The 72,089-nt window shown below is 37.1% G+C and overlaps 1 protein-coding gene across 1 annotated transcript; it reads right to left on the bottom strand.

Annotated features, from left to right (window-relative positions):
* Positions 1–5,558: 5,558 nt before the first annotated feature.
* LOC148657500 (5-hydroxytryptamine receptor 5A-like) lies at positions 5,559–37,744 on the bottom strand. The gene is made up of 3 exons (XM_088643864.1): positions 37,646–37,744; positions 15,267–16,053; positions 5,559–12,360 (listed from the first exon to the last, which is right to left on the bottom strand). Exons 2-3 carry the CDS (start codon positions 15,963–15,965, stop codon positions 12,028–12,030), a joined length of 1,032 nt encoding a protein of 343 aa, XP_088499990.1. The 5' UTR covers positions 15,966–16,053; positions 37,646–37,744; the 3' UTR covers positions 5,559–12,027.
* Between the last annotated feature and the right edge of the window lie 34,345 nt (positions 37,745–72,089).

Consider the following 72,089-nt stretch of genomic DNA (forward strand, 5'->3'; position numbering starts at 1 on the left):
GCATTTCCCATTTCACCGGAATAATGGCTTTTTAGAAGATTATTCAGCCAAAACATAAAAAGGTGAAAGAAAGAGAAACCCCCCAAAAGAAAACCTCATCGTCTGAAAGTGTTTCCTAATCATTCCTTCTCACCTTTTTGGCAAGATCTATTTATCAGTGAAAGATGAATGTGAAGGTAAAAGCAATGAGATAAGCGTGATTTATTAATGTCAACTTATTCTACTGCCAAAACAAAGTCTCAGCAATTTTAAGCACTGTAATGTTAACTACTGCACAATGTTAAGTACTAAACCTAAAGATTTATAGCATCTGGAGATCTCACATGTAATTTGGGGGAAAATAAGGATCTGGTAAAAGTTCAAAATAGTGATCAAGTCAGGCTATTGCAATGCTGTTTTAAGCCATTGAACTATCTCAGCAGTATTTTAGTGCGTAGGCCAATTCCATTAAGGTTCCATTAAAGCTCTAATCTAACAATTTGCTTTAAATTAAAGAAGATATAGCTACCCGTAAAAATCCAAAGGTAAATATTTAAACAGCATACTGAACTTTATTTTCTTTACAGCATTCTTGTAACAAACAGCTGTCAGACATGCAAGAAATGTAGGAAATTGACACCAGTGTACAGTATGAGGTGGTTGACTTGATTCATTGTATACAGGGGGCCCCATTAGTAACTTTCATTTAGAATAAATCTTATAAGTTATATCTCACGTTTTATGTAGCTGGGGGTGAAAATAAGTCAGATCATATTTTATATTTTGGGTCAGCGCAACAATGAGTTCGTAGCGTAGTACAAGTGTAGGTGCTGATTCTATGAAAAACCTCTGTATCATTAACAATCAAGTACAACTTGTCCACTTCTCCAATCCAATTATTGGATTAAAAATGTTATTGTACATGTAAATCAATGCACTGTACTGTATTTAGTTCGCTACAAGTTAAAACTCACTTAGTCCCTTATCCCACTCTATTCCATTTATTCTTATAGGAAATGGCTCCACACTTTAAGTTACATGGGCAAATTTTACACTCTCACAGTCCCTAACCCCTCGTGTTTACATTGTTCTTATTGGGTAAGAATTTCCTTGTACATGTTCTTTACTCTTCAGTCATGGTTATCAGGTCCATAACCCTGATGTAATTTGGGAACTCCTGTATTTGAAAGGGCCATCATCAAGGGGTATGATTTGCAATGGTCATCTTTTTGCTAAACTTTGAAAATAGGTGTCGTATTGAAACCTTCAGGAGTTTGCAATGGTCAAGTCAAAGTCTAGACTTATACCCCATAAAGATGCTCTGGTGGGACCTAAAGACCTAAAGAGAGCTAAAGAGAGCTGTACATATAAGAAAGCCCTCAAACAACACAGAGTTGAAGCAATGAACCCAAGACCCAGGGGCTGTGAGGCAGCAGTAATAATTCCATACTTCCCTAATGAATACATTTTACTCCTTAATAGCATTCTGTGAGATTTCATACAGCTTTCACACAATGTCTAGTATATAATATTTATTCTTTTCACCTACAAAAGACATTTTTAAACTCTACGTTTATCATACTAGAGTCATCTTCATATGAAGTGTTGTCTGAAGACGGTAGGGTCCAGATTTCATCTTGAATTGCCACAGTTGAATCTAAAAATAATGTACTGACTAAGATGTTAGATAATGAAGAGTAAATGCTAATTGTACTGGAAAGTTGAATTATTATAATGCTTTGCTGTAAAAATAACAATATATATCTAGAAAATGAAAGTAAATTAATATATATTTATAAAAGGTATGATTAATCTGTATTTTGAAAGTGATAAAGGCTATTATAACGTTTCTGCCATATCTGATTACATCCATAATTAGAAATGATAGTCATCTTGTAAAGTACATTGTTTACTGCAATGGCTAAGTTCAAAGTTTCCTGAAAAAGAAAGAAATATAATAAGGCTAACTAAATTTACAGAGACGCACAAATTATAAAACAGACGTACTGTGGAAGATACTCGATGATACACTGCAGATATGATCAGTTGTATATGAAGTTATCAACAGTGGGGCTTGCTTTAATTCAGCCAATCTGCTGTTGCGTGGCAACCAAATTGACAATCATCCATCTTAGAAATTCTTACCCACTATTGCCCTTTTATCCAGCTTGCTCTGAGAAGCAACATGTTTTTTCTGTAATTGAATATTATTAAATTAGCAGGTAATTACTATAACACCTGGAACTGGAATGAAGAGAGAAAATGTGACGTAATATGAACAAATAAACACGATAAATCTATATAGACATTTTATAGATGTGAAGAACAACCAATACATTTATCGTAGTTGTGAATTAGAATAATTTAATGAATTGTTTATTAATGAGCTATATGTCTAGCTAAAACTGTCCAGATTTGTCTTAAAAGAAGAAGCTTATGCTACTTCTCCTGTTTTATTTATTTGCTTAGTGGGCACCTTAATTTAGGGTTATTTATAACATAGTTTGCTTTTACATTACATTATGTTTAAGTACAAGAAAGTAAAATGTGTAAACAAGATAAATTAAAAATAGCAATTGACATTACTGTACCTAGACAGTACTTAATATCAACCTACTCCAAGGTAATGCCTAAAAGTCATTAAGTTAAAGGTTTACCCTAGGTGATCATTTCAAATGCATCATCTTTCCAATGAGTTCAGCTTCGAAGAAGTCAGACTACACCACTGTTTTAGTCTTGTTCTTATTCTGCTGATTTGAAATGCTCATATCAGAGGTTTGCAAAAGTATTCACCCCTTCCAGTGATGATCTACAGTGTTTTCGAAGAATTACAAGTGATATATACAGGTACATGATTTTGAAAGTGAATATTTTTAATAATTAATTCTTGTATTACAGACGTTAAATGTAGGCAAAAAAGAAGAATCAAAATCTAAAAGATATTAATTGCATATCTCTGTGAATCGACATGCATCATAGGATTTAAAAGGTACAAATGCTGATTATTAAGCACAATCAAGTGTAATAGGTAAATTGCTCTATTTACATCTTAGGATTTGGAGAAATTAGTCCTGCCCCCTTATCTTAACAAATTCAATTTAATGGTACCTGATACTCTTAGGAGCTGAAACAAATCATTGTTCAATAGCCTTTATACAGTTTATTATAAATATGTAGATATTATTAGATAAATTCATACTGTATAGTTTAATAAACAATATCAAATGATCCCAAATCTTAATCTTCATTTTTTGCCCCTGTCAGAAACCAAAAAGAAAGCATTAAGTTGTCCACATTTTTCTTTTCTAAGATTCTTTAATTCAATGAGCGGTGAAACATGTCTGTTGTAGCACGTATTTAGAGAGTCTGTAGTTACTATGTGGACTAATGTATTTTAAATATATTTCTAACCAGTAAAAGAAGTTGGCTATTACAAGGAATGACTTGAGCTGTTTCTGAGATGTTAGAACATGAATTAATCATGAAAAAGGTATTTCATTTTACTTTAAATTATCCGTATAAACCTATACACGTGGTAAGATGTATTTTATTTTAATGGTCTGTCATTTATTTCACTTCAGACCCGAAGCACTTAATAGGCATCTAATGACTCAAATGAATTGTTAAGGTGGCAATTTTCCTAATACAGTCAGGCCATCTGATGTATTGCAGGCATGTTAGTCAGCCTGTGTTCCATCTGGCACTAATATAGTCCAAGTATATCCAATTCCATATCAATTATAAGGGGTATTCCATAATTCATGGTAAAAGCAAACCAAGAACAGACATTGGAATAATTGGGAAAATAAATGTTTCATTTACAGCAATAAAGCCATCCTGCATAGTCAGATACATAGCTGTTTTTACTTTTAATTATGTTTAGACATCAGAGGACAATTACAGCTGTGATTTAACCTTACAAAACACACACATGCAGAGATTTCGAAATTGAGACCTTGATTATACAAATTGCACAAGCTATGTGATGCGAAACATTATATCAATAATAGATCCATCTATCCACTAACAGAACACTGCTTTGCCTTTGAGAGTTACGGTAACCCAGAGATTATCCTGCAGACACGGAATCCTTAACTTTATCCTTTGATTAAAAGATTAATTAATAGCTGATTTCCCTTCAAAACTGTCAACATGACAGTTCAAATTCTGAAGATAAATTAATAAAAAGTAAGTATTATTGGCAAAATACTAATAAAGCCATCCTGCATCATCTAAACTCCTTCTCTAAACTCCTTCAAATCCAGACTCAAAACCCTCTTCTTCAAAAAAGCCTTTACTTAACTGGTTCCATTCTTCACCACTGCTCTTCTTAGTACCACCATCCACGGTCTCCTCTATATATTATAATTGTGTCTTATCTTGTGTATTCTCCTTATTTATTGTTGTTGTCATCCTGTAAAGCGCTTTGAGAAGCCACCTTTAAAGGCGCTATATAAAATAAAGTTTATTATTATTATTATTATTATTATTATTATTATTATTATTATTGTTGTTGTTGTTCTTTTCTTTCTTCCAGTAAAACTATGTAAAGGGAAATAATGAGCTGTTTTAAATTTCTTCCAAAGACATTGTAATAACTAACACTAAAATGCCACAGAATAGTCAAAAGCAGCTGCTAATAAAAGCACATGGGAAAGATATTCATGTTACTTGGAATATTCTGGTTGAATGACCAAATGTTTGCACTTGCTGGAGTGAAGTAGGTGGAGCTGCTATCAGATAAAGCCCAACAGATGCAGACTGCAGAATTTCTGTGGTATTAATACAGTGTCTTGCAGTTCTAAAGAGGGACTGTCACGATATTAGTTCCCCCTCCTTAAGGGTGCTCCAGCCCTATCGCTCAAGACTTTATTCCATGCACCTGCGCCCTATTCCCTGCCCACCTTAAAAGCCAGGCGCTGACGCTCTTCCGGGCTCTGCATCTGATTTCCATATCGTGCGAGTCCGGGACCAGGAAGCGCCTGGTCCCGTTAAGGTTTTAACCTCGGTTCCCGTTCCTGTTCCCCGTCCGCCGGTTCCGACCCGGCCTTCGTGGTTTTTAATTCTTTCCTCTGATGGATCTCCTGGTTTTGGACTTTCTCGTGTGTTTTTGGATACTCTATGGATTACTCTCGGATTGTTCGCCTCGGCCACACCTTCCCCGTGCACAAGCGCACCTTGGACACGCCCCTCTGTCTTCAGCCCCATATTCCTGCATGACGTTTCCCCAGTGTTTCCCCACTCCGTCGGACTGTGTCGTCCGCATAGGGTCCGGAAAGAACTGTTCGTTACAGGGACATGTTTAGTTGACATTCCAAACTTGGTTATTCTGGAGATGGACATCATTTCCTATGAGGACAAAAGGCTTCTCGTTTGACTGTTGAGTCGTTTTCCCCACAAATGTGCAACTGTTGAAATGACATTGCAGTACAAGTTATTGCTAAAGGAGAAACTGCACTTTACATGACTTATTTAGAGTTGTAAATTAGAAGCGAGACGTTCCAATATGTGTTCTAAAAGCATAACCAGTTTTATAGGTCTTGCTGCTTATTTTATAAAAACAGTCAAAATACAAATGGTGTACTGAAGGTTTCTTTATTAGCAGCCGTTCACCGCTAAATAAATACAATAGCGACTTGAGGAATCATGATGAATGTTAAATGAGACACATGCAAAATTGTATAGTTTAGTGCAAATGGAGATGAGACTATATTCCTATTTTTTTCACAATCAACCCATAACATAGATAAAATATAGTCTTTAATAAAAAATACATATCTACAAAAATAATGATGTATTGCAGAAATAAACAAACAAATAAATCCTGAAGTGGATTTCAGTGGGCATAAACAAAACCTTCTGTTAGTTCATAACAGTTTCATATTCTAGCACACAGTATATACGAAGTCTCAATATGCTCCATGTTTGGTTTGTGAAACCACAAGATACACACTGTTCATAACCAACAACAGAAGAACTAAAACAGACTTCCAGGGAGGAATTTTGTTGGGTTACCCATTCTTGTTAGGCAAGATACCACACCACTTAACATGCACTATTACTGAACGTTGTCTACTAAGCACATTGTCACACATGGATTCTGTGAGCTTCTGAATACAGTTAACATCACAGTGCGAAACAAATGGTTAGTGCATTGTTAAAAGAATGGAAAATATTTGGTTAACAGGACACTGTGGACATCCTATACTTGGACCAGAAACAAAATAATGACATTGAAGGATTAACAAAATGATCCTAAGATCAGAATTGTTTCAGAAATAAGATTAAGATAAAGCAACCATTCAATATGAAAAATATTACAATGCTACAATTAAAAACAAGAGGTGAGGTATAGCATCAGCTTAGAGAATATTTGCTGTACTTGAAATAATTCTCTACAAAAACATTCATGGATAATTGCTGGTATTCCAATGTTAGCGTTACACAGTTTTTGATGTTACATTAAGTTATACAGCAAAACACAGAAAAATAAATATCATAAATAAAGAAGAACGTTGAATTCCTTGATAAATTATGCATTTACACAGTGTTACAAAGAATAGAATCTGAAGATCTTACAAAAATGTGTATGTACAAATGACTATACAAAAGTTGCTTAACACCAGATGCACTTTGCTGTGCTTGTTCTTTTTAAAATCCTATGATGTGTCTAATATAGATAAGAAAAATAATTTTGAAATCAATGTGGTGTGCTCCTCTTGGGTGATTCTGTAGTAATGATGAAATATTAACTTTTCACATTTCATTTAAAAGCCATTACTATAATCGGCACTTTTCAATTTAATTTCTGTTGTCTGTTGTCTCTTGTGTATGATTTCTTTGTCATTTGTACTCAGATTGTCACAATGTTCCATCATTATGACAGACTAGATCAGTATAAATACCAAGTTATACATTTCCTAAAAACTATGTTATGTGACTGTTGCATAAGAACATAAGAAAGGTTACAAATGAGAGGAGGCCATTCTGCCCATTGAGTGCATTTGGTAGTTAGTAGCTAATTGATCCCAGGATCTCATCCAGCCGTTTCTTGAAAGAAGCCAGGGTTTCAGCTTCAACAACATGGCTGGGTAGTTTGTTCCAGACTCCCACTACAAAACCCTCTGGGTAAGGCGGTGCCATTTGTTCTCAGTTTTAATTAGTTTCCACTTGTGTCCCATGGATCGTGTTTCACTCTTCATTCTGACGAAGTCCTCTGGGTTGACTTTTTCATGCCTTTGAAGTTATTGAATACTTGTGTGAGGTCCCTTTATTGTCTTCGCTCGTCAAGACTAAAACGGTTCACTTCCTTCGGCCTGTCAGTGAAGAACATTCCTCAGTATGTCCCAAGATAAATCTGGTTGCTCTTCCCTGGACTGATTACAAAGCAAAAATATACAGTATTTTCTAAAATGCGATGACCAAAGTTGTACACAATATTCAAAATGAGGTCTTCCTCTTGCAATATACAACTTTAACATTTTATACTTAGGTTAAGTTCTTTCCTTTAGGCTTCTCATCAGTACTTAGAGGTGTCCTAGGGCCTAGGAGACACAAAGACTCAAGCGCCCTGTCTGTCTTTTGTTTTAGACTGTAGTTTATCACTATTTGTACACTTTGCTAACATAGGGATCTAACAAACCATGCTTGAGGTCCCAAGAGGGATCAGTAAGAAGCTCAGCAAATACAGAGGAATCTGAAATATGTCAGTACTGAAGTGTATCAGTGCAACTCTGTATCAGATTTGATAAAGGAAGCAATTAACAGGGCCCACAGTCCTACAAATCTTAAAGTCTGGAAACTTGAAACATAGAAACCCTTTGACCTTTCCAGGCAATAGTTCTTTTGAAATAACAGAGAATTGCAAACAAACCTAATACAAGGAACAGAAGATTAAGAATGCAAAATGCTAAATTGCAGCTAAATGTGAAAATAAATTCTTAACAGCTATAAAATTGAATTGGGAACACCTGGGTGACAAACTGAAAGTGTTCTAGGACTCAGGCAGTAAGGGAACATACAGGTTTGCAGGTAACTAAGGTCTACAGAAGTGTAAATGTATTCATTTCTTAAATGTAATTGAAATGTTTTAATCTATTTTTACATTGGTTTTGGTTTACAGTTTTCCATTTATCACAGTTTTGGTTGTCAGACAGGATGAACCTGCTTTAAATCAGAGAGAAAGAAACCAGATCTGATTGTCTAGCAAGTACTCCATCACAGAAATAGGTTTTGATCTTTAGTCAGTTTGCTATCCATGAAAGCATCTAATAATGAATGTTTAGAATAAATCTGTAAGTAGCCGTTGCATATTTATTTGCAATTTAGGTTGGTATACTTTACTTAATGTGACATATATTAGTCCTAGAGGCTACAATACTGTAGTGGTCTAATTACTGACATTGAAAAAAGTTATTATTCACCGACTTATCAATTGTAAAGGTCCAAGTGATTCTTTAAACAATAAAGCTAAAAGGGATAAGTAGTTTGACTCAAGTGGTTTTTCACATTAGCTAAGGGAGAAAAGACTACATTCATTCTCTATTCAATCTCTATGACTCTTCATTCTCTAAGTACACCACTGGATGCCAAAATTTTAAAAGTTAGGTAACTTAAGGTAAAACAGACTGATATCTGCATATAACATGAAGCACAACCTTTAACAAGAGTGTAAAATTTTAATTAGCCTTAATGTTAGTATTTGTATGAGATGACTAAGTGTTTTTTTACTAAGCAAATAATGGTATTCTTGTATGATTCCAGCATCCACAATGCGGGTACAGATAGACAAGAAGCAGGAATGCCAGTGCATATTATTATTTGTACATCAATTGTGATGTTGCCATTTACACACCTATTTGCTTCTTAGCCTACTCCCTAATATAATACTTATAGTACTGACCAATAAAATGTTTATCATGTTCATAGGTTTTAATGATTTATAATATTTGTTATTTTATAAATCACAGTCTGGCTATTTCTATGCCAAGGTTTTTGACAAACACCAATGGTTTCATTTGAAATATTCAAACTGTTCTTATTTATTTTTTCTCTCACCTAAGAATACATTTTAACTATTATTATTATTGTTGAGGATGAATATCGAGGAACAAAATCAAGTAGTTCAAAAGCTCCTTGATTGTCCTTTGTTTTACTTACCAGACAACATCTTGATATACTGTAGATCATCTCACCTCACCAACAGAACATTAGGTGAGCACTACTAGTTCTCAGCCAGCTATCGGCATTCGTCAGATTCTTAATTGTACACTTCCTAATATTATGAGTTAGTCATATTTTGCCTCATAACACATTCAATGTGTCGGATTCCATTAGTGTTCTGTATTGATGTCTGCTCTGTATAACTTATATATATCCAATTCCTTAGTGGATTTGAGTCTTACATTTTCTTTAGGTGAATACAAGGGCACATTTAAATGAGATGAGATTTTTGTGTACTTCTTAGGTGTTAGGAAGCTAGCTCCTAACCTGGACAGACGAGAAAATAATTAAAACAGAGCTTCCTCTGGTGGGACCAAGACAGTCAAGATTAAACAAGGGTTGCAGAGATAAGTCATTGAGTGAAACAGAACACACAAAAGAACTGTTGTTCCAAATTTCTTTGAAGAATCTGTTCTGCAAGTGTGCAAAACCAATTCTAAATATATTTTAACAAACTGTGCTTGAAATCTTTCCGAATAATTGATAAAAGCTGAGGAAACAGTTTCTCAAAACCAAGGTAGGATTGCACACTGGCGGTCATTGTGGCAAATAAAGAAATTGGCTTCCTAGTTAAAGTTATCTGTCATACATTAATATTCACGTTAGTCCAATTATACACTTTTCATCTTATAAAGATCAAATTAATTTGCACAAAGGACTTTATGCTGATAATTTGTTGTTTCTAAAAACAACAAATACTGTATATGTAAAAACAGTAGTTGATTTTTCTAAGAAATTAAACTTCAATAGGAAATCCAATCTTGTTTAAAAATAAAGAACTGAAAATTAAGAAATATATCAAGGGTGATATTGCTTTCAAGTTTTGGTCAAGAAGAAAATTGTCTTCTTTTCTGTTTTCATTAGCAAACTGTCATTAGAATGACCTGAATCAATTACAATTATTGCAGCAAATGCACTATGCCCGAAGTACAGAAAATAATGCTCCTTTTTGAAGTTCTGTACTCTTCCTGAATCCAGTTCCAGACGGAGATGGTCCAGATGTTCACAGCTGCCACTGAACTGATAAGAAACATGTTGTAACAATAGAGCAGCAGATAATTATAATAATACATTTGGATGCAGGCTATGTTCCAATTATTCAAGGCCTGTGACTAGTTAATGTTTCTAAATGGCTCATTTTAGCAGTGGTTTTTAAATTAAAAACAAAGCAAAGTTTTGTTTCTTTAATTCTGCAAATGACCAACTCAGCAATATCAACTCGGTTTCTTCTGCAAATTTGTGTTGCTGTGTTGTTTAGTTATCAGCTGTGGCAATTAAGGATGAAAGTGTTTGCGGTCCCCTATTATTATGAGTTGTGGTCCTGATTAAGGAGTAACTTCAAACACCACATCTGTTCCAGCCAGGTACACAGAATCCCAAGAGAAGTACCATAATCCTGTCCCAGTAATACAATCCCATTGTGATATTTCTATACTGACGCACAATAAAAACACAACAACCCAGTTTTATAAAGCACATCAATAGCTCATTGGGTGCAGATATAATGCTATTTACAGTACATTGTAAATAGGCTTTAGTGAAGATTCTTGATTATTTGAGTTGTAGTGTTCCGAAGGCTAACAAAATCCTGACCTCAAGTCATGTGATTTCATCAAACTACCAGGTACTCAGTGTGTGGAGTTTAAATCTCCAAAATGTACAGGGATTTTAGGATGTGTACAAATTTCAATTCAGAAAAATCTGTCTTGGAGAAAATGAGATTTCTCTCTTCAACATTTAGTAGACCTCTCACTTCGGACTGTGAGGGACAGGTCCTCGAAATCAGAGGGCCGGAGTCGCATACGTCTGCTCCACTTGCACGATTGTTTTCAAAGTGATTACAGCATGGGAAATAACTCGGAGTCAGCAGAAAAGAGATCTGCACATTCTGAGGCCCTTAAGCAGTACTGCTCATAGCTAAGACATTAAATCAGTCACTCCTGTGAGCCTGAGGTGGTGGCAGAAGGAATGCTGAATAACCTCATTCACTGAGGAATGCTGTTTTATTTTTGACAAGACCTCAAGAATAAAAAATATTTTTTTGGGGGGAGATATTGGATATTTGTGGAGATATTGTGATGAGCTCTATTCTGACTCTGGCATCATTAAAATCAACTAGGAAGTGTGATGCGGTGAAGAGGAATCTCCTTCAACACAAGACAACACGGTATGGAAAGAGAGTCATGTTACTGCTCAGAAAATACATCAAATAAGTTCTGAAGCTTTCCATTCCTGAAAGGCAGTATGGGAGTGTCCATATTCCAGCAGAACAGCGCTAGGATTATAGTAGCGTGACAATGTGGATGTCTTGCTGTGAACAATTTTTAAAATACCAACAAGAAGAGACAACTATGAACAGCCAGCCTTCGCCATCTGGCTGAGAGGTAAAACATCCCACATTGGTCTGCCTAGAAGCTTATAAACTCTACGCATCAGTGCTTCTAAGATTGCTTAATGCTCAATGAGGACATACCTGTACATGCAGTTATTTTTTATTTTTTTAAAGATGTTAATTTTGACCGTGTCAAATTTCATACTGAACAATTATATTTCTTCGTATTTTTATTCAGTTTATTATTTTGATATCCATTTTTTTAATATTTGACTACCTATTACTACCTGACTGTTGTGTTTTCTTTGTGCTTCAGTACAAACAGTAACCTAATGACCCTAACGGGCCACAGATACACTTTACACTGACAGAGGGAGACAATACAGTAAATCATTTGGCCATAACATTCCAAGGAAACGCAGATCATTACATTTCACAATAACAGTGCTAGTTATTACGATCCTTACACTAGAAACGCAGAAAGTCTGGAGCTCCTAGCGCTGTCGAGAGAAGAGATTTCTAAAGGCATTGTTGTAGTTTTTGTTGAAAGCTGTGTATATAAGCGGATTAAAAAAGGAGTTGGAGTAGCCGAGCCACAGGAAAATGCTCTTCCAGATGGGAGGGATGTCACAAGAGCAGAGAGGGTTAATGAGCTCTGTGATGAAGAAAGGAATCCAGCAAAGAACAAAGACGCCAATAAGAATCCCAACCATCAGGGCAGCTTTCTTTTCCTTCTGTTCTCTCCAAGTATCGCCTTCGGTCTGGAAAGTAACTGTTGCGTGGCGAACTGTGAACACCATCTGTGGTTGATGGGAAGCCTCTTTTACCTATGGATACATTAAATAAACACGCTGAGCAAAGGCGATTTGTGAGATTTGATTCCTCTCACCAAAAGGCTGCACAGAAAATGAGAAGACACAAACAGAGTGGATTTTATCTCCTTCCACAACAGGAGATTTGTCAGTGTCAAAACTGATTTTAGTCAAGTATTCCTGCAGTAGAAACATGGGGTTAAGCGCTGTATGCAAGGCAACACCTTTCAAATTTAAAAAGTATTTGTTATTCAGTGATCAAGGGTTGACATATTTCCCATTATATCTGTATATGTCCCCACTTTTTATTTTTCCAGTCTCTTGTATTGAGTTCGAATTTTGAAAAAGGTTAGATCAGTTCCTGTAACCCAATTAATATTAAAAGGTTGTTGAAGACTGGTTTACATTGTTTGAATTAAATAACATGACTAATTCTGGAATACCCTGAACTTTTCCCGAATTCGTGGACTGGAATTGGATGGACGCAACTTTGGAAGTTGTGACACCATATTTCTTCTATATGAACTCAGTCTGAAATCAGGCAACACTTCTTGTCCAGTCGTATCACATTTAAAACACTCAAATGTGATGTCATATTAAAATATTTGTGCATCCATAATATCAGTCTTCCAAGAGAGGTTCAAGCATCTCCAGGTTTCCCACACTCCATAATTTCAGGTTTAACTGGCAGCACTATCACTTCATACCCCAAGCTTTACAGAAGGGAGAATTTATCTTCTGAGATAGGTAGAAATCCAAAAGCTTTCTATCTTTTCCATTCTCAAGTGTGTGAGGAACACTGTAATATGATAACATTGGACGAGACTGCTTCTGTTTATTAGCTTAATTCTTTGATCACACATCCTAGTACAGCTGGAATTATATTTTGATAGAATTTTAACATAATATTTTGTTTACTGTACATTTTTCATAGTCTTTGAAAATGTTTTTTTACATTTTATTACTTGTTCTGTAGTAGTTAATTGACTGTGTTGTAATGATTTTCCTATTGCAAACAAGGATATTTGAATTCACCACTTGTTCTAGGTATTTAGCAAATATTTGATATTTTACAGGAATTAATCTCTCCAGGCCCTGCCTCTCTGTCCTAATTTATTGGTTCAGTGACTTACAGTGTGGCAGATCGAACCAGAAATCGGATTTTTTATTTCAATTAATTATTTTTTTTCACTGGAATAAACCAAAAAAAAAAAAGAGTTATAATGCTTTATCAGTTGTGTGAAGCCATAGAGTTTACAGTCCTACTGAGCAGTTTTGTTATTTTTCCAATGAAGGGACAACTTTTAAAAGCTGTTAACTGTATTTCAAAACAGTTGACCCATCACAATGTTTAACTCATAATGTTCAATTTCTAAGCAAAATGGTAAATAAGATATTAGTGAAGTTTATTCATAACTATACTGTATGTGTTACTCTAAATAGTTTTTCTAAGATTCTTTACTCTGCACTTTAACTAAATGCTGTTTCTTTACTGTTGTATTACACCTTCTAGAGTGTGAAAAAATGCATTGAATTATGCTTTCATCTCTGTCAAACAAAATACAAACAATAATGCTTGCCTGGACTGACATATTTTATCTAGTGTAAATTAAGAGCATTATATTGAGGGATATGGAAATACTTTAAACAGAAGAAACAGCAGAGGTAATCTGTACCAACAAGATATGAAACTTAATTTGTATTTGAATTGCAATGATTAGGGTTGTTTTTAGAATTTAATAAATTCATTATATTGATCTTTATTTTTTAAATTTAGTATGGTACCGTTTTATCAATGATTTTTGGTTAAAAGAGTAAAGAACACGTTTAAATGTCATTCCACAGGAATTTAAATTAAAAGGAAAACCTGTCAATGTGGTATTAAATACGTGATACAACTGTAAAGATGACTGTCAGGTTTCATATTGTTTCTATAATAGAAGCTTTCATTTAAAAAGTGATTTTTCATTTTATTCTGAAATTGCCAGTTTTTGAAAAGCATTGATGCTCAATGTATGCAACATGGACCTAGAGTTCTAAAAGCATATTCTTCCAAAAATAAGGAAGAACAAAGTATATAACTGGTATTTTATGTATGCAATATTGAAAACTCAAACTTTTCCTTTGTACCAATTTTTACGTCTCTGAGTGCCCTACATCCGTAAAAACCTCTATGCTCTTTTTATTTTTCGACTTTATTTTGGCCTTTTTTGTCTTTTTCTTTATTCAAGATGTACAGTGTCTCTGGGTTCAGAAAGGCGCTTTATAAATAAAAGTTATTGTTATTAATAAACAATTACATATACATGAACTTTTCTGATACTGTGTAATTCATGTGTAGGAATACACGGTACTGTATATCAATATTGGACTCATGCTAGTCTACGTCCACTCATTGAAATCCAAAGTCTTACAGGTCTGTATCCCTGTCTTTTCTTTGTTGAAGTCATATAAAAAAAAACAACTTGTAAATTTCAGTAAAGCAAAAATCTGTTCTCTTCAATCACAGTTTCCAAACCGAATACTTTATATATGGAATTTGCAGTAAGCAGATGGGATAAAGTCTGAATTTTGAGGTCGAACTGAGTTTCTGCTTGATTATTTGGTGGTTACAGAGTGTTTTGGTCACCTTAGGGAAGGAATATTTCTGTAACCATTGTTTGCAAGTGGCAGTTTTTGACCACTTTTTGAAATACTTTAGGTTCCATCAGTGCACCCTGTAAGTATCAATTAAATCTGCAGGGAAAAGTTCTAGAGATTATTTTCTCGGAGGTGACTGACAGATCTATTTTCCACCCTTTATTTCTATATATAGATGCAAAAGCACTTCACAGAAAGCACAATATGTTCTTTTCTCTCATTTTGTTTGAGGGAATACAGAACTTCTTTAAGAAAAGCAGATTAACAGCCATCATCCATACCTCCACAACTTCAGCCATCGGCGTAATGGTATTTGTTTTCCGGGACCCAATGCGAAATTTGGCGGCTTTATAAATCTTCCAATAAACGAACAGGACCACACAAAGGGGCAGATAGAAGGCTCCAAAGGTCGAGAAGATGGTGTAAGAGGGCTCTTGGCTGACTTGACATTCCTTTCGCTCTTCTGAGTAGGTCTCTCCCCAGCCAAAGAGAGGAGAGAGTGAAATCACCGCCGACAGGACCCAGGTCAGGAGGATCATGATGTTGGAGATCCTTTTCCTTGTCTTCAGAGTGTATTCTAAATGTCTTGTGATAGACCAGTACCGGTCCAAAGCAATAGCTGTAACATTCCAGATGCTTGCTGTGCAGCAGAGGACATCGAAAGAAATCCACACGTGGCAGAGGATCCTTCCAAGTTTCCACTGCCTACCATTCAGCTCGTGAACCAAACTGAGAGGCATCACAAGTGCGGCTACCATGACATCGGAGATGGCCATCGAAGCAACAAGGTTGTGGGGCACACGGTGGAAGGTTCTTACCCTGAGAATGGTCACGAGTACCAGCACATTCCACACGAAGGTCGCTATCACAAGCATTGCCAGCAACGTCAATATCAGGACACTGAATACAGAAAAGGGTCTGTAGATGTTTTCTTCTCCTGAGCTGTAGTTCGCAGAGACAGTCAAATTTGGAAAGGTCATTTTGTTCACTGGTGATCCGTTTTGTCCGCAATTGACAGGCAAGGTCTGCTACAGCCCTGTACAATTTCTTTCTTGTGATGGATTCATCCTGCAAAATAATGAGAGATTTGTTAATGAAATTTATGAATTTGTATGAAATCAATTTTATTCAGTAAACAATTGAACTATAGATTTAGGCCTTCAGGACATTGTACGGAATTATTCAAGTTTTAAAACAAGTACATCTGTCCAACATTGTGCTTTGGAAGTCACCAGGCATGCTGCTTTGAAAAAGTTAATTACGTTTCTAACGCATCTGCTGTCTTTGGTATAATCTTCAGGAATTGAACAAACCTTGCAGTTTAGGAAAATGAAGAATATTCCTAAATGTCAGATGAGACATGACTTTTATGTAGTATTCTCATCTGAATAACCGTAATAGGTAAAGTATACTACACATTACATACAGTAACTATTAATGTTACTCTAAATTCTAGAAGCTTCATATCGGCTGACTTTCCCTGGCAATAAAAGGAATATTTACAAATGTCTTCATTTTTTATGAGTTTAAAAGAATGATTTTGTACTATAGACCCTTCACTAACAGACTAATACCTATATAAAATCAGTAATCTAGTATTTTCTGAAAGCCTTTATTTAAAAAAGGTCAAAACGACACACTGTGATAACTCTGGAAAGGTTGATAATTGTGAGGTATGTACAGTAGGTACTGTCTCCAGGCAGTAAACGGCAGCATCTTGGAACCTTTGCTTTGCTATTAAAACAGGGATTGAGATTGTTCAGTATTCAAGAAGCTTTTAAGCTTTCCTTCCTTGTAAGGAGAAGAAAGACAAGCAATTTATTTAATGACAGTAGTGATGACAAAATGGCATTCAAAATAAAAAATAAAAATGATGCATAGTATACCTTGCATGTGATATATAACTAAAATTCCATTTACATGTGCATCAAAAGAAATTAATCACATTTAACCGCCGCAAATTCAAAGTTATCATTTGTTGTTATTATTAGGTAAATTATATAATTATTTTTGTAGCAGGTGTATTGATTTAAGGGAACAGACACGGCACAGGTCAATTCTTTATTTACATATTGTTCACATATTTGACGTGTAACAGGGTTGTTCAGCTGGGGGTCTACAGTGAAAATCTCAGGCTGGTCGCAAGAGTGGCCACTGTTGAAAGCACTGTACATATCTGGACTTGAGCCTGTGCACGGGTCTCTGAGCCCAACGTACCACACATTCGTCCAGCTCATTCCACAAAAGTTCATCATGGTTCAAGTCTGGCACGGAGGGCATCCATAGCATGCCTGTCATATTCTTATCTTGCAGGAAAGCTAATGTTATATGAACAGCATGAAGGTATGTGTTGTCCTGCTGGAATAGTATCATATCAGTCTGAGCCCACAGGGAGGGCTCACAAGACCCCAGGACATTGATCAGTGCAGTGCTGTAGTAGTACTGTAGCTACTAGACACTACTGGAAGCCCGTCATGCTCGTACTGGCCCATCACGGACTGGAAGTGACTTTATCAGTGATGGTCTAGCCATGTTAGAAATCAGTGCCTATGAACCATCCTCCATAACACCTACGACAAACAGGCATTGTACTCTTGAGCTAGCAGGGCACACTAGTTCTTGTGCTTCTCTTTCAGGATTGACACCATGCTTGACATTCAACACGTGAAATCACCTTCTCACCTGTGCCCTCTCACTAATGAGGTTACTTTTTCATTCAGTCACTCAAGTGTATCACAGTCACTCGTGGCTCCACAATTAAACAATGCTAAAAACATTTACTCAATTTCCATAATCTATATATTTCATTATACTAAATACACACATATGTAAAGTGATACTATATGTTTCTTTTGAGCTTTGATATTTTTATATATTCCCATCTTCACATCAAGTGCGGTGTATATATACATAATATACTATATATACAGCTGTATCCTAATGTCTGTTTTTGCTTTTCGAAAGGTCCGCTTACTTTTATTTTTATTTGCATAATGAAGAAGAATTACACACATAAATATTATTGCATTAGTAGTAGTATAATAACATATTATAGGATGCCTAACATCAAAGTATTTCAGAATATGTTTAGTAAGGATAGGTTACTGAAAAAGAAAAAAGGTGTTTTGTTGGGCACATGCTTATTGCAAATCTATTAACTTTTTCATGAGATAAACATTGCAAACACTTCCTTTCCTGTAACGGCATGTACTGTAGCTGTACACCGCAGGTAAACCTGTTCAAGCTGGTTTTATTAATGCACAATGTGGTGACTGCCTGTGTCGGACAATTTCATCGCTCTGAAGATGTTCACCTTCTCACTGGTCAATCAATGGGTTGGCCCAGGCAGTCACCGCGGTCTCGGTCTGAACCAATTTTTCCATGGCCTCACAGTGTGGTGGCCAGCATTTCCTGGAGGTCACACTCCCAGTTATTCCTTATATATATATATACTTTACCCAAATCACTCCAACAAATCTGAATAAATGATACTGAAATCTGTATGTAAGAAATTAACAATAATAAAACGTTGACAGTTCAGCAGTCAGACACATCCCCTCCTCCTGGCTACTTTCACCTACAGTACCTCACGCTCATCTCCCTGCTCCGTATTGGGGTCACACTCATCAGAGCCTCTTCTTCCCCCTGAGTTCTCTCTGTGTTTTTTCCTCTCCTTCTTGGCTTACGACCCAGTTTTGGTATCGACTCTGATTCCCGTCTCCTGGACTGCGTCCTGTAGAACCCTCTGGCCTGACCCCCACCTGTTTCCTGAGTCCACGAGTCTGTCTCAGCCCTCTAACTACCGGCCGCTGGACTCTACCTCTCTGACCCTAGCCTGGCCACGAGTTCCATCTCTGGATTGCTTTCTGCTCTGGGTCCTCAGCTCTTATCTTTTGTAGCAGTGCCGGCTGCCGGCCTGCAAACCACTCAGATGGATTTGAACCAATCAACCTAGCACAACCGTGTGAGACTGAAAGAGTTTGTGACAGCAAGTGGCACGCATAAGTACCAGCTCATGTACGCAATCAAAAACGGTACCGCGAACTAGAAGGGCCAGCTGAAACTACACAGCACAAAAGTGTATATAAAGCGATGAATTTATTACTACCACTGCTCTTTACAATACGAGTGTGACTGATTTTAACCTCGGACAATTTCAAACTAGTCAGTCATACAGTACGTGTAGGAATGAACAGTTCCTACTCCACCCAGAATCGAACCTCAATGTAAAATCCCATTTTGGAAATATTTCTGCACATTTAAAAAAAAACTGAATTAAAAAGGTTTTCACTTTTCATCTTTATCACTCACTCTCTTCCCCCTCCTCCACTGTTACCTTTCCTGTTGCCTAACAACAAAGGCTGACAAGTACAGTATCTGTATATGTCTCACACACTTCTTTTCAATGTTTTCATGGCCATGAGCAATTAATAAATGATCACATAAGAACTAATAGTTATATTGAAAATTGTTTAATCTTCAATCATGATGATTTCTCTCTGGGTTATCTCAATTCCTCCTAAGCCCTTCATTCCCAATGGAATCAATGGTTATTATAACATGGGTTTTCCACGACACTGGGGTTCTTGGGAACACAACTATTGCATTATAGCAGAACTGATCTGTATTCAAAAAGCAATAAATAACAAAGTGAATGCTAGACCCCAGTTTCTGTAATGTATCAATTGCCTTATCTGTTAATGAGTACCTTCGAGGCTCCAGAAGAGGACAGCTCTTTCAGTAATACTGTAGATTGGGCTGGCTTACATGCCTGTGGAACTGAAGGGCATCATGGATTCTAGACAGGTGGGCTGGTGGTACAGTAGTTAATTTGCTGGCCCCAGTAGTGATGAATTATGGGGCCGAGAAACTAGGGCTGTCCTGCTGAACCCGGGCCTACTGGAGCTGTTAGCACTTGAAGGACTGGGGCATCACCTAGAAAGGCAGCAACATATCTCCTACCACAGGTCTAGATGTCACAGGGTGAGTCCCAAGTACTCTTTGAGCAAACAGATGGCTGGTAAGATATGAGAGAGAAAATAGCAAACCCAGCTGATGCTGCATCAGGGATGTTTGTTACCAAGAGTCACCTCTGGTCAAACAGGACCAGGTAGGAAATTAGTGATTATTAGTAAAGGTCTGGTGCTTCATAAATAGTGAGATTGAAGAGTTGGAATTAGCAAACACTGCAACAGGTGTATACCATGTTTTCTGTTTCTTAGAAATCCCCTATTTGTTGCAAATGCGGATCTTGTTGCAGTGGAGGACTTTGATCTCTTTCTTTCAATTAAGAGCTGAAGTGATGGCTGCTGTTTTTTGCCCAGCATGAATTCAGGTGGCAGCTTTTCATTTATCAGCAGGAACTTGCAGTTGTCCTGGTAGATGTAAGTATTTAGGTCATTTTCAATTATGGCACTTTATTAGCCAAGGTTAATGGCAATTTTGAAGTGAGCAATGGCTCACTGCAACAATCGATGCACTTTGAAACACAGAAATGCATTTTTAATTATCCTGCTGTTTGAGAAATCAAATTACCAAGGAAATATTGATCCTTATGGGGATTCCATCGTTTATTTGTTCCATATTTTTGAAGAAAACAAGGAAGAATATGATCTTATCAGCATAGTTTCAAACATGGATTAACACGTGTAACGCTTTTACCACATTAAAGATTTTTCTCAGAAAACATTTTTATTTTTAACACAACAAAGTATGCAGTTTAATGGAGCCGATGCTTAATATTAGATTGTAAAGAGGCACTTTAGATGTGTTTAATTACTAATTATGTATTTGCATAATTCAATGAAAGAAATGTTTTACAAAACGTACTTTTGTTTGTCAAAAATGTGCAACTGCAATACATTACATGTAGGTATAGCACTGGACATTCAAAAGAATAAGAAGGTTAAGTCCCTACCAGAACCACAGCAGCAAGAGCCCATCATAGGTTCTGTGGTAAAACGGATTAGAATAAACTGTGATGCTCTCTCCTGGATGGGGCGCCTGTCCGTCACAAGGGTTTCACCCCAGCAATGATGGTCCTCACTTCCACAACTGGGTGGACTGGAGAAACTGGTAAACTGGCAACTGGTAAAAATCCATTGCTCAACGTAATTGCATAGGACCAACAACCTCAATATTTGATGGAAGCACCTGTGGTAGCAATTACAGCCGTAAATCTTTTTAGATAACTCTCTACCAAGGTTGCACACCAGCGTGGTGTGATTTTTGCTTATCTTTCTTGTCAGATCTGCTTTGCTTCTCTCAAGTTGATTGGGGACTGCGTATGACAGCAGCTTTTGGGTTTCTTCACAGATTCACAATAATATTCACATCAGGACTTTGACTATGACACTAAAGGCCATTCACTTGTGCTTAAGCCAATTTAGTTTTGACCTTGAGCTTTGTATCATTTTGTGTCTGCTGAAAAGTGATTTTTTAATTTATTGTGTGGCTTATTAAGGTAAATGTGTGTGCCTAAAAGTATTTAGGTTTTCCACAGCAGGGGGTTGGATTAATTATGCAATATTAATTGGTACTTCAATGTGTAATGACTGTAAGACTTAAAGCAACAAAAAGCAGAATAGCAAAGCACTGCATGTTCCTATGTCACAGCTACTATACAAGGATCCTGTGGAATCAGGATCCATTACATCCTGACACTGAGCATCAGATGAACATAAGAACCCTCTAAGGTGATAGTAATCTGTCAATACTGGAGAAAAAAAAAACTGGGGGTGTTCTTATTGGCAGTGGGGAGCTCAGAGAAATTGTGAGTATTTTGAGTATTGTTTTATGATTTCACAATTTCTTGCCAAGTCTACGAATTTCTAGTTTAGTCAGTTTCCACTGTGTTTTGCCTTGTGTATTACTATTGAGGTACCATTGTCTATTTCCTTCGGCTTTACAATGAACTAATCACTTGCAGTGCTTTAAATGGAATTATATCTTAATGTCTACTGCATTCACTCTGACATCTGTCACAGAGTCAGTCCTCCACTTAATGAATCAAACAAATATGTGCTTCCCTTTAACACATTCAGGGGGGCACCAGCCCATGGCCACATGGACCATGATGAAAGATGTGTCTGTGAACTAACAGATGCAGCCTGTGATACATATTCATTCTGTTCTGTGACTTATGTTAACCAGTGGGAATCAGGGTCTTGCCAACATAGTGCAAATATCATCATGGCCTGGTACCCATGCTAATGAATAACACAGAGCCATGTATTAGACCTCCAAGGGAAGACTAGATTTAGTTTATTTTCTTTCTCTTTAAATGTTTATTTCTGGCAATGGCAGAACATTCCAGGTGTGAAAAAAAAAAGCTAGGTGTCTTCAGCTGCTCAGGCAGGTTCACATATACAGTATATTCGATATCGTCACATAACTACAGAAACCAGCTGCTGATTTAACTCAGTGTTAACAAAAACAATAAAAATAGTTCAGATATATATCTATCTAATGTCGAAACTTTACAACACAACATACCCTGTGTGCTCAATAAAACGGAATACACCCTTTAAGGGCAGCGATTATTTTTTTAATATTAGAACGGAGTATAAAGTCAGATGAAAAACAGGTCTTTGGGGACCAGAGAGCTGAGTCAATAGCTGAGTGCTTGCCATGTTCAGATTGAATATCTCAGCTCTCAACAGTCATACATGATTTTTTAAGATGGATACAGGGTTTACTCTTTACACTCTTTCACGTTTTTTATTTTATTTCAGAATTTACTGTACATAGAATTGTCGATGTAGTGCATGTCACATATGCTTTGATTATGGGTTGGTGTTGTACAGATCCATTAGTATTGATTCTGCGAAGCAACTAAAGATGAATGATAGTCTTAGCTGCTTGTTCTTGCTTGCAACCTTTCTGTTGTGCTGACCTAGCTGATTTGCTGAAGCACTGGAAGTACGTGTTAACAACAGCAGCTCTAGTGTATGCCCATTATGGAGGCTTCACAGAAACATGGGATCGATCAAAGACACGCGAATGATCTACAGTATAGGACACCCCCAGGAGAAGGGCTTTATAGTGGCTTGGAATTAATTTCAAACAGTTCAGAAACTAAGAAATATGTTACAAAACACATGAATGTACAACTGCTTTATCCAATAAAGAGTAGCTGAGGAGACAATGCCTATCCCAGCAAGCAATGGGCACAAGGCAGGATACACCCTGGACTGGATGCCAATCCATCACTGGGCTCTTACAGATACAAACATACACTCACTCACACCAAGGCCAGTTTTCCCAGAACCTAACCTCCTGTTACCCTACCATGCCTTTGGACTGTGGGGTGAAACCGAAACTAACAAGTGGAGAACATACAAATTTCACATAGATAGCAGCCCAGGTCCAGAATTGAATCCAGGGTCCCAGTGCTGTGAGGCAGTCATGCTAAATACCATGCCTCCATCTTCACAATTAAAATAATGGGCTCAGCTTCAAATCTTATGAAAAATTATAAGACTGGAAAATTACACGAGTCGTTGGCTAAAACAAAAGTCTATATTCCGTTTCAAAACACCAGCAAACAGGCTAGTGTTTTGCCCCAGTAATATTTTCTTGATGAAACTATTGCTTCTTGTAAAAGAGTACACACTTCCCTTTCGGGACCTACAATACTCTGTTCTTTCGCCCATATAATCTGAGAGAGTGTAGATCTGGTGAGTTTGAAAGCCTATGCAACAAATATATCAAAACGTAGACAGAAACAGGGTAAAGTATATACCATCCTATTGTTTTAGAGTCCTAGACTTAGAAATTCCTAATCAGTGATTCAGTTTCTGTTAGGTCCAGTGTATATGTGGCAATATGAAATGAAACAGGAATGACATCCTTGAGGAGCTGTTATGATGGGAAAAGATAAAATTCGAAAAGCCTCAGAATTTCCCAGAATGATAAAAGAGTGAAAAATGAAAAGATTCTTGCAATGTTCAGGCTCCAAGAGGAAACAGATTGTGAGGGGAAAAACAGGTGGCATGCATAATGTGAAGGCATGGAGGCCTTTTTTAGCTATGTTTTAGTAAGTTTGTTAAGAAACTACATATATTGGTGCATAGTGGTTCAGGTGGGTAGCTGCGTCAGCATGCGTAGGCTGCAAAGGAACAAGTAATAGGTATATTCCATGCTGAAGAAAAGAAGAAAGAGAACACAACGTTTCGGCCGTGGAGCCTTCTTCAGGTGTGAGGAACCTGAAGAAGGCTCCACGGCTGAAACGTTGTGTTCTCTTTCTTCTTTTTTTCAGCATGGAATAAACCTATTACTTGTTCCTATATTAGTGCAGTACATTATTCAGTGTCACACAGTGCCATTGTTAGTGATTTGTATTTGAAAATAAACGCGATATTTAGTTTAGTGTTGGACTATTTGACCTTTTTATTGAGGTTCTATAAGACATAATGCTCAAGGACCATGATATGAACACCTACAGTATATTTCAATTTTTAATTTAATTGAATCATCCAGAAGTTTTATTGCTCCATTTTATGGCCCATTTTAAGTGAGTTCTTAATGAACTCAGCTAACTGGTACAATCCCTCCGCTAGCATACAGAAAATGAAGTCAATGCACATGTAACCCATGCATCCTTTGAAATGGGTGATTCTGAGCAGCAGGGGGAATGTAAAAGAAGCTCCATCAGATGCACTACACACTAGACAAATGAAGCCTATTCAGCTCCAATCTGCATCCCCACTTGTGAAATCCCAGTTGCCCGATACAACTCCAGTTCAGACTGCCTTCAGCAAAACCATGGGGCTCAATCTATGTCCACATCCTGAACAGCAAGTTTTATTTTAATTCACATTTGTATGCCTAAAATAATTGTTATTGTTTGGAACAAAAGTGAAACCTGTTTTATCTGTACATTTTGATTAAAAACATTATTCCTCAAGTACTGTTTATGAAAGAGAATGTGGGAAATAACCAAAGGTACAATGCACAGGCTTAGATCATAATGTCAAAAGACATCACATACTTTGGATACACAGTCCAGATTGCCGTTAAAAGGATTTAAAGATACTGTACCACATCAGTAAAGGTAAACACAGAAGTTATAAAAGAAGTCTCACAGTAATCCCAGAAGATATGCTTTTGAAACCTCTCTTTGTAAGTCCATGGCAGGCGAAGGTGATTTGGTCATATTTTAGCAATTCTGAGTCTAGTAAAAATTGCAACAGACTGTTTCCTCTCTCACTTAAAACCAATTGTGGTTAAGGGACTTACTGACATTTTAATCCCTTGATGCTTTAAAAGTCTGTTATAACTAAAATCCATGTAATGCTCTACCCTCGCTTTTAATTGAAGCTTTCTGAAAAGCCTTGGGCCTTTCTATCACTGTGACTTCCTTTCTCCAAATGTCATTTTCTCTAGTTTCAGCATTATTTACTGTATGTGGATGTCTACGTGTAGCGCATTTGACAATCGACAACACAGTTCTGACACTCTTATGTGTAAGATATACCTTACATACAGCAGCTAAATGTTTTCTAGCATTTAGAAATACGATAAAATAATATCTTGTTCCTTACAAAGTCCAGTTCCACTATCCTGTACAAGTACAGAGGGGGTGACACGTGGTACTGCACAGTCTGGCAAATGGATTTCATGTACTGTAAGTGCCAAAAAAACTATACATGCAGTGGGGGAATTTAAAAAGACTAGCATTGATATATCTTCCAGTTTTATTTTCATAACCTTGCAGCTTGTCAAGTTCTACTCCACCAAAGAAATGCTTCAGACTGCTCATCATATGCTAGCAGAAAATGGTCTTTGAGAAATTATGTAACACTTTCTGGATGGTCTCCATAGTCTCCCAACATAAAAGCATATGAGTACATAGGGGCATATGAGTATAAATAGGCAATATGAAGCAAACGTATGCGTAAGTCTAAATATCCTTTAAAGTGAGGGCTAAAAATAAAATGAGTGAAGGAATTGAAGACAATGGCTCTACCATTATTTATGGTACCTGAAAGTTTCAGGTTGTTGCACAAAGCTAAGGTATGCGTATACGTGATCTGACAACTGGAATCAATTTCCTGTCATTAAACTCTGTTTATTATTGTGTTGATTGTGGAGATTGTGTTCATCATCATCAATTCAAGCGAATGGAAATCACTTTAAAACGATAAATTATGTTTTCACTTAAATTGTGTATTTCTAACTGCTAATCACTCAGAGTATATTTTAGCACTACCCTGAAAGTAATGTATTTTCCTTGCATTTTGGATTTTACGAAACAGCTAGCAAATTCTTAATTAATTCTGAGTGGAAAGCATAGAATTAACACAAGTGTAAGTTATGTTCCTTAGAGATCTGTATAACATTATCTTCAATTCCATGCCAATTCACATACTTTATTCTGACTTGGAGTGTAGACACAATATAAACCTGTAATTAAAAGAATACTGTTTATTTTGAAATGATGCAGAACTCAAAGGATTATGATATTCATGTTTTTTGCCTATGCTGTTTAGTTGCATTTCATTACTAATATGAAGCCATTATTTTTAAATATTAACTCATCTTCATAAGTAAAGATACTGGACATTGTATTCTGTGTCCCTAAACTATGGATAACTCTGGATTAAATTTCCTGAGGAACATAATGTATCTTAAGATGGAGTGTTGAACTATCCAACTTCTACACAATTTGGCCAAATGCTTCCATGATTTTACCTTCACACTGAGTGATTTACAATGTAACAATTATAGAAGCAATTACAAAGAATATACATGGACATTTTACAGCAAAATATTCTCATTAGAGAGAACATTTTTCTCAAAGCAGCAAATAATAGTAATTTACCACTCATTTTTAGTTTCCTTTTCTTATTCGTATTCATACATTTTCTGGTTTTGAGCTAAGGGTACAAATCTTAAAAGGTAGGTTCTACTTGGATAATTTTGAAATTAAAATGTTAGCTGCTACTATTCTGTTTGCCAGCTACAAGTGCACCTGTCTTTGGAAAATTTCCATTATCCATCACAGGTGGATACTTGTAATTTATCATTAAGAAATCTTAATATACATTCCTCTAAAGAATATGTTTGCAGGAATAAGAATACAATTTGGAGTACTATGGATGATTTTCATAACTAAAAATGTGGTAAATATATCAGATTCATGTTTTAATCCCTCTAATTTAGAAAAAGAATAGACAAACATTTAATTAAACGCAGCATTGCATCTGAGCGATGTTAATGACATCCACTCCCTTATACTGTATTAGTAGGTGTGTAAATGCATGTCTGAGTACTGTATGCCCAGATTCTGCAGAGCAAGCTTGACCATCCATGGGCAATCTGACTAATGCATTCTCTGTTGTGACTCTGGCACCAACAGTGAATTCGGGTTTACTTTTAGTCTTTGGATTGGTATTTTCTAAATAATGATAAGAAATGATCCACCCACACATTTTCTAACCACTTTTTCAAATCTGGGTTTGCAGGGGAGCTGGAGCCTATCCTAACAAGCAACGGGCATAAGGCAGGGTATGTCCTGGATAGGATGCCAGTTGATCACAGAGTAAACACAGACATGCACACACTCGCACTCGTCAATTTCCCCTGAAGCCCGTTAACCTACCACTATGTCTTTGGATTGTCGGAGTTAACCAGAGCACCCAGAAGAACAGCATACAAACACAGGGAGAAGATACAAACTCCATACAGATAGCACTCAGGTCTGAAGTTAAACCCAGGGCCCCAGCACTGAGAGGCAGTAATTCTAAACAGTGCACTACTGTGCCACCCATAATTAACAATCAACAGCAATAAACCTTGGACTGAAAAAGGGAGGCAGTTATTTTATTTTGTTCATAAAATATATCCAGTCAATGCTATAAACACACATGTAATCAAACAAGCTGTTATACGAGTAGTTTAAAGTACAACAATCAATAGTGGACTGCAGGAGGCATAAGACAGAATTCCCCTGCCAGAAAAAAAAACAGAGCAATGCTTTGCAAGTATCAGACTCTAACCACATCAGATTCAGTACACTGCAAATCACTGTTATCATAAAATTGCCTGAAGGAAAGTCTGCAGCTTCTAAACGCTTGACATTAAAAAGACAAAGGACCGACAGCCTGAAGACCTGTCCTCAAAAGACACCCATTCATGCTTATAAAACCTCTCACTGCCCCGAAGAAGTAGCTGTTGTTCATTCAGTGAGCTCGCATGTTGTGCACACGCAATAACTTTATCATAGCGCAGGGGTGTAGGGGGGAGCAGACTTCTCTGTTTTTTACAGCATATGAAAGCTACAAGCAAGAGGAGGTTTATTTTGGTCTCATGTGCTCATTTGGTTGCTAGTAGCTTATTGATTCAAGGATGACATACTGTATAACTGTTTCTCGAAGGATCCCCAGAAACCAGCTTCAAGCCACTGTATAAAACAGCGCCTACTGCCTGGAGTCCTAAGAACATTTTCTTTAAACTTTCAATTATACCCTTGTGCTCTTGTTTCACTTCTGACGATAAAGTAAGCAACTGGGATACTTTTATCAATGGAAGAATTTGGAATACCTACTGTATATGACATTCCTTCAGCTCTCCTGCCTTTTGTTTAACCTTGAATTATTTTGAGGGAAAATAATCAGAAATATCATGAGAGGTTTATGAAGAACATCCGTCATGTGTTTGAGACCAATTTGAAAGGTATTATCTGACCCTATTGATTTATGTGGTTTAAGCTCTTAACATTGAGATTGCTCACTATTGAGCACCTTTCTACTTCAACTTGATTTATGTCATCAGTATCTTCCTATTTAAAACGACCATTCAATACACTGTATTTCTCTAGTATCGACCCATGTGGAACATATACAAAGATTTGTATTCTAAAAAACACGTGTACTGCTAGCCCTATCTCATCAGATAGCAGGCTATACAGTAGGTTCAAAATCAACCCGTTGTATTCAAAATGTGCTATTGCCTACAGAATTTGGCCATACAGTAGATCTGTGGGATACAGAGGGGTTGGTTAAGGCAGGTCTTATTAAGATGTAAATTCCAATTCAATCTAGTGTGAATTCATAACAGGCACAATAAATGTCCAACAAGTCCCGTTAATGTAGAAGCGAGTTATTAAGGAGATAGGTGTATGAAAATTCTGCAGAACATTGGATTGGAAAGACAGCAAGTTGGTTAGCTGTGTACCAGGGATCACCCAATTCCAGTGCAGGTTAGGAACAATGATTCTTGTCCAAAAGCCCTCGCCGTTGCTTTGACAAGACAATTGCTGTATATTGCCATAATGGAAGCAGAACGGGAGTATTATTGGTCACAGAGGCATGCACACACAATGAGATCTGGCACAGAGTAATGCTCTCTATGCCACTTCAAACACATTAAACTGATTTCATAGTCATATGTCGATGTCTGCAATTTCAAGGTAAGGGGAGGTGAACCTGCTCACGATGGCCTCTTTTCCCATCACGGGAACCAAGGTTTGCCAGCAATCGAGCACTGTTTACACATCGTGAACAGCTTACCAAAACTTTCTTAACCCCATGCAAGATTGACACTTCAGCTCCACTGTTTCTGGTCAGGCTTGCAGTGTGAATGGGCTGAGCCCGTGTCTCAGAGTATGTCTGTCTCCTGTCCCTTCAGAACAGAGCAGGATTTCATCAGAATTTTAAATTAGAAGAGCACCAAAGGCTAATTCTGAATAGAACATGAAATGAAGGGAAATTCTTGATAAAAACAACACAATTAATACTAATTTATATAATGGTTTAGGCTTTTTTTTTTCTTTAACAGACTTGGGATTGATATAACAAAGACAGAATCCCTGCTGTCTGGCATTCATATATTCAAGATATTTTTTTTCAGTAACAGACTTCATCAGTTAAATCTAATACCTGTACCTACTGTTCTAATGTGTCATTATACTGAGCTCTTTAAACCTTTAATGTCACACAAAGGAAAATTTGTAATTTTTTCCCCATTGTAGCTTTAGGTTAAGAGCATAGTAATCGGAATTTCTCATCTGAAGCATTGGTGCACTACAGTGATCCTGAAAAGCTGCAACCCAGGAGGATTTCTCAAGCCTTTTAAAACAAGAGCTTAAGTTTGAAGAAATTACTAAATGGCTCTCCAAGACCACTTGTCTCGAAGATGTTTCAACAACAAACTGATCAATAATATGGAAAACATGCCAAATGCAACAGGCATATCAGTAATGGTTGGGTAGATTTCAGTCACAAATGCTAACAATGAAAACAACAAAAACATGCAATCAATTTCTTAAGAAAAAATTGTCTCAGACTGTAATCTCACAGAGACGTGGAGCACTGGTACATTTTGTGAGCACTGGTATTGCAGAATTCAGAAAAAAGCTTTAGTCTTTATTTCTCCGTCCAGAGAGAAGTCAAGTTGTTCTGTTTGTTGAAACGAAGCCTTTGTTTTGGGTCATGTTCGGTAAACAAAAACAAAATTATCATTTGGATTCTGTTTGAACTCAAAAATTGAGTTGAAAGATCGATCCCCTTTCCCCTGACCTTAAACTCAAACTGCTGGTAATTTCAAAGTCAAGGTAGTTTTTGGTACCCACTCTACAGACGCCAGAGATTAACACACAATTCAAGTGAAAACAGAATGAAGCAGCTTAAAACTTTACAAGCCTATTCTACGACTACCATTAGTTCAGTATTTCTTATAGCAGTAAAAGATATTTACCATCAATTTCATGAACCACTTCCAAAGCATGTAAATAAGAAAAAACAGACAGAATTGCCTCACATCGTGATAATGTTATTACCCAGCCAGTAAACCCTATTTATGAATCAGAAAAAGGCACTACAAGTTGATTGCAGGCTTTAACATAATGGGAAAACAGGCGATTTTATGAATAACCCCCAACATCTCCAAACCACATTACAGAAAGACATCTATTTTCTCTGAGAGCTAAAAGTAAATGTCTATCAGAATATTCTCACAAAAACTGAGTAACTGAGGTGAAATCTTTCAGCCTTAAATGAAGCAATAACATTTCTCTTTATTATTTCTATTATATGAATGTGTGGGATTTCATATATAAAGTATATTAATAAGAATTGTTACTATACTTATTCAATTCTGTGAGGTGCAACCTCATGATTGGAGAGCAATAGTAATACCCAGACGCATTCATAGCAACCCAGACTCTTTGTTGGGTACATAAAATGGACTTTTATATAAAGTTGATCTTATCATTGATCTTATCAGTCCACTAGTGAAACTTAGTATATATAAAATCAGCAGTGCCTGCCATGGTTTTCAGATGAAAGAGATGGTCAGAGGCTCCTAAAGATAATGATAATGTATCATATTAAAAAAACATGTTTCACTATTATTTGTACAAGTAAATGTTATCTACAACTCAGCCTGTTTTCGGTTGTTGTGAATTGGACTCCATTACCTCAGAAAATTCCCCGAGCTCCTCTTTTTTCCTGACTTCTACATCTGCTGCACTCACTTCCTAACAACCCAGCGGCTCATGACACTGATTTCTGCCTTGTCTTTCTTTTAAATCCTTGTTGTTTGAAGAATCTGTAACCCACGAAATGGCATTCATCACTAGTCAGATCATAGGCAATAGAGCTTTTTACATTTTATTTTATAATAAATCCAAACAATAAGAAGGTTAAAATGACCTTAAAAGGACAGTGTAAAAAAACTGCAAATACATTGGTTGGGATTTAGTCATGAACTGTGACTCATTCACCATTCCACGGCCAAAGTGTGTCGTGAACACAGATCAAAAATTAGATTGTTTGTAATCCGGCAGGTCAAGCCTCAGTTTTGTTCTATGTTTTCATTTCAAGGTTTGGTATCACTTTGAATATTGATAACCAACAATCACCTGCCAAAATAAAGCTTTTGATTAGGGAGGCTAGCCTATAATGATGGAATAGAAAAACTAACTAGCAGCAAATGCATCACCAACTACTGGAACTAGGCTACGTTAACTTCTCTCTGCAAATAAATACCGGAGGGGAAGAATGAATGAAGTACTGTTTTGTATTCTATGAAATTCCCCACAAACACGAACCATTCATATACTGTAAATGAACAGACAGGTACAGCTTGAAAGCGAATAAATTTGGGAAGACAACAACTCGACAATGTGAACAGTTTTGAAGGCATGCAAAACAACTCTTTGTCAATCTGTTAACTGCATTGTCACTAGAATAATACCAACCAGGTTTACAATGAATTGGCCAAGCCAGTCCTTGAACAGGAGCAGTTTCCCTGAAAGACCATACTTCACGCTATTGAAGTTGATGACCTGCTGTAGGAGGAACAATCGTTGCAGCAACATGTGACGTGCAGATCAGAAGCATACTTGGTCATTCATGAAAGCTGCCATGTCTTGATTCAATCAGTGTAGTGGTTTCCATGAAAGAGGCCATGAAAACCAAATGGAAGCAATGTGACCTTCTTGGTATAAGCAATAACGACAGTGTGTCATTGCCAGCCACATCCGGGCTTATCTTCTTCACACCAATATGATTCAACAACAATAAAAATATCAGCGCAAAGGATCCCAAATTTCTTTACACAAAGGAGAGGATCTACTTCATCCACCATTGGAATGAAGATCCAGCTGGATGATGGACTGTATTACTGTATGGTTGTCTTCTACACCATCATTACACAGCAGATCAGATAGAAAAGTGAGAAATTGCTTTATTGATTGAACTAATACAAGATTTGAGGTATACCAGATAATTCAGGCCCACAGTGGAATTTAATCAGGATACTAGGGTTAACAACACTATTCTTGTGAAAAGTGCTATAGGAACTTTAAGGACACCACCTCCTTCGGAATAGTCTTTCCTGTCACCATACATAGCTCACCTACTGCCACCATCACCATTTCCCGTAACCTTACTTACCTCGGACATCTCTAATCCAAATACCCACCAGGCGAAACCTTGCTTAGCTACTGACACCTGACAAGACCACTCTAGAAGATCATAATGCTGCTATGAGTAACAAGCCATCAAATGGCACTGATGTAACCTGGCTGTGTCTGTACGTTCTTACAGTAGCAGCTATTAAGTGTCATTGATGACTCTACACCACTTGTGGCATATTTATGAAAGTCTAAATGTATTATCCACAGTCAATGGGCTATTTCTCAGAATATTTGTGGGATTATTACAGACAGTACTATTTCTACAGTCTTTAGATATTACAGTTCCATAGGTCAGCTATCTCATTTTCCTAAGGTCTGAATGTCTCATTCACCAAAGTGCACTCGCCTATGCAGTGAAACATAAATACGTACACGAGACAATAAAGTAAACAACTCAGTTCATCAGATTAACATCAAGTTTACAAGTTTACAATACAGCCCCTTCCAGTGGCTGGCTGCAAAATCCTCAATGAGCTATCAGGATCTGTTCCCCCACAATGATGCGTGATGGCTGAAAAAGGGAAAATTCCTGGTAAATGTTTTTTTTTTTTAACTGGGTTCTTGAAATGTTTGAGGCCCAAAGGGACTGGCACTGGATACAGAGCAAAAAGAAATAAACTCGTCTCTACAGAGCACTTAACAGACATGCGACAATGACACATGTCGTCCCCACGAGACCCTTAGACTGACACAGTGCCCATGCCCGGATGCCTGCTATTTATGAACCTTCTTCTTTTGGGCACTGGCAAAAGATTACGCAAGAGATTTCTTTTTCACATTCCTCCCTACATTTCCATAAAGAAACACCCAACCTGCCTTCTTTTTTCAGATGTCATCATCTTCCACAGACACAAGGTCTCAGTGCCCTACAGGTTCTGGCCAGAGGCTGTGACTGATAATACTTACAAGCTCAAAACTCATACTTTTACAGTACTTTTCACGAAACCTACATATATATTCACATCAAAACTGAAGCACCCTCAACTCTCTAAAATAAAATACTCATTTCCAAGTACTTCCAAAGCCTCTAATTTAAGGACCCAAAGAAACCTTGTATTTCTTTTAGTGTGAACATACAGTATATGGGAGGATATTTAAAATTATTTGCTTTCACATAGAACGTGGAGAAATGATTAATCTTTTATACAAAGAGGCTGGGAAGGTACACAGACTCATTATTCAAACTTTTATCACCATTCCTTCAGAGCACCAGTGCATTTGACTGTGAAACTGAAAGTGAAAAACAGATTAAGACTCACTGCCATTTTGAGGGACTTGTAAATTACTTGTCAATTGAATTGCTGATTAGTAAGGTCACAAAGGAGTCTGCTAGGGGTATAATGAATTCACAGATCCGGAATATAAAGATGTATAATTAAGGTATGATTCTGCTACTAAAGAAGAGATATCAGGTTTAAAGTTCAGAAGTGTTCCATTTGAAAGTCAGTGAAACTGATGTTATTTATTGTCCCCTGCATAAATATACCCCAGTGTGTTATGCAATTCTGCATATACAGTATAAACATATATTATATTCACACACATTTCTGAAAAGTAGCTTGCTTCATCTTCTTGAAAGACAGCTACACCTGTGTAATGTGTTGATTTCCAGTCAGTAGATTTAAACTGGACTAGACTTGGTTCACATTTTAAAGAAATAACACAACCCAAACTAGGAATGCCTTTCCGAAAAAAAAGTCCAACAAGTGGAAGAAGGCTACATTTGTTCTCAACCAACCACTTAACTGCAGATACGAGTTCACAGAATATGTGTGGGATAAAATTGAAAATGAAATTTGTCTTACAGTATGTTTGCCCTCAATTTTGAGGAGCTGTCAATATAAATATTAAAACACATTTATTCACTTATAGTATCCTTTTAACTTTTTTTCTCTTCTTTGACCTATGACTCAAGACATTTCACTAAAATAAGGTCTACATTTTATTTCTTCCTATTTGCTTTTAGCAATCTTTTTTATCTTGTCTGGTTACTCTGGGCTCTTAGGTAGGTGCCACCTAAACATAATAGGAAATTTGTTCCAGAAATGGATTATGGGGAATTTAGTAATCCCACTGCTGTCCAAACGTATTGGATAAGACAGCAATCCATTTACCATGTCTGCTATTTTGTTATAGACCAACAGTCACTCTGTTACATTCTCACACTCGTATACTAAAATCATGCTGTTTGTGTCACAATCTTCCCTGCTCTCCTCTAGAAGACCCCAAATTCTCAAAACTGAGAATGACTGTGATTTAGGATGTATTAAAGTATGTTTTCATAAATGAAAGCCATAAAGATGACAACAGAAATGATCTGAAACACATTTTCAAAAACAGCTTTGTTGATACAGAGAAGAAATTAATTTATGTAGTGAACACGAGTTTTCTTTTTGTTTAGATTGGTTGGTCTTTTATTCTGCCAGCATGAAGAAGCAGTCGAGCAAAATTCTGTTTGTAACAGTTCCGTGACTGTTTACCCAGATCAATGTGTTACTGTTTGCCAATAGAACATGCTTTATGTCACAGCTCTGGATATGAATTCAGCTCCTTGGTGCTGGTACAGTGAGCAATGTTTATATGGAAAATAGTGCTGCACAAACATATTACAGTGTGATCATTCACTTCCATGTTGATTTTCCTTCTTCTTTAAGCAAACACCTGTTAATTTCTCAAAGCAACACACTAAACTGGAAAATAAAGCCACCAAACTTCTTTGTCTTGTGAGCAGTGCAGTCTATCTCTTAGTCAAACAGAGACCAACACAGACACACAAAGACGGAACTCCAGACAGACCGTAAAAACTGTTCGGTAAAGCCTGTTACTACAGCAATTAATGAGAAAGCCGAAACACATAGAAGAACAGTAAACAGTTCTATCCTAATGTAAGATTAAATACATTATTTCAATTTCAATTAGTTCAATTTACATGTACCTCAAGGCACTTGCAGTAATTAAAAACATAAGCTGTGCTTCCCATTAAATGCTTTGTATTGTATTGTATTTGAGTGAGTAAAAAGTACAAAATCTGTTAACATCCATGATCAATGGAATTGAATCTTGATAACTCTATAAAACCAATCTAAGGCAAGAATATTATTGTGTCCGCAAGAGATACAGTCAGTTAAAAGTTAAAAACAATATTGCCATCTGAAGACATCTTTTTAGTTTTACTCTTTATAGATGATTTGTGTGGTATTTAGAAGCAACAAATTAACCACACCAGGTTAGGATACACATAAACAAAACTCCTGGACATAATCCATTAGAACAATAAAACCACTTGAAATTTCCAGGTCTCATAGGCCTACTATTGTAAATGAAAAGTCAATTTGATTTTTAACTTATAGTATCCAAGAATACAGTATGTCAAGACTTTGGGTCCCTTCCATAAACCAATTTCCTTAAGAATGTCCATTTTAATGTGCTTTATTTTTAATGATAATGAACCCACTCAAACCAGCCAATCCCTCATACAGGAGTACAGTACACGCACACATTGATAATCTTACTTTTGTGGGGATGTCCCATTAACTCTCCTTATCAACTATTTCAAACCCCAATCAAAAGAAACACCACACAAAGTGAAACTATTGTTTGGCATCGTCTTGTTTAATGCAATAACCCTCGGATTATCAGTTTAAGAGGAGTTGGTACAGTACATATTCCTACCATATCTCAATGGTAGTAAGACATTCATCTACACAGAGAAATATTGTAACTGGTCTGTTTCGTTCATTATCAGAATAAAAGAAGTCCTCAATCTGAAACAAAATTATACATCTGAGAGCATAAAATAAGGAAGTTCTGTCATTAAAAGTCGTAGCACACAGACTAGCGAAAGGAAATGTATTATTAGTTAAAAAGATTAATTTCTAGAGCTCGATGGAGATTATGTAGAATCTTTCTACCAAAGTAAGGCACAGCTATCTTTTATTGTCATCTCGATAAAATAATCACAAAATCAGTTGGAGAAAGGTAATCTAAAACAAAGTTAAAGCGGTCTACTGTATTTCACCAGCACACATCATTGCATGATTTAGAGATTTACTGTTCTTGCGCTCCGTGCGTACTGTATAACTGCTTTAGGTGTTAAACTACGCTTTCTCATAGTAAAGATAATAGTAATAGAAATGCCATTCCAAATATCCAAGTAAAACTAAAAAGAATGTTTTTTGGGACAAAAAAAAACCTTTTAATGGTTTTGATGGAAGTGAATCCCATAATAGATGTTGCGGAACGTACTGTAGTCTCTGACTAGAAATATAAAAGACACTCTCTTTCTAAAATATCGAAGACAATTCGCAGTTTGATTGCCATGTTGAAATAACAAACACATGTTTTGGTTCACTTTAAATAAACTCAGTAGCTGTGGTGTGCTCTCCTGTATTCCTGAAATCTAAATTCTACCGCTGATGTTATCCCACCTCAACTCTTCAATTTGCTTTTATTGTTCCCATTTATCAAGAGGCTTGGGAGGGGAAAAAAAAACTTTTAAGAAAGAAATCTGAAAGATCTTAAAACATGTTGTTTGTCTAAGGTAAATATAAAAAGAAAAATTGAACTATAAAATTCCAAACATACATAGATTTAAACTTTGCAACTTAAAACCATAAAAGGTAAATCAAATGTATGCTGTAGACCGCTCTGTATACCTAAAGAACATTTAAAATTGTTTTTCCTCTTCTGCATACTTAAACATAAAATAATGTCCCTAAGATGTTTTTTCAGGCTTACCTTTAGCAAGGTATAGAAATTACGCCAAGAATGAAGAGCAGTTGGCTGTCCACCCTATTCCTTCTGGATGTAACACTTCGCCTCTGCTCCCGCAGCGCAGGTGTATGAAAATGCGGACCAGGCGCTGTTAACACACTGACTTTGGAATAAACCACAACTGGAAAAAGGCAGGGGGTATCTAATATCGATATAGCTGTTTATTTACAAGTACTTGAAAATGCGGCTTGTTGTCATTTTGATTGTTTTTCTCAAACTGTCCGCACTTACATATTTACAGTGCATATACTGTATATGTACAAATATATATATTGATAAAATCGGGGGGGAAAAGGCAAAGCAGTTAAAACGTGATTAAAAAAAAACCTTTCCTTTATTATTATCATCTAAATCAGGGTACTGTTTTCTAACCACAAGCTTTCAAAAGCGACAAAAATTAAAAGGCAGCTCAGGCATGTGTTAAAGAAATATGTAAAGATAAAACGTTAACATTATTAAGGTATGAATCATATTTGTACAACAAGTAGACGTCGGCTTGCTACTGGATTTGTAAGTAAAGTGTATATGTTTTGTTGTATCCAGCAGAAATTCAGTGTATATAATATATGAACGTTAATCTTTTTGAGAACAGCAGATGGGCAATGTTTCTCTTCTTGTCAGGATTGTTGTTATATACAGCATAAACTCTTATAATTGTCATTGCAATTAAATTGAGCTGCCGCCAGATTGCCGGCTCTCTACTAAAACTGCAGTTACTCCACAGCAAGCGAGAAGATAGTTCTTTGTCTTTGACTTGATCTTGTTCAGCAGGTTCATGGAACCAAGAAAATGTCATCGGAGACTCAAGACGTGTAATATGACAAGGACGTATATTGGTCCGGTATTTAATGTTCTTAGTGGTGAGACTAATTACATTTCCGTTTGTAACGCATGTTTTATGGATAAGCAGTGGTTCCCAAGAAACCAAGTTCAAAGACGGGCAATTTTGTTGTGTCCCTTGGTGCTACAATGAGCTGACTGACAACAACGCTTTAGCAATCTGCTCTGATACTGCAATAGCTAAGCTAAATAATTTCTATGCTAAAAAACGTAGAAAATAATTGTATTTTAATACGGACTGAATAACTATAAAATGTTGCTTTAGCATTTAATTATTTCCACTCATTTATGATAGGTTTAATTTATATTGGATTATTAAAAGAATACCTGAAGGAGAGGACACCTATCACCATATACTGTGCACATATATTGTATATGGACAGCGTTCGAACCCCGCGTTTCGTGAGTGTCATCGAAATTAATTTTCTTATCCCACCCAGAATTAATATGTGACATTTGTGTATGAAGATACCACATCAATATAAAATATTTTTGGTAGTTTGTCGGACCATAGTATAATTATTTTTTATTTTTTAATTATATTTGGTGATTGCTAGTACATAATTTATTATACAGTCGTTTTCCTGGGAAGCACAATTTATTAATTTCCGTGTATTATCATTGTTAAACATTTGATTGCTTATGAATATGCCTAAGCTATTTTTAATACTATTTACAGTACTTATAGTACATTAGGTTAACTTGTGATGGGCGTAGATGTTAGTGATTATCTAACCAAAAACGAAGACGCCCTGCTAAGGCAGACCAGCATTTCTGTTCTTCATTTGAGACATTACTTTTGCAGACCTTTTAAGGATATTGTCAAAACAATATAAAATGCCATTGGATAAAGATATTATAACCACCATAATGTTATTGTGGGGTTACTACAGTAGCAAATGCTGTTACAGCGTTGCAATACAGTTGCACTCGTGTTGCCGCAACAGAAAGGATCCAATATTATACTAACGCAAATTTTATAGAAGGGAATGTTGGCAAAGCACAGTAAAACAATTTTGCCGAATTACACTGAGTCAAGTGAGGCATACAAAGGCTAGTAGACTACATGCAAATTATCCAGTTTAGGACTTCTGGAATGGACAGTACTTAATTAGTACTGTAGTTAAGCTCCAATTGCAATGAATTAAGAACTACCACATACTTCCCAGGTGCAAATTCAACTCAAGAGCAATGGACTCTGGTTGATGGCTGCTGCTATATAGATGTTCTTGATATTGGGAACAATATTAAACCATCAAAGGTGAGGCTAAATGGGAGAGGTGAAAGTGCTAATTACTGAAATAAGCAAATTGAGCAACATGTATATTATTGCGCATTCTAGGGGTCTATGCCTGCAGCGAGGGTCTTTCCAATGCTCTGTTCAGTTCCTGTTGGCTTTGTGTTGCACAATCATCATTTATCATAGGTTTTAGGTGTTCCCACAGAGTTTTAAATATGTTTTATATCAGAGCCCTTGGGGGCTAGAATCCAGCAGATTTTTTATGTCTGTTTAAATTGTCAAGAGTTGAAGGCTGTGGACAAGTGATAAATAGGTACAGCTCAACCTTAACTGGATCAATTTATCACTTCCTCCAGATGATGAGCGGTTTCTGTCTTATGAAGAAAACCTGCTGGAATCTGGACTCTGGGAACCGAAGGCTGGCGCCCGTGTTTTATACTGTATACTGCTGCATTAACCAAAATGCGTCAATGCATCTATGTTTTTTCTAGCTATTGTAGCGCTGCAATGCCACTGTCCTTTTCACTCACTGCTCATTACTTGTTTGTGAATTGCACACTTTGAAGTCTTAACTCTTCAATAATTTTGTGCAGGATCACCAGCCGTTGTTTTTTAAACAGTACCATGTAATTGGTAGCTCAATCGGTGCTTCTAATTGCATTTCTACATCTGATCATTTTTTGTTTTAAATAAGTATAGGGTCACGTGGTTGTTTGTCCCTTTAATTATTTCTGTATTTTATCACAAATTAAAAAGTTCTTTCTGATGTGATCTCAAAATGTGGCATTTGTGACTATGACTTTGTGCAAACCTAATTTACTGCTGATACGGTGCCTCACGTGGATCTTTTGAGTTGTTTGATAGAAGTGATTGGTGTAAGCGTCTGGTTTTAATGTTCAGGTGCTTGCTGAGCCTGAGAATCAGCTTATCTCCAGCCTTGCACTTGGAGCTAACTTTCTGCACAGCTGGAGATTACTTACCAATTCAGGAGCTGCAGTGAAAACGTAGAGAACCTCAGTACGTTCATCTTCACCTGGTGGCATTTTCTTGATTGTAATATTGATTTTTGGAAGAGAACCATGCGAGAAGTCAAATTGTAATACAGTATTTGGAAAAATAAGCAGTTACATAAAATGTGTAGCAGGCTTTGGATATCACAAGTATTTATATATAGTATTTATATTTTTTTTTTATGTGAGGAAATGACATGAGGAATGATTACAAATTACTGACAGCTGACAGTTGATTGCATTTGGCTGTTGTCGTCGCTGTTGAACTTAGAAACTCATTCTGAAACAGACACAAAACATATGGAGAGGCCACGAGCACCCGGTGTGGGGAAGAGGATGAGGCCACATGGCATCACTTTGTGTTCTCAGCGAGTGTCGTCTTGCTGCGTTGGGGAACTTGCCAACTCCTTCCTGCGAGCCTCGTCAAGATGGCGACTCTGCCCGCTCATTTGCTATCCTCGCAGGCTCTCATCTTCACCTGGCCACGAGGGGATTTTCTCGGTCTGTCAAATGAGAACAGTTCTTCAGTTATTGTCTTCCCCAAGCCTCGCACAGTGCAAGGAGTTGGAGCAGAAGAAGTCCAGCATAGATGAAAATGTGCAGAAAATAAATCCAAAAATGATTAAGAGAGATGGCGGTATGTAGTAAAATAGCGTAAACAGGTGAATAATGGGCAGCGTGTTTGCAAATACCTATAGGAACTGTTGCAATGTGATAGTGGGGTTGCTATGGACAATTAAGTGAAATTACCATTCTTTATAAAATTTTAAATATAATATTAAAAGCATTTGGTGGCGAAGTGGTTAGCATTCCTGCCTCAGAGTGCTGGAGCACTGAGGTCAGTTCTATACATGGAATGCTATCTGTGTGGAGTTTGTATGTTCTCCCTGTGTTCATGTTGGTTTCCTCCTTGTTCTCCAGTTTCCTCCCACAGTTCATAAACATACCAGTACTGTCGGTTGATTGGTTTCTGAGAAAAATGGCCCTGGTGTGTGTGTGCGTGCGTGCGTGCGTGCGTGTCTGCTTTGAGATGGACTGGTGTCTGGGGGGGTGGGAGGGGGTATCCTGCCTTGTGGCTCTTTCTTGCTGGACAAGGCTCTTGTTCCCCTGAATCGAATGAAGTGGTTTGAAAATTGACGGGTGAGTTTAAAAGCTTTAATATTCCAAACTCTGTATTCTGGAGAGTAGCGTTAGGATTAAAAAATACCAGCATGGCCCTGTCACTTTGGAGGTGAGAGACATTTGCTCTGCCTGAAAAGGACCAAGTATGTACTGTATTGTGGCTTTGTGACCTCTAGTCATGAATAAACATGAGTAACCCAGTAGCAAAGTGCAGCCTGCCCAGGCCAGGAGATGTTTCATAGATGAGGTGGTGCTCTTTGGAGTATCTCCAGTTCCTGTCTTTCTCTGTAGTTTAATTTTTCAGTCCCTTTGGCATAGGGTCTCCTTTCTGGGTCTCCTCTGTCCATAAACCTTTGCTCCAAAACACCCCTGGCTCATCTGTGTAACTCACGAGAAATTCTGAAACACAGTACAGATAACATAATGGCCTGGGAATGCATGGTTGCTTCTACCACTGGGCCACTCGTCTTTATTGGTGATTTAACCAATAATGGCAGCAGCAGAATGAATTCTAGAGCTTAATGAAACATTTTGTCTAAATCCAATTGAGCATGTATTTTATATGCTGAAGAAGAAATTGAAGTCAGAACAGCCCAAGAATAAAAAAGACCACAAAATGGCTGGAGCAAAGCATTTCAAACGATTACAGATGAGTTGGTTGAGCTCAATGGGTCATGGGCTTTGTGAGGTTATTGCCGCAAAGGGTTATGGAACCACATACTGACCTTTACACTCTGAAATTTACTTAAAGGGAATATGTCCCTGGATTTATAGTCAATTGAAATCACAAGGTTGTGTGTGTAGTATGTTCTGTTCTAATCTAGTGAAGAGTATGCATGAATTTAACCTAATTCTAAAGGAATATTATGTTGTATTTGTCATTCATATTAATCACAAATACAAATTGCTCGACTGTAAGACAAAAATAACAGGTTTTGACGTTGACAAACTTTGACCAGTAGTTTCAGAGGGGCACTGTATCTGTTAGCTTAATGTGAAAAGAGTATGATTTTCAGAAGATTGGGATGCAATTGCAATATGCAGTTTGCAAGAGTTTCATTGTAAAGGAAATGGCCATTTCCGGGGAACACTGAAAGAGATGCGTACAAGGTGTATTTTGCACAGTGCCCTGAATTGCAATAGTGTTACAGAGGGTTTTACAGTCCGAGTGCAGCTGTGTTATTGCCATGAATGAAGTTTAAGAGTCTGCATCCCACTTTGGTCCAGTGGCTATTCTTGCTGATGTTGTCACACTCTTCAGCTAAGGTGTCACATACTGTACAACAGCAGATGTCTGTTTAAAATTCCCTCCAGCCATATCAGGAGCAATGACAGTGATCAGTCAGATTTCTACAAAATCAAAAATAACAAGAAAGATAGATTGGTCTGGCTAGCTGCTAGAGAACTCCACTTAAAGTGATTGCAGCTTGACTGCATTGATCATGTCTTTGGGTCTCTTTTGCTGTCCCTCCTGTGGGCTCATCCTGATATTCCAACATTCCAGTAGGACAACACATATCCTCATGCTGCAAGTGCCACATTGGCTTTATTGCAAGATGAGAATGTGACAGTCATGCTGTGGATGCCTCACCTTTCAGACATGAGCCTCATTCACCATTTGTGGGGTGATCTCCAGACGACCTAGGGCTTAGGGACCAGTGGAGACAAATGCCCATCTACTGTAGGTAGAAGTAGGGGACTGAGACAAAATTCCGCAGGACAAAATGTGCATTTGGGCATGAACAAAGCATTGCAGCCATTCAGCTTGTATTGTTTTCATCTGTGGCCGTGTATATTAGTTGTGTCTAGACCCCTCTGATGAACATCTCTGTTTATGACAAATGTTAGCCAGCATTATGAATTTACCCTTGACATATCAATGCACCTGTTACAAAAAAGTTGTCAGCTTCCCAGTAACTTTGTGAATTCACTTGAAGTGATACTGTACTGTATGTAACTTTTATGGTAATTGTGCATTATTCTAAACGTTTAGGGGCCACCTGAATGGGTATAGGGCTCCAGTTCTGTTGTCTCTGCTTTCCTCATTTTTGATGGCAGTGACAGTGTTGAACTGCAATTTGATATACTCTAATTTAGGGATTGATAGATACTGTCTGGTAAAGTGGCTCACATACAGTACTATCTCCGTGAGTATAAGAGACTGGATTCCAACTCAATATATTACTCTTCTATCAGAGAGTTCATTGCGCAAACCACACATACAGTATACTGTAATAATATGAGACAGAAGTATACAAATACAGATTTGAAAGCAGCAGTTGTTCTAGTTTATTAGTTTTTTATATCATTTGAGACAGCTAGGAAGAAAAACATTGACCAAAAATAAATCTTTGGTCTCAGATTTCATCACTGCTGCTGTTGACACTTGAAGTACACACTGTGAAAGATGAAATGACAGGTCTCTGATTTTGGCCAATATGAAATGTCAGTAGAATTTAGAATGGATATAATAGAACATACAGGGATCTAGGCCATAATGAAATAAAAGAGCAAAGTTGGAGTAGATTTTTTAAAAGTTACTCAGTTACAATAAATTATATATTGTCATATAACTTGAGTTTTTTAACAGAAATTTTGCTTCTGTACTAAATGTTACGCTGTACCTGCAGTAGATGTTGTACATATTGTGGTAGAATATTTAACAAGATTCATGATAGAATATACTGTTGAATTCACTCTTGCTGATGTATCCTTTTAATCACCTAAGATATTACCTCAATTCCATCATGGAGTTCTTAAGACTGATTCTTGGATATACATAAGAGACACTTCAGTCAGTGTTTTTATAACAGTTGCTCAAATACTGGTCAGCTGATCAACCTTTTTACAGTCTTCATTAAAACAGATCTCTCTCTTAATTCATGTGGCAAGTTTCTACTTTTGGCATTTTCAATAGTGTTTGTCTCTCGGACAATTGGAGATATGTCCGGTACAGTACAGGATGTGTTTAAGAAAGCGATGGAAGACACTGAAGTACTGAGGATCTTTATAGCTATCATTTGAAGAGCCTGATACAGTTTGGTACACGGAAAGCGAATATGTCAGTTAAAAAGCTATTGCTATATTTTTATCAGGTTTATAAGACACTTACCTTCACTACACACTTATCATTAAATTAAAATTCCATGTGAAAGATTTTCTAATCCGTCTATCTGATGTCCCAAATTATACATCATGTTATTGCATCCTTCTTGTTTTGGTAGGAAGTATGTTCCTCTTTGTCCGAAATTCTAGAGCTAGTGAGATTGACTCTTCACTATAGTTCCATTCATGGAACAATGATTCAACTTTGAAACTATTTTGCAAAATTAGGGATATGGTTAACAGGTACTAGTGCCGCACTGTGTTTTATGGTCTCCCATACACTCCACTGGCGTCAAAGTACTTTTTTGTTGTTGGACATTTTATTTCTGGAAGTTGGTGGTGCCAAGATACAGACAGAGCGGGAGTCAAAAATTATGTAAATTAAATAATTATTTTAGTTTTTATATGTACATACAGTATGTCATTTGTTTTCTGTTCCTGTCATTAATGTAATTATGGGCTGCCTGATAAAGTCTTCTTTTCTGGATCAGACTTCCAAAGGATCCGGACAGTGAGAGTAAACCCGGACTGGATCAGACTTCCAAGGGATCCGGACTGTGAGAGTAAAACCCGGACTGGATCAGTCTTCGTTGCAAGATGAGAATGTGACAGTCATGCTGTGGATGCCTCACTTGCCAGACATGAACCTTGTTCAGCACTCTTGGGGTATATCTCCAGACGACCTATGGCTCAGGGAACAGTGAAGAGACAAATGCCCACTGATTGATCCGAACTTCCAGCAGAGTAAAACCCGGACTGGAGTAAAACCTGAAACCAGTCTTTTCTGAAGAGTGGCTTCCAGTTATAGGTGGGGATTGTGAGGAGGGAGGCAGCTTGTTTTGTTCTCATCTGTGATTGCTGTATTCTGATTCCTTATACACATAATCTATAAAAATATTTCAAAAGGAATGCATTTGCCAAAAAAGAGAGAGAAAAAAATTCCATTCACCACTTAAGAACTTTTCTGAAGAGTTTTCTTCCTGAGACACAAAAGATGTACTACATTTTCGTTTAAAGAAAAAACTTTAAAGGTCAAAGATAATATCTACTTAAAATTCCTATTGTCTAGAATCTTTAAAAAAAAAAACATTACCAGGATTGTCTTGTCTTTTGCAAGGTTCAAGTCTTTCATCTTTTGCAAAGACTGTTTTGAAGATACTGGCAACAAGTTTTGCTTTAGAGGAACAAAAGAGTTTTAAAGTCACCTTGGAAGTGAAAGTATCATAACCTCCAGCTGAATTGTGATCCAAACATATTTATTTCCACAGAACGCATTTCATATATTTCTAGCATGAATAATTCTCTGTGTAACATTTGTCCTTATCAGATTTCTTTTCTGGTCCATGCCTCTGCTTGAAGAACTTTTTAAAGTAGCTAGATGATTCAACTTCACATATTCCCTGCGATTTAAAAAAAAACAGTGAGCAACCAAGTCTCTCCTAAAACATAATGCAACAGTGTTAGATAACTTTCTGATTTAGCTACTTCAGTTTTAATAGCGGGCAGCATTAGCAGTGATTAGCACTGCTGCCTCAAAGTGCTGGGGACCTAGGGTGTTTCCTGCATAGATGTCCTCCCAGTGTTTTTGTGAGTTTCCTCTGGGTTCTGTGATTTCCTGTCACTGTTCAAAGAATGTAATTGGCCCTGGTGTGAGTGTGTGTGTTTTATGTCTGAGCCTCCCCTGTGATCGCCTTTCCTATCCCGGGTGTATTCCATTTCCTTCTGGGATAGACTCTGGCTTCCCATGCGACCCTGTATTGGATAAAGCAAATCAGATAATGGATGGACTCATCCCTTGAATGAGTGTGTTTTCTGTCCTCTAGGGTTTCCTGACAATTAAAATTGTATGTGTTGTTACAGATTGCTGTCTAGAGCACAAACTGTCTTGATTTACTTTGCAAACTCTTCTGTGTGTCTAAGCATGCCTTTTGCACTATAATTGGATGCTGAAAGAAGTGACTAAAAAATCGAATTTGTAGTTAAATTATTGATCATTTACAGTATGACTCCTAGTCAATATTTCGAAATATTCAGGTAGTCATAATCCACATACTTATCAAATATATCAATAGGTTCCTCATAGGAAAATATATGAGAGATTTATCAAAAGTGTTAGACCTCTGCAGAATCCCTTCTGACCATCCCTACTAGTATAGTTACAAAAAAGATATTCTTCAAGTTTGTCTTTTACTTTTCATTCCAAAATGTGACTTGTTACACAAAGCTAGATAACTGAACTACATTTTTGCATTGGTTCTCATTTTTAACAAGGTCTCGGTTGTCTGACACTTCTCCACTTCTTCAGGACTGACAAAAGTCATTAGCAACATATACAGTATATGACATGAGAGAAGTGTGTAAGAATGCTGAGAAAGACCCTGTGAGGCTATGGGGCCATCTCACCTGCCTTCAGCATACATAACTATACTACATGCTACAGTAATTATAATACACTACTATAGTATAGTAACTGCCTTTCTACATCATTATGTACAATATTCTAATAAGTATAGTTTATTAATACTGAATTTTACTGGTTTTGGGTAAGGCCCTGTGAAATTCAAGGGTTACTCTACCTTGTCTCCAGTAAAAAAAAAAATCAAATATTTTGTTTAAGTCCTCTAATAGAGTGCATCTAATGAAAAAAAAATCAACTTGTTATCTGCTGGCTAGTTAGTATCTAGTATCAGATATTCCAATCTAGTGTCTATCCATTATTAGACTGGTTTGTTGTGGTTTTGGACAGAAAACCACACTAATCTTTTTAATTTAACTATGAATTATTCTGGGCCTTAGTAATAGAAAGATGAGATACACAAATACAGTTAAAAGCTGCGAAGACAAGGTAACTCTCATTGACACCCATGGGATTTATGTGTAAATGGTGTTCATACACAATGTGATTTCTGGATGCAATAACACTAACAACAATACAGATGCAAGAAAACTCATATGTTGTCTATATTTGATGGAGTAAACTGTATACCTTATACCACAAGTTACATTTAAGATTTCACAAATTTTCGGTATGAGAGTCACTTTGACTGAAGCTTTAGGAGTTCAAAATCTGGAGGTGAGACAATCTACATCCCCTGTAGTAATAAGTCACTGCTTTGAGTTGCTAATGACTTCCTGCAGTCATAGTACAAAGCTCCTCTTGCTTAGCCCTAGGATACTAACTTTTGGATCATAATTTATTTAAAGCAGAACTTCTGCTGTTTCACATTGCTATGTGAAGTACAAAAACAGATGGATTGCAAAATCGGAGGGTTTTGCAGTGTTTGTGTTGAAAGATTTACTAACTCGCACTAAAGACAGTAGCCTCCTTTCAACGTTTCTGTTGATCAAAGTGACCAGTCTGGATATTAGATCAGCTAATAGACCACACCAATTAGAATACAGGCTTCCAGCAGCTTCTGGGCTGAATTGCAAGAAATATAGTTATTATTCTAAAAAGTATGGGAAGCAATGGGATATTCGGGTGAAGCCAGATTTGTTTATAAATGAACTAGATGCTTATACTGTATAAAGCAAATAATGCAGAGAACAAATGCTCACAGGTTCACCAAATACATCCTTTTAAGTGAGCACATGGATAAGTGTGACACCACCAGAAACCTTGAACAGAACCTGCAGTAGTGAAAGAAACAGAACGAAAGGGGAACCATCTTTTTAAATTGTGCAGTTGACCATTTTATCTACAGGAAAAAGATTCTGCTTTCTGCTCACTAAAGACTGAGTCAACAGCCCAGAATAAACCTCCCTTTAAAAAAAAATCCTCACTGTGTTTTTTTAATTCAACATACCAGGTTCTATTAGAGAAACAAATTCTGTGTAACATCGCTGTTATTTTCTTCCATAAAACTAGCTTTGGTTACTGCCTTCGATCGTGTATGAGAAGAAAATGAATGAAATGATCAGTGGGGTTTCTACGTGCAGGAGGACTAGCTTGAATAGGACATAACATACTATACTCCATGCGATTCTGACTTTTGTTCCAACTTGATTCAATGCCATTCTTTTAGTAGATATTTCCTTTTGTCACAGCCAGTAGTTTGACGCCAAGCATCACCAGCAATCAATGACATAATTGATATTATCAAGCAGTGCCTTAATGTACATCCCAATGTGTAATTCATTTACATTCATTTTCAAAAGTCACTTTCGCCAACGAAGAGAAATGTACAGTACATTTGGCATTTTTTGTGCTACAAATCTAAGAAAGCCATTATGTAATGCTAATATTTTTTGACATACTGTACTGACACAGTGCAAGCTTTGGCTTCTAAAAAAAATGGCCCTGGAACGAGTGTGTCTGTGTCCGTGTGTACCCTATGATGGACTGGCACCTAGTCCAGGGTGTATTCTGCTTTGTACCAGCTGCTTACCCAGATAGGCTCCGGCTCCCCCACCACCCTGTGTTGGATAAAGCAATTAGGAAATGGATGGATTTATGTGAAAGATTTTTGCAACCTGAACACAATTGCACACTCCCGAGGTGGCCAAATTGATCAAAGATAATGAACACGTAGCAGAAGAACTTGAGGTCTGTGTGTGGGTGGTAGTTAGAAAGACATTTAAGAAAAAAAACACCTCAATTTCTCCAGGCTGAAATCTGTACCTTTTCTACAAGTCTCACCCTTTTTGTAATGCAGTGTAAACACTGAAAGACAAACATGAGTCCTATAACATATGAGCTGTAAATGTCATCAAAGCATAGTGTGCTGTGCAGCGTTTTGCTTCTTTATTTCTGGTTTGCCAGAATGCCATAATGAATATGATTGTCTCAGACTACAAAGGAAGCAGTGGAGCAGGATGGAGAAGGATGTTGCAGGCTTGCTAAGATAATTAGCTCAGAGCATTTGACATGTTTACTTCCCGTGAGATTGTGCATGGTTACCATTTATCACTTGATATCTTGTTATGCCTGGCACCTGAGTGTGGCACTGAATAACAGTGCCCTGTGAAAAATATTAAACAAATTCTAAATATCTACAGCTCGGGCTGTCACCTGGAAAACAAAATAGTAGCCATTATGACTGAAAGTAAAAACAACATTTTATCCTTGTAGGATGTTATATTTTTATAATACTCCTCTTACTGTTTATAATAAAAATAATAATTCCTTACACTTATTTAGCACTTTTCTGGACACTCTGCACAATGCACTTTACAGGCTATGATTGGTAAAGGCCAACAGGAAATCTGGCCAGGACGCCAGGGAAACACCTTTCCTCTGTGTGATTTTTAATGAGCACAGAGAGTCAGAACCTCGGTTTTATGTCACATCTGAAGGAATGCACCATTTTACAGTATAGTGTCCCTATCACTTTATTGGGGCATTAGGACCCACGCAGACCGCAGGGTGAGCTCCCCCTACTGGCCCTACAAACACGTCTTCCAGCAGCATCCTTAGTTTTTCCTGGGAGGTCTCCCATCCAGGTACTGGCCAGGCTCACACCTGCTGAGCTTCAGGGGGTTGCCAGTTGTGATTTGTAGGGTGATATGGCTGCTAGCAAAAGGGACTGTTAAAGGTACAGTCTACAGGCACTGGATGTACTCCATATTGGCAGTGATTTAACTTTGCCATTTATGGATTAAATACTTTGGCACTGGAAGAAATTTACCTGCAGAAAAAAAGATGATTTTCACCAGATATCTACAGAATGAGCTCTTTAACAATCAGGGATCGGACAGAGAGTAACGAAGCAAACAAGGCTTATTTCCTATACTACAGCTGTGCTCATACAGTAGCTCAGAAATATGCAAACAACACTTAAATAGACACATAGTGAAGGAGAGGGAAACAGTGAGCAATCTGAGAGCATATTTCTCTTCAGTTACTTTCTTTTCTTTGTTTCAGTTACCTTCTCTTCACTTCAAATGAACTCACCCTCCCAGTTATTCTTTATTCAATCCCAGACGTCTTTAATCTTTTTCGCTTTCTTCTACTCTTGGTTTGCTCACAAGCACTGACAGACCAGATAGACACCTATCTACAGGTATCTGCCTCATTAAGCCTGGGGTGTTTTAGGATTATGTTCCAATCATTTGCCTTAATATGCCAGACAGACAATTGTCGAATTAGTAAGGTATTCATTAAAAACAAAATGGCCTTGTTGCAATATATCCCTCAGTACATAAGGGTAGCATTTGCAGTTATTCCCTTTCTCCAGTTTCAGTTATGATTTAGCAGATTGGGATTCCTAACTTTTCCACATTAAAACACCCAAAGACCCCCAACTCTAAAACAGGATGTGGAGTCTGGATGTAGAGGGTATTACTGTGACATCCAAGTATCCTGTTCATTCTGAAAAGAGCATCAGGAATCTTGAAATCAGGAAAAGTATGGTGTACTCTAAAACATATTTTCCAGCATGTTCCTGTTAAGACCTTATTTGACTTAAATATTCAGAACTCATCTGACCCGCTCACAGCTTGTCAGCTTGTCAAACCCTGACACTGTATCTTCAGATCCTAATGCTCTTGACACCACATTCGACAGCTGTTACAACTCCATCAGAATGAAACACGGCACAAGTCCAACTTATGATAAAAGCCCCAGGAGTTCTAAAAAACTTTTACCCAAAACGTGCAGTGCAGTTGAAATTAAGGGATTTTGTGGTTTTATTTGCCATATGCAGACTGTCTGGCAAGGGCAGACATGGTGTTAATCATTTTTATTTTTATAGTTTGCTTTTCATGATTCATCATCTAAAACAATAAACCAACAAAACAATAGACACGGGTACTCTATGTACAAAGATTCAAATGATAGAGTATAAAACTGAGATTTAAGATGGTTTAAAAGTGATTTAAAAGAATGACTTGTGAGAGTTAATGGGTTGTTATATGATATTTAGATTTAATATTACATCTAGTGATGTACACAAATATTTATCAGGACATGTTCATTTGTCCTGTTCTTTCTGGTCCAGGTTGTATCTTTTCTTGTCTGGAAGGTACACTTAGCTTATTTGCTGTTGACATTCTGATCTGTGAGAGCACTTCCTCTTTAGGTCATTTCCAGCATTTTTATATCTGATTAGCTGATATCTTCACATAAAGAGATTCTGTCAGTAGCTGGACACGCAGGATGAGAGTGACCAGCATGAGGACAGCTTTCCTCATCTTTCCAGGCCAGAACAATCCCTAGCTCTCCGTCCTAGTGAAAATTGATGGAACCAGGGGAACATGCTTCCTACACAATGTTTCCTTTGGTATCACCTTAACTGAAGGTCTGGTTGTCACTCCCTGCTCTCTCCCATGCAAACGCCATTACATTCCCAAACCCACTGTTTCACGCTCTCATTCCTAACTGAACCCATTACATTCTTACAGGCACCAGATTCCACAGATTCTCACTCGCGAACCAATTATCGAACCACGTTCCTCTTCAGTATTTAAAGTTCCCTAACGCACCAAACCATGCTCACTACTGAAAAGCCTCCTTTAGAGTTTTCTAATGCGGGTTTTGTGTCTTGTCGGATTTCCCGGTTTTTGGACTTACCTTTTCCCTTTTCGATCTTCTCCCTTGGATTTCGCCTTTTGGATTGTCTTCTCGGTTTGTTTCGGCTCTTTCTGGTTAACTGATCTCTAGCTTCTCCTATCGACCTTGCTTCTGGATTACAATTTTGGATTGTTCGCCTCTGCATTCCGCAGAATTCATGGCTACGCACAGGTTCCTCGGGAAAAGGACCTGCTGGTTCCCTGACACTAGTTGCTAGCTGAATGATACAGGATTGGGTTGGAAAGGCAGGATTTCAAAACTATGTGGTATAGATGTCACTTCCTGTTGAAGACATTTTGCAGCTTGTGTAACGGGCTTTAAATCACAACAGAGCTACTTTCAGTATTCTGTGGGTGTTCCAGTTTTACAGGTCAACTAGATGCAGATGTACAGTATATCACATCCTATGAAAATACATCCTTTAGTGAAGAGTGGGAATTTATTTTGGATTTGGACAAAAGAGATTGTCAGTAATCAGGACAGATGCTAGAACACATCATCTATCTTTTGATTTTCAGCCAGCATTCTAAAATTGAAGGGGTGTCTAATAAATCTTTTTTTCACCTTAGAAATATCGCAAGACTACGCCCTATGCTATCATTAACTGTAGCTGAAAAGCTGATCAACATATTTGTATTCTCTCGAATTGACTACTGCAATGCTCTACTCCCTGGGGTATCTAAATCTACTCTGAACAAGCTGCAGTATGTCCAAAATTCAGCAGCCAGAATCCTGACCAGGTCTAGTGCAAATGTTCACATTACTCCTATCCTGGAGTCCTTGCACTGGCTTCCGGTCACATTCCGCGTAGACTTTAAAATCCTCATGCTCACCTATAAGGCTTTACATGGCTTGGCACCTCAATACCTGTCTGAACTTTTATCGCCCTACTCCCCACCTCGCAACCTCCGCTCTTCAAATTCTGCCTCCTTACTGTCCCCCAAGCCAGTCTACATTGTATGGGCGACAGGGCCTTCTCCTGCTATGCCCCCAAGCTCTGGAACTCTTTGCCCAAGGATATTAGAGAGTCACCTTCTCTAAACTCCTTCAAATCCAGACTCAAAACCTTCTTCTTCAGAAAAGCCTTTACTTAACTGTTTCCATTCTTCACCCCTCTGCTCTTCTTAATACCACCTTCCACGGTCTCCTCTATTGTTATTGTTGTATTGTTGTAATTATAATTGTGTCCTATCTTGTGAAATCTTCTTATTTATTGTTATTGTCATCCTGTAAAGCGCTTTGAGAAGCCACCTTTAAAGGCGCTATATAAAATAAAGTTTATTATTATTTTTATTATTATGATTATTATTATTATTATTGTTATTTACGAAGCCCTGATTTTGGCGGAGACGTTTTATTGTTTCTTAAGAACACAGAAATTGATAGACTATACAAAATACTATTTAATTTGTCTTATTTTCACAATATCTATGATTGTGGATCAAGCCATCACATTTCACAACTTGGATACTGTACTTTATTAGGGCAGACAAGATTATTTTAATGTTTCACCTCATCTACTGTGTATCTTAAATAAGGTTCCTGTAGTTTTGAATGACAGTCAGATGTCCTACTTTCTAAAGGTTGAGCACCAAGCTAGCTGCTTCAAACATGTGCCCTATGCCACAGCTGAGGATTATGCACTGCATTTGCATTATGAGAGTTATGTGGGTGAGAGAAAAATCCTGTTTTTTAAATTTTAAAAAATGTAAAACTCAAATCTAAGGTATTTGACTAAACACACAATGAATTAATTCAGTAATTAACAGAATAAAACTAACAAAAATGACACGATAAAACATATCAAGGATAAAAAACATGCTAATGGCAGTTAAAATATAAAAATCCAGTTTCAATCAGACATTTGTTGAATAAACTACATTCTCACCAACACAAACACGGGGTTTTGTTTTAAATTGAATAATACAGTACAAGAACGTGAATAGTGCTTCTTCCTTTCATGTAAGATAGCAAAAATCTTTCAGTGCCACAGAAATACTGCAAAACATTTTGACATTCCCCATGAGGGATTATCAGAAAACAAGGAAACCATTTTCTACAGCTCAATCATACTCACGAACATTTCATGTACAGCATATACTTAATATTTCCCTATGACTTTCATAAATGTGTAATGAAATTTCAGACTGGAGCAAACTCCAAACTGACTGGAGAAGATGTTTCCTTTAAATTTTGAATCAGGGACTGTAGTTTACAGAATGTGCCTCCTTTCACATATACCGTAATGTCACCCACATAAATATACTGTCATCCTATTTTCTTGTTTAAAAGAAAGGCAGTTGAATAGAGTAGTAAAATATTAAATTATTAATCCTCCAACTATGCTGCTAAAAGAAAAATGTGACAAACAATTTCTGGAATTTCAATAATTCCATTTTCAAGGAATCAAAATAAAATTATATGTACACGTTTTTTATAGATATCAATGAATCTATAAAATGTTTCATTCAAATGGTATAAATCTAATATGGTGCTAATATATGTCGGTATATATATACACACACGTGCTTTTATACCTTAATCGCTAATGTATTCCTGGCAAGGACACACGTCCTTAGAGATTAGTTTTCACAGAAAGTATGAGAAACTCTGAAGGAACTTTAATAGTATAGATATGAAAAATTAAATCCGGGAAGTATGAAACGAGACTGTTCAGGTGAATAAGAGAAGCCGGGGTGGAGACGGGGGAACGGCTGGTGGGGGCAGGATGGCGAAGGCGTTCGGCCCCACGCTCTTGCAAGGTGAATGTCGATTTCAATAACGAACAAGATAAAAGCCTCCAGAGTGGGAGCGTTAAAAGGCAGGAGGGCAAGGTGGTCCTTAAGTTTCTCAGACAACCCCCCATGGAATTGATGAATCGGAGCCTCCTCATTCCAGGAAATCTGGGAGGCCATTTTTTTTCAAGTTGGTCACACGTTCCTGCAGAGGACGTCTTCCTTGAGAAAGTGCGGTAAGACGTGAGGTAGCGAGGTACCGGGACTGAACCTGTCCGAAGACGGAGAGCCTGGAACTGGGAGAGATTGGAGGCTTCAGGACCATTCCTGGCGAGAAGACCCGCAGGCCCAATCCAAAACCCAGCCTGCGAGGTAAGAGACCATGAAGGCAATCTTCTGGTCTGTGGGAAAGCAGTCAGGGCGTAGATTATAGGACAGCCAGCGCTGAGTTAGGAAAGCCTGGCACTTAAGTGGATTGCCATCAAACTTCTCCAGAGTGGGAGGAGGCAGCGGACTAGGTGAGGCAGTAGGCATAGGAGCTGGCATGGTGGTGGGCGGTGATGGGGAAACTTGAGGGCTGAGGAGCAGACCCGGAGATATAGCTGACCAGTTGTTGTACCAATGCGTTGAGTTGATCCAAAGCCTGGGAGTGTTGGGCGAGCAAAGCCGAAGAATTGTTAAAGGTCCATCTTGTGGCTCACCATTCTGTCACACTGCAGCAGGCAGGAGTAAATGGACCCAATGTGCAGCTGTCTCCGGTGGAGTCGGGTCAAGTGGTGGAAAGGGATTCGGGAAGAAAACGAGAGGTCGAGTGGGGTAGCAGGGGGTCAAAAAGCGGTAAGGACACTAACAAGAAAAAGGTTGTCTTCAGGAGAAGGCAGTTGTAGAGCAGCTCGGTAAGGAAACCGAGGTCCAAGAGGAGAGTAAGGGTTTAAATAAGGACGAGTGCGGTGTTAATTGGTGCGTGAGCGTTTACGAAGAGTAGTGCTCGTGAGAATGCAGGAGCACTTGCGTTTGTGTGCGATCCGTGACAGATAGCAGGAATATCATCTGCGTCTTCAGCACTACTTTTCAAAGTAATCATATACTTTGAAAAGTCTCATGTCTTTTAAATTCTTGTTGGTTTGCATAACCTACAGCCTTTATATTGTGCTTTTAAAATGGATAATTTTACCTATTTTGATGCTTTGACTATTCTGATTTGTAGAAAAAGTTTGTTTTATCTTACTAAAGTGTTGAACAAACAAATTAATTCAGTTAATTTAATACTTTATCTCATGAATTGCATTCAGGGTGTTCCAGAGATACCTATAAAATATACCTCCTTCATTCAGGGTTATGTATTATTCTTGAACATCCTGTATAGATTGTACATAGATTAAAGGATTTTGTGAAAAGAATAAATTGAACTGCAACAAATGTTATTCTTTTTAGAGCTTATCTGTATCTTATCACGGCTTTGACCTTGTTTAATAAACAATACTGTACTTGTTAAACTAAATGTACTTGCCAGTGTCTGCTTATTTATCTGCAGTAAGAGAAAAACATACACAGAGACACCCCACGGTTGAAATACCTGACAGTTTTTGACTATGCTGTAACAATTCCAGAAGTAAACATTGCATCCTATGTATTGAGAAAGTACAGTACATTACTGGAAGGAGCCTGGAAGGTTAAATATCTGTAGTGACATTTTAGTATGCAGATCATTTGATATAACTTTTCTGCAGCTATCTGAAAAAAATAGGATATTATTATTCCTTGTGGTTACACTGACATGTAAAACCTGCATACACTACTCTTTAGTGTCCTACTCTTTGATGTTTGTAATTATTAAGTATTGTATGAATCAAATACTACAAGGCCATTTTTAGAACAGTTCCAATATCTCTAGTATTGTCAAGTGCATGTCTACCTTTAACAAAGACAATTTGACCTCCATGAACTAGTACTGAAACTGATTTCACATGTGCTTCCAGGGCTTTGCAGATCATCTTTAAATCTCCATTTAAAAGCGATGTGGGACGGTACTTAGCAAATAATTATTCATTATTCCATTTTAATAAAACAGAATGAGTGTGAAGTTCATTAATGGAGGTAGATCAGTAGAAACAATTACATGTTGTGTTATCTAAAAACACTACAGAAATAAAGTGGATTGGTGGCTTTCTCCATCTTTCTTTTTAAACTGATTTACAACTAGTTTAATTTCTAATTTTTATCTTAATGTTGCTAGTTTAACTTTATCTGGAAAGATTCCCAATTTTCCTGAAAGAATATTAAAATCATTATATTTTAAAGGAGATGTATTAAAACACCACTGTGTGGATTTACGCGGAATATTGTTGGTTGACTGAAATTTTTAAACCTGACGAGTGCATGACCTGACATAGTGATTATGCGAATTGCAGTGTCAAATATTCTAGATATAAGAGAGTTATTCTTCAAGAATCTGTCCTTGAAAATAATTTATGGCATAGAGAGCAGTTCTGTGATGTTGGGATTCTGAAAGCACCAACCATTCCCTAAACCAAGTCCCTGATGTATTGATATACTGTATGACTAAGGAAGACAGTGGGAGCTTAACAGGATTTGGTACATTTTATCTGTTGAGTTAGGGGTCAAGGTCTATATTGAAAATTCCACCTTTAACTGAGTTGTAAATATGTGACACATTCTAGAAAAGGAAATGAAAGAGTTTTGGAGGTCCTCATTTGCTTTGTATATGTTTGTTATTCTGTGATCTTCAGTATCAAATGGGCCTCATAATGCAATGCACCACCCATTAAATAGCAACACCTACTTGTTTGTTATTATATAAGCAGAAGAAATATGACCTATCTAATTAGATTTTGGTTTTCAGGTAATCATTCAGGAACAGGTATCTGTTTCAATGACATTTTGAGGCTTTCTTTAAAGATTTACTTTCACAAAACAACCTCTCGATAATGAAAACATCAAATTGTATAGTAAAATATATGTACTTAGCAACCAATTCAGTGATGGAAATCTAAAAATGACAGTGAATTACATTTCATTTTGGATTTAAATGCAGAATGATATAAAAGCTGTGAAATATTAAGACAAGACTTTCTATATAATTTGATTGTTTATACAGCTCTAATTATTTCCTCTTACAAAACAGGCAAAAGATGTGTGTGGACTTAGATGTTTTTTAATTACCTACAGTACTTTGATTCTTATGAATATGATTGTGTGACTTTTATTACATTTATTTTACCTGTTTAAGTATACTTTATAATGTATTGCCATTGGAAAGGAAATGTCTATACCAATATTCCCATTAACATACAGGGATCACCCAAGTTCTGTCTACATACAGTATAGGGCATGGGTCAGATGGTCTAAGCATTCATAAATGTAGAATAATTCCAGTGTTAACGTACAGTTTCTGGCAAAAGTATTCAGACCTTTGCACCCCTTGCACAGTTTTATTGCTTTAAAGCTTGCTGTCATACCAGTTTGAAGTAGAAATTCGTATTTGTTATATCGCTAACCTACTGTATATATTCAAAGCAAAGTACATATCATAACATATCACAGTACATATAAAGAAATACATAAATAATGTGAAATAAAAAGTAAAATTCATGAATGCATAAGTAATCAAACCATTTTCTGTTGAAAACCTAAATAATTTTGGTGCACAAAATTACCTTAATGAGCAATAGAATTAGCTCAGCGGCCTCTGTCTGTGTATAATAATAGTGGTATTGATGATTTCCAAATAAAGGCATGTCTCTGTGAGGTTCCTGGTTCTGGTAGAGAATTTTAAGCAAAGACTCAACAGTGAAGAGCTTTCAAAGCAAGGCAGGGGTAAAATAATTAAAAAGCATAGATCTAGAGATTGGTACAAAATTATCAAAGTCTCTGAATATCCCTGTGAACACATCCTACTCAATCATCAAGACATGGAAGGTGCATCAGACCACAGTCACTGCTTAGATCAGCCCATTCCTCTAAACTGAACAGCCAGATAAGGAGAAACCTCAACAGGTATGCTACTGTGAGACCAGTAACGTCAAAAGAGATACAGTTCAATGGCTGAGATAGAAAAAATGTACTTGAAAAAGTACAGGCCTGGCCTGTATGGCAGATTGGAAACCCATCTCATGTCCCACCTGGAGTTTGTAACACAACACAGCACATCTCCTAGCCAACACTATCCCTAGAGGCAAACATAGTGGTGGCAGAATCATGCTGTAAGGAGCCTTCTTCTCAGGGACTGGGAAGCTTGTTAGGATTGAAGGAAAAACGCATGGAGCAAAGTACAGACAAATACTAGAAAAAAAACATGTTTCGGTCTGCTAAAGAATTAAAACTTGGACAAAAATTCACCTTTCATCATGACAATGATCCAACACATACTGTAAAGTCAAAGCTACACTTTGGGTGGCTTGGGATTAAGAAAATGAATGCCCTTGACCAGTCCAGTCAAAGTTTTGACTTGAATCCTTTTGAGAATCTGTGGAAAGACTTTAAAATAACTGTCCATATGTGATACCTAAGCAACTTGAGAGAGCTTGAGCAAATTGGCCAAAAACAATGGTCAAAAATTATTTTATGGACAAAATTCTATGGATAGTTGTACTGTACCAAACTGAAGTGCAAGGTTTGTAGACATTTACCCCAAAAGATTTGCAGCAGTAATTGCAGTAAAGTTATGAGTATAGTTCATATATACTGTATACATATATTTGTATAAATATACAGAATGTACAATATAGAGCTCTTGGATCTAAGAACTTATGCAATACTTATTTCTCTTTAGATTGTGCTGACATTTTCTATACCATATCTTACCTTTAGAAGACTTCAGTTTCACTACTCAGATTTTGGAGGGAAAAAAAAATCATTCACAAAGTGGGACACCATTGTAAGGGTATGAATACTTTTGCCGCAACAAAAGAAAGAGGTATTGATCTACTGTATAATTATGTGGTTCAGTTTTGTCATCCTTTCCCCCAGTGGGCGGTACCTCTTCCAGGCAGTGTGTTTTACCTCTGACTTGTACAACTGTTGAAAGTTGCGTTTTTTGTCCATGGTTTGTGAATATCCCCTCTTCTTTAAGTGCTTTTGGCAGAATACGCTCAGACCCTGGACATTCGAGACCCCTGGGACCAGCCAAGGGCCCTGAGTAAGTGAAGTGTGTGTTTCTAATTCCCTAATGGGGGGAAGTGTAGCCAATTTGTACCCCACGGAAGGTAGTGCAAGGTTAGAGACCTAAGAGGACCAGCTTTTGACTCGGATCCCTGAATCATATCGCATGTGCAGTATTTCTGTGATCAGCTTTTTCCAACACCCACCACTTAAGGTTCTCCCTGTCGGTGGGAGTGTTCACATGTATTTACCTTAGCAACAGACAATCTTGTCTGGCATTCAGAACTGTATTTTCAGTCTCATATCATTTACTCTTTAGAAATGTTCTGTGGACCGCCTGGGGTCCTTGGGCACCCCCCCTTCTAGGTTGAAAGCCACTGCGTTAATATTGGGATCTGTTGCCCTCTGCTGGATATTGTCGGAAATTGTACTGATTGAATGCATTTACAGCAAGTAGACACAGAAAACCCATCCTTACAGAAAAATAATGGAAAAGTCCAATTTTGTTAGCATTGCATTTTAAGACAGGTCTAGTGCATTGCAAGTGGTGTAGGTAAGCTAGTGATGTTGCACAGAAGTTCATTTTTGTAAGAGTCTCTCTGGCTATAACCATGTTCCTTACTAGGGAACAAGTAAAGGTTTATTCCATGCTGACGAGAGAACAAAGGGAACACAGGTGTCACCCAAAGAAGGCTCCACAGCTGAAACATTGTGTTTCCTTTCTTCTCTTTTCTGAATGCCATAAACCTTTACGTGTTCCTTTGCAACCTACACATGCTGACGCTACTTAAAATGTTTCTTAAGATTTCAATTCTCAGGTTAAAGGATTCTTAGACATTATTAGTTTGCCAAGTATTATCCATTCCATAGCAACCTACTAGGAAAATTGCTTGACTACGGCATTTCATAAGAGCAATACTTGCTTGGAAGCCATCAAAACTGCGATAATTGGGATAATTGGGCAATCGCTTGGAAGCTATCAAAATTGCTTTCAGTTCTACTTCTTACTATTATTCATATTCCACTGCGTTTGGAATTGAAATATTAGACATGCTCAATAGCCCAACTTTTACAAAGATGCTTTGATTTCCAAGTGTGGATTTGTCTTGCATTCATCTGCCTTGAATGAATGAACACAGTACTGTTGTGAATGAGAAGAAATAAATATACCTGCGCGGTGCAGTTCGCATCACACTCTAGATATTGTAGTAGCACATCAGGGAGAAAAGACACATCATACTTCGAACAGATCATATTCTGATTCATAGGAGCAATTCACAAACATGGGATTTTGTAACATTTCAAACCATAAAAGATTGCCTTTGCATCCCCATGTTCATTCCAGGATCAGAGGATAATATACTGAGAGATATTAAAAATACAACAAATGCATTTTGTTCCATTTGTTGAATTTCTTAATGGCTCTGTATATTTACCTATGTCTGCAGCCTTCTCATAATCAGAAGTTGGATATATTTCAGTTTGTAAATGTGACATTCTTCTTTTATGTATCTTTGTACACAGGCTGATTTGTACAAAATAATGCTTAAAAGTGTGTTATTTGCATACATTTGGTATGTTTGTGATTTAGGCATACAGTCTCAAAGGGATGAACACATTTTTTTCACATAAAACAGATTAGACACTGAAGGAGTGTTATTAGACACTGATAAAGATAAGAAGAAAAGAAGGAAGAAAACAAACAAAAAATGTTCACATCTTGAAATGTGAAATGTCACCAATCTGGACAAAATACCACAACTCGTTTTTCAAAGAGTTTGTACCATCATCTCTTCTCTGAGTGTAGCCTCATTTGGATTCTGCTTCTGTTTGGAACTTTTTCAGAGGCTGAATTAGATATTGGCCTGAGATGTGCATGTTTTGCTCAATCTGCCTATAAGATTTTCTTTCAGCACATTTGAATTTGAAGGACATCATTATTGTCACAGCTCAACATTTCACATCCAACCTTGCAAATCAAAATTAAACTAAACTCTTTATTTCTTTTCTCTTTAGAAATTATATTGTTAACTTGTGTGCATGCTTCATATTAGCATTGTTAAATCAAGGTAGCATCCAGTGTGCCTTGGATAATTATTCATGATGCATCATTTTATGTGGTAGAATATCATAGCTTCTAAATTTAAATCATAAAGTGATGATGTTACCTATTTTACATATCTGTATCTTGATATCTGATATCTCATATATTGATACCATCCTATAACTGATGAGTTAGTTCCTCAGGAAAATACAACAGTCAAAAAATAGTTCGACTAAAATGTATGAGGTAAGTTTTGTATTTTCCTGAGAAAATTCTTATTATTATTCCTACTAATTACCTGTACCACGGCTTAGTTTTCTAATGATTGAAAAATATATAGCATATAATCTAAGTTCAGATTGCTAAAATAACCGCATAACAGTTATCATTTAAATACGTAGAAGGCTTGATCACTAATGGCAATATGTGAGGAAAAGAAGTATTCCTCAATCTTGATTCAGTGATATTCAGTTTTAAAGGTTATCACCTCCAATAACCCAATAGCCTTGAGCTTCTTAAAGAGAGTCAGGTGTCAACCTGAACAGAATTGTATCCTCTTTTGGAAAATACATGATTGACATGACAATGGAAGTTTGTGTGGGCAGGGAATGCTTGCAGATATTCTACCAGTTTCATTTAAAGGGCAAAAAAGTCAGTTCTCGCAGTTTAATATACCCTGCTTGTCACAAATGCCTAAAGGGATGAAAGATTTCCTCAAAGCTCTTTCATTAATGTTTGTCAAGAAGCATCTTTCTGCTGGCCACCAGGTTCAAAACATGTCCCAAAACTCTGAAGTCTTTAGATTTTTTTCTCCTAATGAAACATTGTAAAAAAAAAAGTTTGCATTGTTACCTCAAAATTTGGATGCTGATATCTGATCATACAGAGCACGTAATTCATTTTCCTACCACATTCAGAATGAGTTCAGAATCAGATGGAGATAGAACACTTCAGAAGCACCATTTGTTTACCACTGCTGTTATTCCATGGACATTTACATTCAAATTCTGAGGAGCTTAATTTTGCAATTCAAATTTCCATTTAGAAGATGTCGAATACAACCATTAACTTACCCATGGCAGCCTTTATTTACACCTGCCAAGGAAGAATGGGTTATTGAAAAAAATTTTTGACTTCAGGCGCAAAACATTCAATACCTGCTTATTATTCAGGTGATAATGGGAACTAATTTTAAGAGGAATATCGCAACTAAGAGAGATCTACCATTTTCTGTTTTCTTTTTTGAGAATGTTTTCATCTTCTGACAAAAGTGAAAAGCCACCTATACAAATTGTATTTAGTTTGCAACTTAGATATTAAATACACAGCATTTTCACAATTTGGCAAGTGAGCCTCTATTCTCCAAATGTTTGAAACACAGCATTTTCACAATTTGGCAAGTGAGCCTCTATACTCCAATTGTCTGAAACACAAATTTGCTGTTACCAATACTTTTTCAAAATGGAACAAAATGCTAATGATATTAGAAATCACAATTAGTCACAGCACAGGCGGTTATTTTATGAATGCTGTATGCAAGTACATAACCTACAGCTTTCAGAAACCAGTAATGCTAATATTTATTTTGTGGGAAGACAGCTGGTATCTTAGCTGCAGCGCATCCAGATATATTCTTCATACACAGTATATATATAACTGTTGATTAGTCCATGGAAATTAGTGATGATACAATGTTTGTTCTTTGCTCAAGTATCTTGAAAATACAGGTACTCTAAAGGTCATAATGAAGTGACATTAAGTGATGTTTTAATGAGTTGCTGGAAAGGTACATCAGCAAAATAGCACTGATGTTGAGTGCTGTCAGCAGGAAGTAAACCTGGAATGACAGGCTCTAAGTCAGATATTTACTACGTGCATCTGAACCAATCGAGTCTCTATCAGACAAGTGACAGACGTTCCAATATATATTACTCAGCAGCCAGGTGATTACAAAGTTACCAGCTGTTTTTCAGGTTTTGGAGGCAAATTTGTAAAGAAACTGAAATCCAATAACAGCAAAGGGAAGAGCAGTATTAGTCTCCAGATAGAACATGCGAAGTGATAAGAAAATTAAGCTGTACAGCCAATTTTCCAGGAGCCAAGCAATATCTGCATCATTGGGAAAGAAAGATTGATTTAGATTATTTCCATATCGAGAATAATTAGAAGCACAACAATTTGGGTAAAATATTTCCCTTGGAGTATGCAGTGTATAATCACAAATTATCTGTGAAAATAATTTCATTCACATTATTTTCTAACAATCTGTTAACCAAAAGCAAAACGTCCACATGTATATTTATAACATGTATATCTTGGTCACATGTATATTTATAACATAGTATGTAAGGAAGAATGGTGTGCAAATATGGATGTGATCATGGTAATATTAGTGTATAACTGAGTTTCTGTCCATGGGAACAAAAAGTGAGAAAGGTATTCTTGTTTTGGCTGATCCTACGGTACCAAGGTAGAAGAGAAGAGGACACAAAGAGGTTGAGAAAAAACATGTGTCACCATTCCTGCACAAGATTGATGTATCTGTTTCAGTCTTCTCCATGACTGGCATTGTCCTGCAAGGACACCTGGGTGTTGTGGTGGACAGACCTCTTGCACAGTAAGATGGTGGTCCAGGGTGGAGTGTATCAGGGCTTAATATACAGTATTCAGACCCTCTTGTGGTGTCCTATTTTCTGAATGGCTGAAATAAGTATCTCCATAACATGATACTGTCACTTTGCCAGGATCTCTCAGGTGCTTTGGTGTAACCTCCACACTGGCATATAGGCCAGTTTTGTGGCATGAAAAGGATATTATTGATGGGAGCACATTTTGTAGTATTCAGCATGAGTTAAAAAAACATTATGCCAAATTGTTGTTTATGTTTACTAAACAGGTGTTAGTATTTCAACACATTCTTTCTGATGTCATGCTATTGTAAAGAAAGGCACAAAAGTGTTGTATACACACGAACAGAAAATGATATGTAGCACCAAAGGTTAAATTAATGCATAATGCAAAGCTTTAATTATCACATAATTAAACAAATTATTATTTCATCTTTTACTTAATAAATTATTTGGCCCCAGTTCTCTATAATAACCTTAACACAGTATTTTACAATAGCATAAACTTGAATTGAATTCAAAATTTAAAAGAAAAATGCAAGAATAGCATTTCAATTGTAAAAATTCATTAACCACAACTTGAGTCCAATACTCAGTTGGACGTACCCAAATCACGTCTAAGGTTAGACTCTTCAATGTTAATATGCTGTTTATTCTCATTAAATCAAATATTTTTAAATATCAAATTGAATAAGGTAGTTTAGTCCCTACTATGAAGCATATACCTGTAGATCAAAGCCTTGACTGTTAAATATTTTAGATGTACATCTACCATGTTTTGTATCTCAATAGCGTCTGATTGGTTGAATAAAGTAATATTTGTCCAAAGGACAATTTAGAGCAATCAATAATTTCCCAGATTTAGTGACTTCCCAATGCAATGTGATCTGTGGCTCTGTCACACAGTGCTCGCTCTCCTTCCTTCTCTCCCTGTGTCTGTGCAAATGATCAGCTCAGCCAGAAGTGCATCTTTCCCCAGAGACAATGGAATATTTAGTTGGCTTGAATTACAAAAGCTGGTTTTCCTTTACAGAGCACAATGCAAATAATTAGCAGACACAGCAAGCGTGGTAACCTTCTGAAAAGGTTTTTAGAAGATTAAACGTTTTAAGTAAAGAATATTTGTAGGAATACTTACATTCTTTAATTAAACTAAATACCAAGATTACTTACTTATACTGAAGTGTAATTAGTTTCAGCTTCAACAATAACAAATAGTTATAATTATCACCTTCCTTAAGAGAAGGCGGGTAGCTGCGTCAGCATGAGTAGGCTGCAAAGGAACAAGTAATAAGTTTATTCCATGCTGAAAAAAAGAAGAAAGAAAACACAACGTTTCGGCCGTGGAGCCTTCTCACACCACGGCCAAAACATTGTGTTTTCTTTCTTCTTTTTTCAGCATGGAATAAACATTTTACTTGTTCCTTAAGAGAAGGTGAGAGGATCCCTTGACATGTTGCAGCTGATCGGATGAGTTCCTGTCACGGTCGTCGTCCCTCCCCTAGAGGATGCTCCCACCATTTTGTATTTTAGTTACGTGCGCTTGTTTCCTATTTTCCGGTCACTACTTAAGTTTGGCGTCTCCGAGCTTCAGAGCTCGGTACTGGAAGATGGATTTTACTCCCGTGTTCCTGATTCCTCGTCCCTGTTCCTGTGTCTGTTTTGATGGATCTCCCGGCGATGGACTTTGGACTGCTACCTGGTTTCCCCTTCTGGATTGTTTTGGACGTGTTCGTCTGTGGCCCCCCCCCGAGCACTGAAACACTGCCGTCACGCCCCCCTGTCAGTCACCCTTCCTGATGCTGTCGTGTTTCCCTGTTGCCCTTCTCCAGTCTCTTCCGGATTTTACCGTCTGCATAGGGTCCGAAATAGGCACTACACACACGGGAGTCTGAACCGGCTCTCATGACAGTTCTAAAGCTTCCACACCTGACTTAACCTTAAAATTTGAGGTGCTGGCCATCATGTGTTGATCTTAAACCCCATCCAATCAAAGGCCTCCTGAAGCATTTTCCACCTGGAATGATGTCCCCTTAAAACACTTTGTAATATCCCTGGAAGTATAGACAGTAGAGGCCCGGTTTAGGGCTTAAATGGAAGCTATTCCGCTAGTCTGTTATGTGTCATGCTGGCAACAGAGAGGGTTAATCCTGTTAACAGGTACTATCGCAGATGCATAAACTATCTGTATTTTGACACTGGCTAGTATAGGATTCCTGGGTTGTGTCGGTATGGTTCTGTACTGTGAAATAACATTTTAGTTCTGTATTCCACATCAAAGACTAATCAGGTGATCAGACCAATAACTCTTGTCGGGTTCAAAATAAGCTCAAAGTTAGAAATTACTTTGCTCTCTCGCTTGTAGAGGTTATTGCTGACTATTGCAATTATCAGTTCCTGAGAAAAATCAAGTATAATCTTTCTTTGAATTCCAGTTCCTTAGCTGTTGGTGCTGGTGCTAAGTAAGACAATGTCATTTGCAACACAACGAAGGTTTTGAATTCTACTTTGACCTTTTTTTCAGAGGGAAAATCTGGAGATAGCATTCCTGCGCACAAAAAAATTACTGCTAATTAAAAGTTTGTCATGTATAGTATTTTCACTTGGTTTCTATAGAAATCAGGAAAATTTGGATTCTGAGGTTGAGTTGGTTATGTCTGCTGTTCCTCATGGCTTTAGTACTGGGCCTTCTGTTATTTAGTATCTACAGTACATGTTTTCACTTACTGTACCATTTCTACTTATTGTACTTAACTTTTCTATGTAGGTGATACTCTTACGCATTCTATGTCTATGTAAACCTGACACAAATGTACAGCAGATGTTTCAATACTCCCTGCATTTCAGATATAAAAACTTAGATGACACAGACCACGCTGGATACTTACATTCATGGCAATATGCTACCAACATGTTATTTATGTACCATACATGACCTTCAGTTGATTGATCTGTGCTACTGAATATGCTCCCTATGTATGAAATTGTTTACACTCTGTGGGTGATATGACTTTTTGTGTGTGAGCCAAATCTCTCGAACACCATCCCAAAAAATAATCAAAGCCATTGGGAGCTCTTAAGTCTCTTAAACTCTTAAGCTCTTACTTCTAGCCTAAAAACTGAATTTTTCAGAAAGGCTTACTTGTAATTGCTTTATCTTTTGGATCTACTTGGCCTAAACTAATACCGTTTCCTTTTGGCAGCTTTTTCATATAAAGTGTATTACTGTATTAAACTAATTTTTAAACTAAAATAGTCATCTTTTTCTTCTGCAAATATACATTTCTCAAGTTTTACATGGAACTTCAGTGCCTGGTTAGTTCAATTTTTAATATTGGGCAACACTTAGATCTTCTTATTATAGCTTAACCTAAAAGCCAACTTTCACTAAGTCATTCTAACTACAGTGTATAAAAGGGGAATGAAAGTGAGGGCAAATGTACATCAGATTCTGAAGCAGGCAGTCGTACTTATAATATATACCATATGATTGTATTGCACTGTTGAATTCCATGCCAATCTTTTAAATCAAACCTTAAATGTAAAACTTACTGTGAAATCTATTTTTCAGCTATTAGTTTTCTGTAGGTTAAAGCTTAGTTTTCATTTTTAAAAACTGGCCAATAAGACCTCAGGACGTATTTAATGGTCTATAAAAGACACTGCAATCAATCTGTTCTCCAGCTAGTCCTCACTGAAGAAGTCAGAAGTCAGAAGTCATCCTGCCTTGATTTCTGTGTGATTTGTTTGTCAAACAAACAGTGCTCCCTGCATGAAAAGCTGAATCCCAATCACTTCAGGTTTAGAACTTAGATGCCAAAATATTTGATTTGTGAGCAAACCATATGCCGCCAAGGATCACATTATGCAAAGAAATCAAGCTTTTTTTTCAGCAATTGTTTTTGTAAAAACTGTAGTATTATGGCCTGAATTTCCAGGCGTGTTGATGTTCTCTTAGGAAATAATTTATATTTTGAATGACCTCTCCTGCAGGTTTTGCCACAGAGATTCACACCTGTGCAAAGGTGATAAAGTATAGGCTACACAGAGTTACAGTTCCTAATCTTTCTGTTTAGGAAAAACACCTTTTTGTTTTGTAAAACAAAATCCTTGTGCTATTATCACCGAGTCCTATTATTTTAAAATATATCTATGCACTTTCCTGTTCCATTTTTGTTTTGACTCATTCATTTTTTCCACTTCAAATGTGCATAATTGTTAATAGAAACACTGTCTGAGTCAATACATTCTGATCTTTTACCCCTGATGTTAGGGTGAGACCAGACAATTGAAACCATGCAGTGTGCTTTAAACTCAGTAGATGGGAAATTAGCAGCAGCTGAGCTTGCTGCAGCAATACTGTATGTTGCACAATAACGTATTTAATTGCAGTGGTTTTTCTCTCATTCCCAGTGGTGCGGCAGGGGAAACTGGTCCAGTGACTAATCCAAAATACAGTATACTGCAGATAATATGATATATACAGTATAAGAAGTTATTTGGATTTTTCCCTAGGTGAATGGATAAGGAACCTGCAGAAGATACCTCCTTCTCTCAAAACCTGAGATGCTTTTTCAATCCTTTTATTTCTTTTCATTCATTAAGTTCCCTGGAGAGTTTGTTGTTTGTGTTCTTTGTGCAGGGAAAGATATCTGCAGTAAGTGGTTTCCCTCGCTTTTAGATCTGAGAACTGAAGTACTCAGCTTTTGCCTGAGGTTTTGACTATACTGAGTCTTCTTGAAGTCTGAATGACATAGAGACTGACCCCTCCCATTTGCCTTTATTGTGGCAAATGTGGCTAAGGATCTGCGGCTGTGGATGGAAGGTTTTCGGTTCGTATCCCGCAGCCGGCAGAGGAATCCTACTCCGTTGAGCCCCTGAGCAAGGCCCATAATCCCAACTGCTCCGGGGTGCCATATAAATGTCTGACCCTGCGCTCTGACCCCAAGATTCTCTCCCTGTCTGCGTGTCTCATGGAGAGCAAGATGGGATATGCAAAAAGACCAATTCCTAATACAATAAATTGTAAATGGCCAATAAAGTGATCTTATCTTATCTTATTTCTGTATTATATAATTAATTTAAAACTATTTGTTCTGTTGCTTGATAGTCCATGCTACCTTTTTCTTAGGCAGAGTTTTCATCTCAGTCCATTTGAGTATTGGTATTTTTGCTAATGAGCTTGATTACTTGGCTGTAGGTTTTCTGTCACACAGTTAAACACTGCAGTTCGGCAAGGCAGTAGAGCAAACTTACCATATAAAGTTTAAACTGAGTGAAAATGGTCCAACTATAATTCTGGGTTTTACTTAAAGACATATATGATTATTTTGCTTTCATTCTCATTACTTAAAATACTTTTCTGTATAACTGTATATCACAGTCTATAGATTCTCAATCTCTTCCGTATTGTAATGCATATGTACTGTACATATTGTAAATAACTGAAACTACTATGTGCTCTGCAATTTTCCCTAGTTATTTTTATTGATGGTGTTGATACAATTTACACGTGACCAAATCACTGCTCAAAACTCTTTTCCTTAAGATATTGAGTACTTAAATATCCCCAGCAACTGTTAGAGTATTTTTCTACAGTATGTTTCATGTACAGTATATTTATCATGAAGACATTTTGTCTCATTAATAGTGATACCTAACCACACAGATTCAGCAGATGCAAATGAATTCATTCTCTTATTTTAAAGGCAGGTTTACATGTACTTTATGTTTTAAGACACTTCTGATCACGTTTGTGAATACAGAATTTCATTTCCCATTCTTCGGCTAAAAAGCTTCTTCTCACATGAGAAGCTTTATTGCGAATGAAGACCATAGAATTTCTTTTTTATCGTCACCATTTCTCTTTTGACTTATCCTAGACTTTGTTCTCTGAACAAAAGGGTTTTGAGCTGCACACACCCCTATCTTTGTAGTTTCCCCAAATTTCTGCTTGCTTTTTTCCCATGTGGTAATAAGACTTTTGTGGAATTGATTCGATAAGAACCTAAGAATGGAGGAGATCATTCTCTCCATGTAGCTCGTTTCTTTTCTAGTAGCCGAGGGATACAAATACCTCCAGTCACATGGAAGAGCCAGGGTGTCAGCTCAGAAAATAGCAAAAATGGGGAGTATTTTCTTTCATCTTAAATTTATTGTCACTAGATATATCTGCCACATCTGTATGCAGTATGTGTGCCATTAGTTTTCTTTTGTTTGTGGTCTGCATATTTCATGCATAGAATATCCAGCCTTGTGATGTTTATCATGGATAAAGGATCATTATTTTATCTTTCTCCTTATAGTCGTGGTTTATAATTTTACTCTTCACTCTTCCTCTTTTCTGTAAGATCCCTGTTAATTACCTGCAGTTGACTTCCTATGTAATCAACTTGGCTTTGTCTCATATCTTTAAAGAGCTCTCTGGTCTCAGTTAAATTTGGTTCTATCTGCTGCCTTTAGAACAGGAATTAGAACTTTGCATAATGTTGAGTAATCACTTCTCAGTAATAAACCCCTGCATAAGACAATGATATGTGTATAGTTTTATTAAAGACGTCTCCATTATTTTGACTTTCATATTAATATTCAGTATAACTGTAGTACACGTTTAGTTTTTATAGATCTAGTTGTGTGCTTCAAGGAACAAAAGTCTCAATATCTTTCAATAACTTTAACATTTGCATCACATTTACAAAAATGTGGACAACCCAGAAGCCTATCCACTTTGTCTGATATTAGACCTTGCAATTCCCAGGGGCTTTCAGGCACAGGGACTATCTTATTAAAAGTTATGAAAACATCTATGTGCTGACATCGATGTCTGGAATATTAATATCATGCTGATGTTGTTCTTTTTTGTGTGGCATTAATCAAATAATACACTTTTTCTATAAATACAGTATATTCATTGCAGCTTGCTGAGATTTCTAATGTCAAGCATTTAATGATGCTTTAATGATTATGTTTGCTGGGAGAAAAGCTAACAGGCATCAACAAGATCAACTTAAAAACTGAGAATACATTTAAAAATACAAATTATTCCATACTTACA

Source organism: Lepisosteus platostomus, chromosome 8 (genome assembly GCF_059453375.1).
Source record: "Lepisosteus platostomus isolate fLepPlt1 chromosome 8, fLepPlt1.hap1, whole genome shotgun sequence".
Classification (NCBI taxonomy): Eukaryota; Metazoa; Chordata; class Actinopteri; order Semionotiformes; family Lepisosteidae; genus Lepisosteus; species Lepisosteus platostomus.

What these genes read in the sequence shown, in the direction of transcription:
- LOC148657500 (XM_088643864.1), bottom strand. Translation starts at nt 15,965, where the DNA reads ATGACCTTTCCAAATTTGACTGTCTCTGCGAACTACAGCTCAGGAGAA. An exon ending in CGATGGCTGAAGTTGTGGAG is followed by an intron (nt 12,361 to 15,266) that starts GTATGGATGATG and finishes ATGTATCCATAG; the next exon opens with GTAAAAGAGGCTTCCCATCA.